We start from the raw sequence: 72,089 nt of genomic DNA on the forward strand, positions 1-72,089 counted from the left end.
AAATCTGTATGCAAATCAGGAAGCAGCAGTTAGAACTGGACATGGGAACAACAGACTGGTTCCAAATAGGAAAAGGTGTACATCAAGGCTGTATATTGTCACCCTGCTTATTTCACTTCTATGCAGAGTACATCATGAGAAACGCTGGACTGGAAGAAACACAAGCTGGAATCAAGATTGCCGGGAGAAATATCAATAACCTCAGATATGCAGATGACACCACCTTTATGGCAGAAAGTGAAGAGGAACTAAAAAGCCTCTTGATGAAAGTGAAAGAGGAGAGCGAAAAAGTTGGCTTAAAGCTCAACATTCAGAAAACGAAGATCATGGCATCTGGTCTCATCACTTCATGGCAAACAGATGGACAACCAGTGGAAACAGTGTCAGACTTTATTTTTTGGGGCTCCAAAATCACTGCAGATGGTGACTGCAGCCATGAAATTAAAAGACGCTTACTCCTTGGAAGAAAAGTTATGACCAACCTAGACAGCATATTCCAAAGCAGAGACATTACTTTGCTGACTAAGGTCCATCTGGTCAAGGCTATGGTTTTTCCAGTGGTCATGTATGGATGTGAGAGTTAGACTGTGAGGAAGGCTGAGCGCTGAAGAATTGATGCCTTTGAACTGTGGTGTTGGAGAAGACTCTTGAGAGTCCCTTGGACTGCAAGGAGATCCAACCAGTCCATTCTGAAGGAGATCAGCCCTGGGATTTCTTTGGAAGGAATGATGCTAAAGCTGAAACTCTAGTACTTTGGCCACCTCATGCGAAGAGCTGACTCATTGGAAAAGACTTTGATGCTGTGAGGGATTGGGGGCAGGAGGAAAAGGGGATGACAGATAATGAGATGGCTGGTTGGCATCACTGACCCAATGGACGCGAGTCTGAGTGAACTCCAGGAGTTGGTGATGGACAGGGAGGCCTGGCGTGCTGCGATTCATGGGGTCGCAAAGAGTCGGACACGACTGAGAGACTGAACTGAACTGAACTGAATGTATGGTCCATTTTCACCTGTTACTAAAGAGCTTCTAAATGTTGTGGCATCTTCTATTGGAAATTTTATTCCCTATGATTGGCGACCTTTAATAAAAGCTCTCCTTAAACCAGGAGAATATCTTCAATGGACAATGTGGTTTCATGATATAGCCAGAGATCATGCTAACAAGAATGCTCGAGCTGGAACTCCCCCAAACCAAATTACTTTTGAAATGTTAACTGGCGCCAGACAATTTGACCATAGAAGCTCAAATACAATGCCCTCCCTTATTGCATGAACAATGGAAAACAGTGGTCCTTGAAGCTTGGGATCGAATTACCCCTCAAAGAGAGCCTACAGGTAGCTACACTAAAACATTACAAGGACCTAATCAACGTTATGCTGGTTTTTTAGCTCGATTAGAAACTGCTATTTCCCGTACTGTAATCAGAGAAGCCCAAAAGTAGCTAGAGAAATTACTTGCTTATGAGAATGCAAATCAGGAATGTCAAAGAGCTATCGTTGCAATTCGTGAGACTGGGACTATCATTAATTATTTGAAGGCTTGTGGCAATCTAGAATCAGAAACTGAAAAGATGCAAATGCTAGCTAAGACAATGGCTCCTGCCTTCTAGGAAGGGAAATGAAGCATACTTTACATGTGGAGATAAAAACCATTTAGAAAGGGACTGCCCTAAGAAGGCTACTAAAAAACTTCAAAGAATCTGCCCTCGCTGCCATAGAGGAATGCATTGGGCCAAAGACTGTAAATCTAAATTTGATATTGAAGGAAAACCTATTCCGGGAAACTCCAAACAGGGGACCCCCCACCACCCCCGCCAGGTACCCTACAACAAAAACCAGGGGCAACTTCTATCTTTTCCCTCAAACCCTCAATATCTGGCAGTGTTGCCATCGATATACCAGCCCTAAATGATTTTTTCCTTTACCCTCAAGCAGTCCCTTCTAGAGTACCTACCGGACTTTTTGGACCCCTGCGCCCACAAACCTTCAGTCTCTTGCTTGGCCAATCTAGTCTGACTTCTAAAGGAATTACTGTTCACCCTGGAGTAATTGATTCAGATTACAAGGGAGAGATTCAAATTATGATGTCATCTCAGATTCTATGGCAATTCAAAAAGGGGGACAAAATTGCTCAATTACTTCTTTTGCCTTACATTTCTATTAACTCCTCTAATAATGTACGGACAAGCAGATTCGGCAGATCTAAAACAATCCTTAAGGACATCATTGGTATCTCAATATGCCTGACCACATATAAATATCAAAATTAATGGTACAAGATTTTCTGGTCTCCGTGACACTGGATCTGATATTACTATTATTTCCAAACACTTATGGCCCCAAACCTGGCCTATACAAAACATCTCTTGCCAAATTGCAGGAATTTCTCAAACCAAAGTACAAGAAATTTATCAAAATATTCAAATCTACCCATATGAAGGACCGAAAGGCCAGCCTGCAACATTAAGACCTTATGTGATAGATGCACCCCTTAATCTAATAGGAAGGAACTTACTTATGCAATGGCAAACTCAGATATACATTCCACATTTTTCCTAGGGGCCACTGCTCATTTAACAAACAAAGCAATGATTAAAATAACTTGGAAGAATGACGAGCCTATCTGCACAGAACAATGGCCCCTTAAGAAAGAAACATTACAGGCTACTAAAGAACTTATAGACACACAATTAGAATTAAAACATATTGAGGAATCTTACTCTTCTTGGAACTCTCCTATTTTTGTTATAAAAACAGAAATCTAACAAATGACATCTCTTAACAGACCTTAGAAAAGTTAATGCATCTATGAATCCCATGGGTGCACGACAACCAGGGATCCCATCCCCTACTACTGTTCCTCAAAATTGGCACATTATTATTACTGATTTACAAGATTGCTTTTTAAATATGCCTTTACACCCTTTAGACTGAGAGAGATTCACTTTCTCTCTCCCTTTTCCTAATCACATCGGGCCTCATAAAAGATTTCAATAGACTGTGTTACCTCAAGGTATACCTAACAGTCCCATTTGTCAAAATTTTGTAGCCAAGGCTTTACATCCAATGTAAATGTCACAGCAATTCCCTCATGCATATATCATTAGTAATATACTGTAACTACAAAAAAGAGAAGTGATATTTTTGACACTGAATGGCCATGATATTCATTCTTTAGACTCCAGAGAAAACTGATTAAAATAAAATCTTTTTAGAAATTGCAAAACCGGTTCTTCTTATATGTGCAGTTAGGAAAAGGTTAACTGGTTAAAATACTTTTTTGGAGCTCCAATTCTGCCTGGGAAACAAAAACAGGCCTAGGAAAAAACCTAAAGTTAACTCTTATCACGTCCTTGGGATACACAGCCCACTCTATCTGGGACTCCAGCCATAAACAAATTGGTGGAACTAAGGGGCAAAAAATATATATATATAAAAGATATTTTAAACATCAAGTGGAAAACTATATCTGTCTGTCTATCTAAAATTATCTATGTCTCAATGTATGTCTTTGTTTTTGGATAATATGAAATTAATGAGCTCTATTTAAATTCAAGTTAATCTGAACTGAAAAATATTCAATATTAAATACGTTTATTTAAATATAAATCTAATTTAAATATAATTATTTGCTAATCTAATTAAGACATGTCTTAAATCATCATTATATGATACTTTTATTGTGCCTAGATTTAAGGTAAACTAGGTTTGTCAACAAAAAAGAAACTGTTTATATAAATGAGATGAAAACTTTTAGATAAACTCTAATAAAAAATAATGTCTACCTAAAATAATCTCTTAGGATTGGGTTAACTTAAATTCATAAAATTGTACTAAACGAAATAATGTTTATTAAATAGCTAGGTCATTTCCAAATAAAGTAAGATTTTAAAACATTAATTACTGAACACTAACTTCCTCTTACAAAAAGTTTTTCTTACAGAAAAACTGGAGATTTTAGACTATTAATATATAGAAAATATATATTTATATAAAAATATATAATAAATACATTCACCAATCTATAAAATGCTAATATACAAGACACTTCATAGTTGCTAAAGGAAAGTAAGATGTGTATCAATCGAGACATGTAAGAAGGAAGAGGAAGTAAGTTCAGAGCAATGATTTTCATCCATTTGCCATAAAATTCTCTTTCATTTGTCAGAAACCTGTATTTTGCAAATACAAACATATAAAAAAGGTTTCTGACAAATGAAAGAGAATTTTATGGCAAATGGATGGAACTCATTGCTCTGAACTTTCTTCCTCTTCCTTCTTACATGTCTCGATTGATACAAATTCTTCTTTTACATGGGCCACACCTCTCTGAGATGAAACTACACAACATGTTATAACCCACCTGTTAGCTTACTTTGCAATAATGAGAACACCTAATTCTATAAAGACAGACAATGCCCTGCCTATATTCTAAGCGTTTCAAACAATTTTTACATTCATTCTCTATTAAACAGATTACAGACATTTCTTATAATCCACAAACACAAGACACAGTTAAACAAACACACTACACACTGAAACTACAAATGAAAAATTAAACACGGGGGAATACACAGGAACACTTTTATCTTCCTTATCCAGAGCACACTTTACTAGATTCCAATGCAATATATTCTTTAAGCCTATAACTATTGTTAATATAGCTTTGTTTTAAATTTTTTAAACTGACTGCAAGGAGGTATCTTGACACGAGCAGAAAAACATTTCCAGGAATTGAAGGACTCTTCTCTTCCTCTGCCCATTTGGTACCAAGACAGGTTGAATAAACAATGAAAATCTTGGAAATTAATCTTATAGAAAGAGGGGTATGCTTGTATTTCCCCAGATGGATCCAATGAACCCACATGGCTTCCTCTTTGGAAGATCCGACCCAAGGGGGCCCCGGGCCTTCAACATAGAAACGAGATAACAAAAACCCCAGGAGGAAGAAATTCCAATACAGGCCATGGTGGCTCTAAAGATCTCCAGAAAGCACTGCCCTCAGCGGCATCAACCTTATGATCTCCCGTCTTGGAGATAAATAAAAACCCTTACTAATCAAGCTGAAAATCCAGTTTCTCAATAGAGAAATGCCTCGGAGTCCTGAAAATATTTTTGTTGCCCTGCTTGCTTTGCTTGCTGCTGCTTCCCCCTGACTCAAGCTGAACTAATCAATCACACTGGGCTTACATACCCAACCCCCCCTTTACTTCAGGTTGTAGAATGGACAGAGAAAGGACCAATCATATTAACCAATGACTTCATACATATGCCTTCTCCCTGGAGCCTTAAAGGGCCCTCTCACCCTGAAGAAGAAGGGAAACTAATGTCTCTCTAGGTTATGAAGTCCTTCCTTTCTGTTTGGGCCCAGCAAACTTATGCATAAATGTTAGCAGACAAACTTGGGCTTTTGCCCTGCCTCCAAAAGAGGACTTTCATATGCTGCTTAGATTATTTACTGCCCTTTCTTTGTCCATGAACCATGTTTATACTACTGAAACTTTAGGGAAAGAGTTAGGGAAAGAACAAAGAACACTATGCAAAGGGTTTGCTAATAAGAACTTTAAATATACTCCGGTTCGTTGGGACAAGTGTCAGGCCAAATCAGGAAAATTAATGTCTGTGGCTAATCATACAATTGTCGATTGGGGACGCCATGGCATGTGGTTATCTAACTGCTCAGGTGATATTAACAGCACTGCGTGTGATTATGCTTCTCAAGTAGCATAGAAGGTTAGTAACACTATAATGCAACATTACCATGACAAAGGACTTCTTGGGTGGCTTGGTGGAATGGCACCCACCTCGTCCTCAAATAGTCCTCGATAACCAGATTGGGCCTGAACAATGGGACACCTGGAAACTTGCTGCGAGCACCGAAGAACTTAGGACTTGGATTGGACATTTCACAGAGGCTAATCAGTCATAGAAACTATTTCATTCATTATAATCAATCATATTTCATACAAGCTTGTGCTCCCCTTCCTTTTGTTCTAGCTATAGGAAGTTTACAATTCAATAAGACTTTACATTCTGTAGCTTGTATAAATTGCAAATTATATACTTAACTCTGTTTCCTTAAGAAATGACTCCCTTTCAATTCTTCGATCTCAACGTAGTCTGTGGTTACCAATAAATCTCCAGCGGCCCTGGGAAGAAGGCCCCATGGCTGGACTTGCTTCCCGGTTACTTACTAAACTGCTCCAGTGATCGAGAGGATTCACTGGATGGCTGATTCTTGGCATTTTGTGATTAATAGCTATTTGCACCACTGCTGCCATCACTGGCATTGCTTTACAAACCTCAACTCAAACACATCATTTTATCCAAAATTGGACTAAAGATGCTCATACTATGTGGGCCTTTCAGGCTCAGATAGATGAGGATATTCAAGATGAAATACAGGAACTAAAAACAGTCATCAAATGGGTTGGAGATTAATTAACAGATGTACAAAAATATGTGATGCTAAAATGTGACTGAAATTCTACCCAATTTTGTGTTACACCTGTTCAACAATAGTACCTAGAACGTGGAACAAATCAATTTTCATTTACAAAACATACATGACAATGCCTCTCTGAATGTACAATTATTACAAAAAGAAATCTTTGAAATCTTTTCTAAAAATCTGCCCTCTTCCACTAATTTGCAAACTTTAGCTGAACAACTAGCTGATCAATTATCTGGGTTAGACCCACGTGGATGGTTTCAAAGCATTACTCACAGCACTGGGTCTGGAACTGTAATTTTGGTGACTGTCTTCACAATTATATTTGTCGTTCTTCGTTGCCTTCATGCAAAATTATTAGAACTAAACAAACTCAAACGGTCAGAACCCTTTTTACAAATATTATAAATAAGTGGGAATTGTCAGGGAATGTTTAACAGGAGGATTCCAACTGCTTTGTCTTGATCCTCTTTCTTGAGATATGGATTGTCTCCTGACCTTGTGACCATTATTAATCCCTTGTTCCCTTGGTAATGGTTGCTGTACATTTGGTTTTCCGATTTTTATCGAAAGAAATTTCTTGTACAACAGCCTATGTACACTCACAGAAAGATCATTAAAGCACCTTTGCTCTATCAGAGCTTGGGTGCCGTATCTTTCTTTCTTTCACTTTCTTATCATCAACTCCGGACTGCCAGGTTCCGGTCCATTAAAGGACCCCAACAGATTCCAACACAATATACTCTTTAATCCTGAAACTATTGTTAATACAGCTTTATTTGCTTAAAAATTTTAAACTTGCTACAAGGGGATACTTTGACAAAGCAGAAAAACATTTTGAGGCATTGAAGGATACCTCCCTTCCTCTCCCCATTTGGTATCAAGACTGGTTGACTGAACAATGGAAATCTGGAAAATTAATATTACAGGGAAAGGGATATGCTTGTATTTCTTCAGATGGACCCAACGAAATCAGTTGGCTCCCTCTTCGGAAGATCCACCCCAGGGGAGCCACCGGCATTCAAGATAGAGAAGAAACGGTGAAATCCCCAGGAGGAGGATTGAAAAATTTGAAAAACTTGAAAAATTTCCAACAAATGCTGCACTCGAGGTCATCGACCTTACAATTTCCCCACTTGAGGACAAATAAAAACCCTTACTAATCAAGCTGAAAATCTGGTTTCTCAACAGGGAATGCCTCGGAATCCTAAAAATATTTCTGTCGCTATGCTTGCTTTTGCTTCCCCTGCTCAGGCTGATTTGATTAATCACACTTACTGGGCTTATATATCTAACCCCCCCCCCTTTATTGCAGGTTGTAGAATGGACAGATATAGGACCGGTTGTATCCACTAATGACTCAGTACATATGCTGCCTCCTTGGAGCTTGGAGGGGCCCTCTCATCCTGAGGAAGAAGGAAGATTAACATTCCTCTAGTCTATAAAATCCTTCCTTTATGCATGGGTCCAGCAGAATTATTGTTAGTTGACAAACGTGGGCTTTCATCCTGCGTCCAAAAAAGAACTTCCACACATTGTTTAGACTGTTTACTGCCCTGTCTTTTTATGAGAATCATGTCAATGCTACCAAAACTCTAGGACAAGGACAAAAGTTGCAGTGTAAGGGGTTTACTTATAAGGATTTTAAATATACTCCTGTTTGTTGAGATAGATGTCAAGGTAAATCATGGAAATTCATGTTTGTGGCCAATTACAGCATTGTTGATTGGGTACCCTATGGTATGCGGTTATCTAACTGCTCAGATGATATTAACAGTACTATGTGTCATTATGTTACTCAAGTAACATGGAAGATTACCAACAGTTCAATGGAACACTTCCATGACAAAGGACTCCTTGGCTGGCTTGATGGTGGAATGGCACCTCCTCGTCCTCAAACTGTCCTCAATAAACAAACTGGCCCTGAACAATTGGACATCTGGAAACTTGCTACAAATACTGAAAACTTGGAACCTGGACTGGATATTTCACAGGGACCAGTCATAGTCATAGTAACTATTCCTTCCATTATAATGATTCATATTTTATACAAGCTTGCATTCCCCTTCCTTTTGTTATCGCCACAGGAAACTTACAATTTAATAAGACTTTACATTCTGTATAGATTGCAAATTGTATACTTGTCTTAATTCCTCTGTTTCTCTAAAAAAACGAATCCCTTTTGAGTCTTCAATCTCAATGTAGTCTGTGGTTGCCAGCAGATCTCCAATGACCCTGGAAAGAGGATCCCATGGCAAGACTTACCTCCCAGTTACTCATTAAATTACTCTGACGATCTAAGCGATTAATTAGATGCTTGATTCTTGGCATTTTGGGGTCAACAGCCATTTGCACCACTGCTACTGTCACAGACACTGCTTTACAAACTTCAATTCAAATAAAAAACTTTATTCAAAATTGGACTAAAGATGCTCATACTATATGGGTCACTCAGGTTCAGAAAGATGAAAAAGTTCAAGATAAAATTCAGGAATTAAAAAACAGCCATCCAGTGGGTTGGAGATCAATTAATAGATTTACAAAAACAAGTATTATTAAATTGTGATTGGAACTCTACTCAATTTTGTATCACTCCTCTTCGGTTCAACCATAGCACTTACAACTGGGAAAATATCAAATTTCATTTGCAAGATATGCATAACAATGCTTCCTTAAATGTACAATTTTACAAAAGGAAATCCCTGAAACCTTCTCTAACAGTCTACCCTCTTCCAACAATTTGGAAACCTTAGCTGAACAGCTAGTTGATCAATAATCTGGGCTAGACCCTCAAAGATGGTTTCAAGGCATTACACATAGTATTGGATCTGGAACTATAACGCTGATAATTATCCTGGTGATTATAATTGTAACATACCGATGCCTTTCAACTAACATTGTTTAAACTAAACAAACTCACTTGCTCAGGGCCTTTTTCACAAAAGTATCTACAGTCATTCCAATTATGAAAAAGTAAAAAAGAGGGAACTGTCAGGGGACATTCAACTTTAAAGGATCCAACATGATATTTTCTTCTTTTGTGTGCTAATTCTCAACTCTATTCTTTATCAGTTCCTGGAAAACAGGAACGAGCAGAGCTGCACGCAGTTCTCAGGACTGAGGTCATGAGAAAGAGCATCTGCTTGGATTCCCTTCAGTGACTTTTTACTTACTATTCAGTTATGCCACTCTTCCTCAGGATATGGAATGCTTTCTGGCCCTTTCATGATTGTTATTTGCTTCACTTTGTTTTTCCTCAATGTTTTTACTGCCTAAAGCTGCCTTGTATAAAGATATATAAACATGTGTTTTTGCAAATAAAGCACCCTTGTTTCACTCGAGACTTGGGGCCCCTGCTTCCTTCTTCTCATCAACTCCATTCCTCAGGTCCCGGCCTACAAAGACCACGACAGCTCTGTCTTCAATTTCCACAAAGAAGAGTAACTCTTCTTTAATCATATATACAACAGTTATTTCTATCCAATGGAGAACATGACCCTATTCCTATGCATTGTTCCTAGCACACCATCAGTCCCTGGTAACTCTCCCTCTCCTCCTACGAAAAGCCCAGGCCTTTTAACATCTTGCCTACTCTGTTCAAGGTCAGTTGGTAGAACATGTTTTATAACAGGCTGGACTATGTACAGAAAGGCTTCCTGATCCTACTGACCATGATGAGTCATGTCCTAGTTTTACATTATTTTCTCCCCTCCCTGTTGCTAATTCACACACACTATTGAATTTTGTAATTCAGGCTGTGTGTTTTTCTAGGGAACATGGATGTGAATGAATTGTACCTAATGAAGTCGGTCCCTTCATCTCATTGATTCCTTCCCAGAGACCATCGTGAAACACATGTAGCAAATGCACTTGATCAATGTATTACCACAGCCAAGCTCTTAGAGCTCACCACACAACAGCCCAATAAACTGAGAGACTACTTGTCGGGCAAGGAATAGTGACTTTATTCAGAAAGCCAGGAGACCAAAAAGATGGCGGACTACTGTCCCAAAGAATCATCTTTGCTGAGGTAGAATTCGGGTTTCTTTTACAAGAAAAGATCTCTATAGCTTCTCTTCAAATATGGACTTAATGCAGTTGCTGAGTACCTGAATTAAGTCATCAGAGAATACATATAGTGAAAAAGGTAAAGGATTTGCCACAACTACTGAGTCTGGGAAGTATGGCTCCACTACATTCCTATCTTGTGACTTTTGGGTAAGATCCTTGCCACACACATTACATTGCTGTGTGTTTTCTCCAGGAAAAATACTCTGATACTACTGGCAAGATGTGAGGATAAGGTTATTATTATTATTTTTTAAACATTTGTGAAATTGGTGAGGAATCTTTCTAGAATGAATTCATGTTCTAAAGACCTAGTAAATACATATATATCTGGCTTCTATCCAGTATGAATTTTCTCATGAAGCCTACGATGTTGCCACACTCATGATATTTGTATGGTTTCTCAGTAGGATGAATTCTCTGAGCAACTGTAGGGTGTGAATTTTGAACTTTGAATTTTGAAGACTTCTACCATATACCACATGAGTTTCTCTCATGTATGGATTTTCTGATGTTTAGTGAGTGCTGAGACCTGAATAAAGGATTTTCCACAGTCGAAAGATTTGAAAGGTTACTCTATATGTATTCTCCAATGTTTTTTAAGGTGTGAATTTTGACTAAAGAACTTGCCACACTCATTACATTTGAAAGGTCTCTCTCCAGTATGAATTCTCCAGTGAAGTTGAAGATGTGGTTTTTGACCAAAGACTTTTCCACACTCATCCCATTTGTAAGGTATCTCTCCAGTATGAACTGTCTGATGAGTTAAAAGGGTTGACTTTACACGAAAGGCCTTGCCACACTCATCACATTTGTAAGGTTCCTCTCCAGTATGAACCGTCTAATGATGAGCAAGCTTTGAATTTCAGCCAAAGACTTTGTCATATATATCACATTTAAATTTCTTTCTTGTATGAATTTTCTTATCTCCTGAGGTATTAGCTGTCAGTAAAGGCCTTGCCACACTCATCACAAGGTGTCTCTCCAGTATGAACTGTCTGATGCCTTAAAAGGATTGACTTTACACGAAAGGCCTGTGACACTCATCACATTTGTTTCTCTCCAGTATGAACCGACTGATGAATTAAAAGGGCTGAATTTTGGCTGAAGACTTTGTCACATATATCACATTTAACTAATTCTTTCCTGTATGAATTTTCTTATGTTTCGTGAGGTGTGAGCTCTGAGTAAAGGCCTTGCCACACCCATCACATTTGTAAGGTTTCTCTCCAGTATGAACTGTCTGATGCCTTAAAAGGACTGACTTTAGACGAAAGGCCTTGCCACACTCATCACATTTGTAAGGTTTCTCTCCAGTATGAACTGTCTGATGCCTTAAAAGGGTTGACTTTTCACGAAAGGCCTTGCCACACTCATCACATTTGTAAGGTTTCTCTCCAGTATGAACCCTCTGATGACGAGCAAGCTTTGAATTTTGGCCAAAGACTTTGTCACATATATCACATTTAAATAATTTCTTTCCTGTATGTATTTTCTTATGTCTACTGAGGTTTGAGCTCCAAGTAAAGGCCTTGCCACACACATCACATTTATAACGTTTCTCTCCAGTATGAACCCTTTGATGACGAGCAAGGTTTGAATTTTGGCTGAAGACTTTGTCACATATATCACATTTAAATAATTTCTTTCCTGTATGAATTTTCTTATGTCTCCTGAGGTCTGAGCTGTGAGTAAAGGCCTTGCCACAATCATCACATTTGTAAGGTTTTTCCCTGTGTGCTTTGAGTTCTTGTGTTATTCCTGAAGGATTCATAAAATCATTCCCATATATATTAGAAACACTGGTTTGGACACAAGGAGGAATTCTTTGAACTGGTGAAAATGAGAAACTGTTGTTGACAGAATTCTCAACTTCATTATATTCAGAAATTATTCTACCAGTTTGAAGTATCTGCAGTTTATCCTGAAAGTTAAATCCAAACCTCTTTCCAAAGGGCTTGAGGCCTGCATCCTTTCTATCATGCGAATCTCTTCCATCAGGCACATTTCCATTAAGGCTTACAGGTGTCCCTTTGTAATTTCTTTTGTCATCTCTCCCCTGACACTCAAAGTCATCTCTCCCCTGACACATATTTTCCTGACTTTCCCAAAGATGAAAATGTTTGATTTCACAGCTTTCAGGGCTTCCCAGCATCAATGTGTGGAATGTTTCTAGTTTATCACTGTTCACTTTGGGTTGTAAATGCTTGATCACATGTGTAGGAGAGATATCTACAAGATAAAAAGAATCATAGGTACCCTGCTCACAATAATTCAAAAGTAAATGTTTCATGTTGAATATATATTACACCAAAAGTAATGCTTACATCAAGTTATGAAACACCACAATGATCACCTTAAGTGTTTAGAAACACTAAAGGAACAGAATTCTTAACTTAAGAAAGCATAACATAAATTCACCATTAAGGTAGCCTAGTTTTAAAAACCATATGCCAAACACACTCACATTGGATGATAATATACCAACTCTCAAAAACAGAGTGTTTTTCTACCAGGACCCTTCGGAACATATCAATCAACAGTTGTCTCAAATTGAAAAGAAAAATATTACACTATCATTGTATTCTGCAAACTTACAGTACATAAATAAATTCTAAACAATATATTATATATTCTAACAGTATAAGCTTGGTTTTGGATTAACTATTCATAATTGGTTGTTTACAATTGAAAACAAATGAGAAAATGAAGAATATGATTAAAACAATTTTTTGAAACACCATAGTTTTCTACATCTGCTACAGAACTACGTACCCAAAAACAAAAGGCATTTTACAATGTTAACAAGTAGTATGTGTCAGCTGTATTGCAGAATACACGCTAAAAGACCATCATCTGTAAATGACACATAAATTAAGATGTAAAATAGTCACCAGTTTTCTAACAGCCAATAAACAATGCAATCCCCACCTATGTTGCTGTTGCTCAGTCATGTTTGCCTTTTTGTGACATGGTGGACTGTAGCGCACCGGACTCCTCTGTCCATGGGATTTCCCAGGCAAGAACAGTGGAGTGGGTTGCCACTACCTTCTCCATGGAATCTTCCTGACGCAGGGATCAAACCTGCATCTTCTGCATTAGAAGGTGAATTCTTGACCACTGAGCCACCAATGTAGGCTAATCTCTGCTGCTGCTGCTGCTAAGTCACTTCAGTCATGTCCGACTCTGTGCGACCCCATAGACAGCAGCCCACTAGGCTCCTCTGTCCCTGGGATTCTCCAAGCAAGAATACTGGAGTCGGTTGCCATTTGCTTCTCCAATGCATGAAAGTGAAAAGGAAAAGTGAAGTCGCTCAGTCTCTTAGCGACTCCATGGACTACAGCCTACCAGGCTCCTCCATCCATGGGATTTTCCAGGCGGGATTTCCCAGGCAAAAATAGTGGAGTGGGTTGCCATTTCCTTCTCCAGCAGATCTTCCTGACCCAGGGACTGAACCTGGGTCTCCTGCATTGTAGGCAGATAGCTTTACCGTCTGAGCCACCAGGGAAGTGGTATGATGATGGCACAAAACAGAAACACAGATCAGTAAAACAGGATAGAAAACCCAGAAATAAACCAATTCACTTAGAGTCAATTATTCTATAACAAAGGAGGAAAGAATATAGAATGAAGAAGTCTCTTTAATAAGTGATGCTGGAATAAATGGATAGTTACATGAAAAAGAATGAAATTACAACATTCTCTAACACCACATACAAGAATAAACTCAAAATGTGTTAAACATCTAAATGCAAGACCAGATACTATAAAATTCATAGTGGAAAACAAATGCAAAACACTGACATAAATGTCAGCAGAATTTTTTTGAATCTATCTCTTAGAGTCATGGTAGTAAAGGCAAAATCAAACAAATGAGACCTAATTAAATTTAAAACCTTTTTGCAAAGCAAAGGAAAGCAAAAAAAGAACAAAAATTCAACTTTTGGACTACAAGACTATATATGCAAATGATGCTACCTAGAAGGGATTTATTTCCAAAATATACAAACAGTTCATACAGCTTAATATCAAAACAAATAAACAACCCAATCAAAAACTGGGCAGAAGATCGAAACAGATACTTCTCCAAAGGAGACAAAGAGATGGCCAACAGTCACCTGAACAGATGTTTGATGTCTCTACTTATAAGAGAAATGCAAATCAAAACCACAAAAATGTATCACCTCACACTGGTCAGAATGACCACCATCAAACAGTCTACAAACAATAAATCCTTGAAAGGGTGTGGAGAAAAGAGAACCCTCCTACACTGTTGGAAGGAACATAAATTGGTACTGCCACTTTGGAGAATAGCATGGAGGTTCCATAAAGAACTAAAAATAGAGCTATCACATGAACCAGCAATTCCAATCCTGGGCATATATCCAGAAAGGATGAAAACTAATTCAAAATGATACATGCACCCCAATGTTTTTAGTAGCACTATTTATACCAGCCAAAACATGGCAGCAACCTAAATGTTCACTGACAGACAAAGGGATACAGAATATGTGGTACATATATACATGGGAATATTGTGAAGTGAAAGTAGCTCAGCCGTGTCCAGCTGTTTAAGACCCCATGACCTGCAGCCTACCAGACTCCCCTGTCCATGAAATTCTCCAGGCAAGAACACTGGAGTGTGTTGCCACCTCCACAGCATAAAACACAATGGAGTAATGCCTTTTGCAGCAATATAGACAGACTTAGCAATTATTCTAAGTGAAATCAGACAGAGAAAGACAAGTACCATAGGATATTATATGCTGAACTGAAATAAATGATACAAATGAACTTATTCACAAAAGTAACTCACCAGCATAAAAAACAAACTTATGGTTACCAAAGGGGATAGTACAGGATGGTGATGGGGGCAGGAAAGGGAGAGATAAATTAGGAGTCTAAATATTTACTAACTACTGTATATACAAAATAGATAAACAACAAGAACATACCATACAGCTCAGGGAACTATATTGAGTATCTTGTAAACTGCTGTATACCTGAAACACAACATTGTAAATTAACTATAAATGGCAACCCACTCCAGAGTTCTTGCCTGGAGAATCCCAGGGACAGAGGAGCCTGGTGGGCTGCTGTCTGTGGGGTCGCACAGAGTCAGACACGACTGACACGACTTAGCAGCAGAGGCAGCAGCATACCTAAAAAGAATGGTTAAAACAAAAACAAAAACGCCTCTAGCAGAGATGTTTGAAAGATGTTTCACAAGGGTGTAAAAACTACTAAATGGGGGAAGCAGTCTATGAAACAAGACATGTTGACAAAACTGAATACCCACCAGCAAAAGAATTTACTTGGAACATTATCTTACAGTACAGACAAAAACGAACTCAAAATCGTTCAAAGACCTAAACCTCAGTTTCAAATGTATAAAACTCCTAGAAGTAAATGTGCAGGAAATGTTTCTGCAAATTGGACCCACAAATGATTTACCAGAAATAACACCAAAAGCAGAGGCCACAAAATAAAACCAGATATTAATAAATTGAACTATATCAAAATTATAACTACTCTGCATTAAAGTGCAGTGAGTTTGAAAAGACAATCAACAGTAAAAGAAAAAATATGTGGAAATCATACATCTGATAGTAAGTGAATACAAAGAAAATATAAAGAATTGTAAGAGGGACTGATCACCAGTTCCACCATAAGGACCATTCCCAATCAACCATCCAACGCATTGCAAATACAAAACAGAAACACAAAGAGTAACACAGAAATTTGAACTCAATTATAAAATAAAAAAATACCTACAATGCACAGAACAACAGTACAGCCAATAGCCCCATAGATATGAGAATGTGAACTCAGACAAAGTTGTCCTGGGATAAATTCCCATACCATTTACAGAGGCTAAAATATATGGTCCTTGATACACATCAACAACACTGTCATGGTGCCCTTGACAGAGTCTCCAAAGCCAGAAAATAACCTGGAAAGATGTATCAGGCTCTCGTGATACTTTCTCTCTCATCATCCTAGAACATACTGACCACTCTACTGGATAGCTTCAAGTGCTGACTTTGTACAGAGCAAGAAAATAACATTAGGAATAGTGTGTCCATCACAGTTTTCTGTTACCTACTAAATCCACTCCACAGAGACTCACCAGAGGCTGCCAATTAAACATAGGTGGATTATCACAGCAAGGAAACCAGATAAAATTTCAGACCCTCAGGAATATATTTCAAAGAAATTGAAGAGGTGAAATGATACAAAGTAAGGAGAGTGGAACATCAGGAACAGTTGACATTCCCAGACGGGGTAGAGCAGCACAAGAGTAAAACTAATACAACATGAAGGTCAGACATTACAGCATCTTGAGGTGGGGCCATGCACTCGACCTACAGATGGCAAGCTAAGAGCCCGTGAGATTCACACATGCTCCCCTCGTAGGATCTAGGATCAAAAAGACAATCTCTCTACCCAGTCTTACATTTTCCTAAGTAACAACCACACAGGATCCAATCCACCAACTTGTCTCACTCCTAAACAGAAAAAAAACAATCATTTTGAGATACTCATTTTTCCTTATATGTTGTATTTTTGGCTACTTTTACATCACTCCCCACTGTACAAAGCTTTTTCTCAGGGTCCAATGTGGAGATAATATTCAGATCAGAAACAGAAATTCTGGGACTCCCCTAGTGATCCAGTGGTTAAGACTCTGCATTCCAGTGCAGGGGGTGCAGGTTTGATCCTTAGTCAGAGAACTAAGATCCCACATGCAGAATGGTGCAGCTAAAAAAAAATAAGCAAGCGAAAACAAACAAATAGATATTCAGAGTTATCAGAAGAAAGAAATCTAAAGTGCTGTGGATTTTTTTAAACACTGAGCAAAAGTCAAAAGAAAGAAAATAGGAAATCGGGTTTTTTGGTATTTTCTTTTAACATTTGCCAGTGAGCTTTGTACATAATTAAGCTCTGGGACAACCTCAGATATGACATGAAACAGACACAGCATCTGAAGAGGGTCAGTTCACCGAGTCACCAGAACTCTCAGATGAAAGACATCAGGGCCTCCCAAGGGGCACACAGGGAAAATGCAGATACCCAAGGGCAGCTCTGGAAGGAAGTCATCCTCACCCACAGACAGCAGGTTCCTGTAGGTCTCCAGCATCACGTCCCTGTACAAGGCCCTCTGAGCAGGATCCAGGAATTCCCACTCCTCCTGAGTGAATTCGATGGCCACATCCTCAGAGGTCAGTCGTTCCTGAAATGAAACCACATGTCAGCAAAAGGGTCATGAAAAGTTCTCATTTTCATGCAAAAGAGAAAGGGTGGTAAGGGGCAAGGATTGACTTGGTTGAAGTATGTGTTCTAACAGACCCCTGCAGGGGTATCTGGAGAAATTACAGATCTCTAATTTTAATTTATTATGCTTTTTCCTAAGACCTTATGAGATCCTCCAATGAATATGTGTTTTTTATCATTGTTCAAAATCCATGAAATATATAAAAATAAAGCTCAACACTGTTTTGGCTATACAGAAGTGTTAGATATTATGTTCTACCCAGTGAGTACAACTCATTATCTCGATGAGGTACAGCATGAGTGGTGTCTTCAGAGATGACAAAGTCCACAGCACTTTTAATGGAAAGGCCAAAATTTTCAGGTATGATGTTGATAACAGCAGCAAAGACCAAAAGTGTCTGAAGGCTTCCTGTTGCTCTAAATTACTGTAGTATTACTCTGAACATTAAATAAGTACTTACAGGCAAGAACCTGTCATCAATATAATAGCTCATTAAAGAACCATCTGTTCCCACCCTACAGAAGAAAAACTGTGTCACAGACACTCTGAGAAACTTGACTCAGATCAACAAGGTAAGAAATGTTACACGAAGCACCTGAACTCAGAGGCTTGGACTCAGCAACTGAAGCTTAAGCATCTAACAGTGAAGTAATACAGAGAACATTGGAAGTCCTTTGACAGAGGGCTCCTAAAGAAAACTTGAAAGAAGTCCAAGGTGAGCCTCTTCCCTGCCCCTCTGTCTTCTCTGCAGGGGGAGCAGCTCTTGGGCCTCGGGCCGTCATCCCTTGAACATGGACACCTGTGCCAAATTCGTCTCTACACCCTCCCTGATCAGGAGAACTTCCCCCTGTTGAGTGATCACTGTCCACAGTGGTGGTGAAGGACCAGAGACACTGACCCATGAGAGCCACAGCAGCTTGGCAGCCCCGGGTCCCCAGACCATCTCACTTATTCCTAGCCACAGCTTCCAAACCAGTGCCATTTCAAGGGACTTTGACACAGCAGCCAAGTTCCCTGGAGCTGGCACTGCCATAGAAGGGGTGGCTGGCTCTGGGGCTGGAAGTGGGACTGTGTTCGGGAGCTTCATCACTGTTATGCCAGGAACCCTTCTCTGAAACAGTAGCTCTTCCACGCCATGGGCTTGGCCCTCTCAAAGGCCATGGGGCTCTTTTGCCTGATGGTGGTCTAGCTCATCTTCTTCATGATGTGAAGGAGCTGTTTCCACCTCCCATAGTTCTTTCTCCTGTGTCTGCCCTGTATGTTCCCTTTCCTGGAACTCCCCAGGCAGCCTGGATAAAGTGGGGGGCTCACGGTTTGACAGAAGGAAAACAAATAAATATTGTATTAATATGAAAAAAAAAGTGCAATGTGGAATGGCTTGAAAGGTTATTACAGACGTGAATACAGAAACACAACTGTTGGTAATTTACTACTTAAAACACTAACAGGCTTGTTTAGAAAATTTCAATGCCACAGATTATACTGATAACATAATTTCAACTGAAAAAAAAAGGTATTATATAGTTTTTTAATCATGATATCTTCTATCTAAACCATAAACTTGCACATGCATGCATACTTATCTATAAAAAATTAACTGACATGAGGGGATTCGTCTTTTGACAGATTTTTTGGACAATTTTATATCATCCTTTTATTCACATGTGTTTCAGCATCTTTCAGACGATAAAAATGTATCCTTTGTACTCAGCTGAGTTTGTCAACAGGATTCTATACTAGGCTACCAAAAGAAAACTGGTAAAAACATTAAAAAAAAAAAAAGAATACTTGAACTCAATTCATAATAAAATTACCATATACAAAGATCCAAATATAATTTTATCCATGTAGATTTACACAGCAAGGCATTAACAGAAGCCGAAGACTTTCTTTGCTTTTTTTTTCCATTGATACAACAGTGATTTGAAATTAGAAGAGTCATTAGAGTATGACCCCCCAAAATTATCACAATAGCAAAGTAAAAAAACTTCTTGGAGAATTAAAAATCATGGCAAAAAATAATATGGAAAAAATATAGTTATTAAGCAAGACTATCTGAAGAAACATCATGATAGGAAGGAAATATTCAATACATTTCTTCTGAAATTACAGTGGCATGAAAGGAGCGGACCAGGGTGCCTGTCTTTCACCACCATACAATGCATAGGAGCAGGAGCCATTAGAAGAACTAACAGGAAGAAAAAACCAGGGCAAGAGACACAGAGTTTGTCAGAGACTTGAAACAGGTAGTACTCACAAACCTAAGGACATGGAAAGGTGAAAAGTGAAAGGATGGAAAAAGACAGTCCATCCTAAAGAGAGCAGGGGAGACTGTTATATCAGATAAAATAAACTGAAGAAAAAAAAAGTGCAGTGACATAAATATTGTATAATGATAAATAACGGTCAATTTACCAAAAAGCTGTAACAACTAAAAAAATATATATACATCTAACATTAGAGATCTCAGAAAAATGAAGCAAACATTGAACAGGCATGTACAGATCACATGGCCCAACAAAAGCTGAAAACACATGTATCTCAAGGACACAGGAAACATTCTCTATAAGAGACCACATGTTAGGCCAAAATTAACCATTTTAAGAGATTGATACCATAAAAGTATCTTCCCTAACAACAACGAAATAAACACAAGAAAAAAAGAAAATTCCTCACATGTAGACATTAAACAACTCTTACACCACAAATGGGTCTAAGAAAAAAATCACATGGAAATTTTTAAATACATGGATGAAAATGAAAAGACAACATTACAAAATTTATAACACAGAACACTGTACTAAAGGGAAAGTCTGAACTGTTAAATGCTTACAGTAAAAAAAAGATCTTAAATCTGAAATCTATTTTTAGACCTCTAGGAAGCAGAAAACAGAAAACAAACTAAACTCAAGTTTAGCAGAAGGAAACATGTAAATAAGAAAGATTAAACCAGAGATACAATAGAAAGTAGAAAAATATAAAAATCAACAAACCAAGAGTTGATGTATTGAAAAAACTGTATAGGAAAACCCCCACCTTGACTAAGGAAAACAGAAAAAAAGATTCAAATAACTAAAAACAGATATGAAACAGGAGTGATTACAACTGAGGTCAAAAAGATAAGGAAGTACTATGACCGATAATGCCTATAAATGACAGAATATAGGAGTTACGGGCAAATTCTCGGAAACATACAAACTATTTTATTTATTAAGAAATACAAAAATTGAGAAGTGTCCAAAGTGATAGCCACTCAGTCGTGTCTGACTCTTTGTGACCTCAGGGACTGTAGCCCACAAGGCTCCTCTGTCCATGGAATTTCTCCCGACAAGAATACTGGACTAGAGAGCCATTCCTTTCTCCAAGGACTCTTCCGACCCAGGGATAGCACCTGGGTCTCCCACACTGCAGGCAGATTCTTTATGATTTGAGCCATCAGGGAAGCCATCATTTTAACTAGAGAGATTTTAAAAGTAGTCAGAAACCTCTAAGAAAAACACAGGACCAAATTCTACCAAACATTTACAGAAGAATTACCACTAATCCTGCTAATTCTATGGAGCAAGCACGGTTCTAATAGTTTGCTGATTTCCCAAAGACACAGGAAAGGAAAACTAAAAACCAATACCCCTGATGAATACTGATGCAGAATTAAAATACTTGCAAACCAACTTCAACACATATTAAAAAGAACTGGGGAAACAGACACAGAGAACAGATGGAGGTGGGAGGGAGGGAAGGAGAGAGTGAGATGTATGGAGACAGTAACATGGAAACTTACATTACCATTTATAGAGAGCCAGTGCGAATTTGCTGACTGACTCAGGGACTCAAACAGGGGCTCTCTAACAACCTACAGGGGTTGGATAGGGAGGAAGATGGGAGGGAGGGGACATATGTATACCTATGGCTGATTCATGCTGGTGTTTGGCAGAAAATAACAACTTCTGTAAAGCAATTATCCTTCAATTAAAATAATTTTAAAAAATAAATAAAAAGATCTGACACCATGACCAAGTGGATTTTATTCATATAAGGCAAGGAGAAGTCAACATACAAAAATTGATTAATATGACACACTACATTGACAGATTAAAGGAGGAAAAAAAACAGGATCAACTCGATGCAGAAAAAACCATTCGACAACAATTTGACAACCTTTCAAGATGGAACACTCAGCAAACTACAGACAATAAATTATACCAACATCAACATAATAAATTCCATTATGAAAAGAGCACAGCAATGGAGAAAGAATGAAAGCTTTTCCTCTGAGGTCAAGAAGAAGGCAAGGATGCACACTCTGCACTGCAGTTCAACACAGCACTGAAACTCTTAGAGCAATAAGATGAGAAAAAGAAATCAAAGGTCCCCAAATTGAAAAAGAAGTAAATGTATCTTCTTTCCCACATGACAAAGTTTCATCAATATAAATCATAAAGATTACAAAAGAAACATGCTATATCAAAACAGATTCTTTAATAACCACACAAAGGGTCAATCAACCAATTAACCATTGTCAAAATTTCCATGACAATCATTGTAGAAGCAGAATAAAACATGGTGAAAGTCACAGAACTATACAAACAGCAAACAGCAAAAATCTTGAAGAAGGAAGATGGAGGTCTTTCTATTTCAACACCTATTACAAGGTAATCAAGGTGATGCGGTACTGGTATAAAAACAGACAAAGAAACCAACTGAACAGAACTCAGTACTCAGAAATAATTCTTTGAGTATATGTAGGTATATTCACAAGGATGTCAAGATACACACAAGGGAAAGGACAGGCTCAACTGATCTGATTCCCAGATTTTACCAGCTATTGTGCATACTAACACCTGACTTCCACATGCAGTTTCCTTACCCTGGTTGACAGAGCAGACAGCGCATCCAGATGGGCCCTAAGCAATCCCTGCTGCCCAACAGCACTGAGACCCCATCTCCAACCCGTGGGTGAGAAGCCCTGCCCAGGACAGTGCCCAGGGGAGCCTCCTCACAAAGGCCAGGTCACCAGGTCATGGGGAGATGGGATCTAAGCGGAGACGACAGGGCCTGAGGGAAGGCCTCGGGTGACTGTGCATGTACAGGAGTCACACAGGACACTCCAGAGTCAGAAATGATTAGCGAGTCCAGAGAAGGGCATTTCAGGAAGGAGAGACTAAATATAACCTTACCTGACAAAGAACCATGCCTCACTCCTTTTCTTTCCTCTTCCTTAACTTCAGGGCTTCCTCAGGCAACACGAGTCTTCAGAGGTCTATCATGGAAGTTGAAAACATGCTGTTTAATGCTTAGAGTTAACATATCCCCATCCTGAGCCCCAACCACACACACACACACACACACACACACACACACACAGGGAAGCCCTCACCATGAGGAACAGACAGGCCCCTGTGGCCACTGTCTCAGGAGGGACTCAGGACAGTCAACTTCCGCAGAGAGACCAACACGGGACTTTCCCACACTTTCCCTCAGATCACATTCTCCTCCTGATGAGGCCTTATGTACACAGCAGCAGGAGGCACCTCTGCTGACCAGGCAGTCTCCTTCAGGTCACACAGCAGGTCCTGATCCATCCCCACTCAAAACAGAGCATCCCCTCCTCAGCCCAGATCTCAGCCCTCAGGACTGGGAGGACACAAGAGTCCTGATGTTTAGAGAGGGATCCAGACTGGAATCAACTGGGCCATCTTAAACATTCTCGAGCTGTGGACCAACACAAACTACCTGAGGGTACAAAACATGTGTGTTGGGAGCCCTGTTAGGCATTACTGACAAAATGGAGGCACGGCCCCAACCCCCTCTCCTTGTTCCGCAGACACGGACCCGGGATGAAGGAGTTAGGCCTTGTGATTCTGACTTGTTTTTTCCTTTCCTCGGTTGAGTTGACTGAAAAGAATGTTAAGGTGTTTATTGTCCTTGAGAGGAGCATGAGAAGGCACAAAGCCTTCTGCAGTTGTGCCCAGAGAATAATCCAAAAAGTTAACCACTGACATTTGTTCAAGGATCTTTACAAGAGTGGTCCAGGATGAGCACGTAGGCTGCAGCTTGAGGCCTTGGGAAGGACTGTCATCTGAGACCTATTTGTGAGGGAAATGTTTATGGCAATGAAAGTTTGCCAAATTTAGGGTTTAGGAATAATTAAGAATACCTAGAAGCTAAAAATTTGAGGAATGTGATAGTGCTAGCATGTTTTACTATAGCTTACACAGATTATGAATTTCAGAGATATTAATAGCTAGAAGCCTTTTTAGGAGATAGCTTAAGATGCTAGGGGCAAACAGGATTTAGAAAGATAAGAAATAAACAGGAATGTGGTTTGCAGCCCAGACATAAGCATGAGTTATAATGTAATCACAAGTTAAAGTAAACAGGATTCTGAGAGAATCACTGAAGCAGAAACTCTGTTTGAAGGGCAACAATGTTTTATGGAGACAATGAATCTGGGTGAGGGGAAACTGCCAAACCTCTGACCTAATGCTTTTGTCAAAGTATAAAAGAGAACCTGAACTGCAAGGAGATACAACCAGTCCATTCTGAAGCAGATCAACCCTGGGATTTCTTTGGAAGGAATGATGCTAAAGTTGAAACTGCAGTACTTTGGCCACCTCATGTGAAGAGTTGACTCATTGGAAAAGACTGATGCTGGGAGGGATTGGGGGCAGGAGAAGGGGACAACAGAGGATGAGATGGCTGGATGGCCTCACTGACTCGATGTATGCGAGTCTGAGTGAACTCCGGGAGTTGGTGAGGGACAGGGAGGCAGGGCATGCTGCAATTCATGGAGTCGCAAAGAGTCGGACACGACTGAGTAACTGAACTGAACTGAAGCTTGAAATAAACATGCAGTCCCGTACCTTGAGTAAGAGGCTGCATCATTCTCCACCAACACCGCTCATCTCTTAAGGCTGATTCCCTGGCTGCTGGAGCTGGACTCTGGCAAATGTGTATGCAAAACGCATCATCAGTGAAACGTGAAGCCTGGACTGAGCACCATTCAGAGGAGTAAAGCACCCCCCTCCCAACTCTCTTTCTCTTTCCCAGCCTTATTAAGGTGTAACTAACAAAAATGGTATAAATGTACTGTGTATAAAGTGATCATGTTATAGACTCATACACTGAGTAATTATTATAGACGAAGAAGTTACACTTCCACCTATGACTACACTGTATTATTTCTCTCTGGGCAAATTTCAAGGATATAGAAATACTACCAGCAGCATGCAGTACCTCAGATCCCCAGAACTTACTTATTTTACAACAGAAAATCTCTACTCTTTGACTACCAGTGCCCCATTTCCCCGTCCACCCAGCTCCTGCTAACAGCCTTATTACTCGATGGCTCTATGAGTTTGACAAGTCTAGTTTCCACACAGGGTCTGTCCTCCTTTGTCAGGCTTATTTAACTTGGCATAATGTTCTCTAGGTTCATTCATTCTGGCATGAATGCAGGATTCTTGATTTTTATATTCATATATGGAGAAAAAATAGTTCATGAATATACAGTATATAATAAATATTTCTATACCACACTTTTGTAACCTATTCTTTTATCAAGAGACATCTGGGTTGTGTCTATGCCTTGGCTACTGCAAATCCAGTCACACTCATAGGACTGTGGACATATCCCTGAAAAACTGATTGCTTTTCCTTTATCTGTCAGAAATGGGTTTGACAGACGGTAGGCCTGTTCTATATTAATTTGTTAAGGAACTTCCATTTTATTTTCCAACATAGCAGTACCATTTACATTACCACCAACAATGCAGTTAAGATTCCGTGTTTTCTGTACTGTGCCTGTGTGTGTGCTTATTTTGGGAGGGACAGGAGTGGATAACACAGAACCCAGTCTGGCAGCAAGACAGTTGCAGCTGCATCTTCTAGAGGACAAGCCTCCAGGCTGCAGATCACTGTGGCATCACTGCCCTCTGATTTTTTGGAGCCATCTTCCCCTATGTCACAGGACTTTATGACTCTTCTCAGGTTGGGCCCAGAGATCCCTACCGAGCAGGACCACCTTATAACAAGCATTCTGTGATCTTAACATTAGTACTCCTAATTTCCCAGTGGGACTCACACAAACTTACAAACTTTCATGGTGTCCAACAGAGTCTCCACAGAGCCCATAATGAGCCTCTAACCCTCTTACACAAACACAAAGCATTCCAAGCCCTGATTGCTCATGCATGAGGCAAAATACGAAAGAGGACACCCAAGGATCCACAGACACAAGACACCATAGTTTCATTTACAGTGAGTGATCCAGGTCAAAGACAGAAATCTCCAAAGACCATGAAAAAGAGGGATAAATCCAATGATGCACATGGCCCACTGACACCTCAAACTCTTCCAAGGAAACATCCAGATTCTCTTGGTATCTTCCCAAATGCACATGAACCTTTCTGCACCGGCAACCCCAACTACACAATGATACCAAAGTTGATGCAAAAAATGACCTGAGATTTTCCCTGTTACTCTACAGTGTCTGCCTGCTAAAAGAGCCAACAAAAGCCAGGGAGTGGAGTGGATGCTGGGGGCACCTACTAGAACCAGCCCCTCAAGCCCAAGGCTCCCATCCTCCTGCACCCACAGGTGCCTGGGGGCTCAGCCCAGGCCAGTTCTAACAGTGGAAAAGACTTCTCTTGGCTGAATTCCACGTCCTTCATTGCTGCTCACGTGCGGTCACGAGTTGTCAAATCAAACCTGTGCAGGCACATGTCAGCCTCAGCACTACTGTCCTGGGGAACACGAGCTCAGGCAGTAGAACCTCAAACCACTCCATGTGGGCTCTCCAACAAACCCGCTTCCAGTTGCTCCAGCCTGAACGGAGACATTCTCTTTCAACAGATCCACACACCCCTTGTCCCTACAACTACACTTGGGATGGGTACACACTCCATTCACTGGGCTCACCTTGATGCACCCAAGTACTGCCACAACCCTCCTGCAGACCCCACCAGGCTCTCTCCGCTTTCCCCATTTGTCTACCTCTCCTCCCTGCGTGACTGGACTAAGCAAGACTAAAGCGCACAGGGGTTTCTTGGCAAAGGGGATCACAAGAGGAGTGCCCACGAGCTACCGCCCAAAGGACACTGCACATGCAGTATGAAAATCAAGAGACTGGCCCTCCTGGGAAAGTCTGCCACCACCTGGGGACATTATGGAGTCCACGTACAAAGGCATTTGAGATGAGGAAGTCTCAAAGCAAGGGTCTCCAGGTCTCACTCTCTCCTGTTTTCTCCACCCACACCTACTTGGAAGATATTCTAGCTCTTGGGGGGCGCAGGGGGCAGCATCTCCTTCCTGCCCCATTAGATTTTCGATTTCTGCTCATCCTCAGTGCACTGAAATCACAACGCTGACATGGAGCACATGAACTCCTAGATGGCAAAGCTGCTGTCCACGATGGTGACTTGTCCTGGATGGACACAGCTTAGATCTGGGGGCTGCAGAGGATGAAACCCAGCAGACTAAACATGGGGACATCTTAGCTCACTGCTTGAGGACACCAGTTCTGTAGGGCTTTTCAGAACTTCCTATATTTCTTGGCTCATCTTTTGAGTAATTAAGTAGTCACATGGGGTAAAGATCAACTACAGCTGAAATGTCCAGAACATGGGAAACATCTTCATCACCTGCCCTGTTCTCTTGGTCTTCCCTGAGGATTATTTCAGCCCAACCCATAGTCCTGTCATCTACAGATATTTCCAGTAACAGGTACTGCAGCCACGCTGGGAAGAAGAGGAACACTATGAGCCCTAAAAGAGGGGAACCAGGAAGGACTTAAAATAACCCATGAACAAGGGCATTAGTTTCTGCGGATGGCAACTGATACACAGGCAATAAACTTGGATAACATGAGAGAGACTGTTAGGAGGGGATGGGGAGACCTCCCTGAGCCTAGACTTGAAGGGTGACAAAGGGCCTGAGGCATGGTGACCTCAAGGTGAGAAAAGGAACTACAATGTCAGACAGAAATGGTTTTGGTATTTGGAAACAGAGAAAAGGTAAATGAGACCAGGACAGGCTGAACCATGAGCAAAGGGTCAACTCCCAGGATGAGACTGGAGACACTGACAGGGCCCTGAGCTTGACAGAGGGCTGTGGAGAAACAGCGAGGAGTCAAGCTTTTGACCCAAGAACAAATGAAAGCCAGTGGAGGTCTGACCATCAGGATGTTAAAAAAAAAAAAAAAAACTCCCTTCAGATTTAGCCTCATTCATAGAAGTCATCTAATTCTGAGCTTGTGATCCTGCCTCCATCCTACAGTTTTCCTTTTCCTTTTTCATTCAGGGAGGACTGAGATTTATTTAAAATTCTCATTACCACCAGAAACTCCCTCCAAACCAGAACTGCCACACACAGACAGACAGCCAATTAGCTAATCATTTCAGGGGTCAGTGTTGCTCACGCTCAGATTCCGGTCTAGTCTTTCATCTGCATGTTACAAGTGGGCTCCCTCAGGCCCAGAGAGAAGCCATTTATGAGAAGGTCTGAGCTGAGTGAAGAGAACTGGGTATACCTGAATAATGAAATGGGAGGCTGAAAGGCAAGGGGGCCAAGTTTGTCCTTATTGCCCATCCCATTTAAGACCAGGAACATCTGTCATGCATCTGAGCAAAAAGAAACTTTTCTTTCACGATTGGGTCAAACTGACACCAAACAGGTAATTCTTTATTATGAGATTGCAGTAAAAATAAAGAACTGCAAATATATATCCACTGGTACAACAAACATTGTTAAGGGGTCAGCTTGGAAATAGGATCTGAGCAATCTTTTTCATTATGGAGAGAGAGGCTCTGTTGGAAGGTTCCAGGTCAGTCCAGCCCATTCTTCCTCATTTGCACAGAAAAGTCAAAAAGGGACCTGAAGGAAACATCTTCATATCATCTCACAGCTCACTTTTTTTCACTGATCATAGAAAATGGAGAAAACAGACCATTAGGCTAACCAGTTAAACCAGGTGTGGTTTTTTTCTTTTTTTGAAAGGAAAGAATGAAGCATTTTGTTGCTTTTATCGTGTTAAATGTTCTTTTATTTTCCCATTTCTCAAAGAAATGCCTTTAATTTCACAAGATCTAATGTCATACCTGTGTTATTCTCTGGTAAAGAGCTGAGACCAGAAGTATCCATTTGCGTGTGCACACATCAACACATACACACAATTCATGTCTTTGGTAAAACCACAGTTGAAAATGTGTCTATTTTATTACAAGATGTTGAGAGGGTAACAGGCAGGAAGGCCAGGGGTCTCCAAAGGGAGGAAATAGGCTGCAAGTATCAGACATTTTTATCTCTCTTAAGCAGGAGGAGGAAACACATCAGTGATATTTTTTTCTTTCTCTATACAAATCTAAAAGGAGGTTTCTCTTAAAATACTGGTTTGTCATAATGACACCTGGGGTCAGACTCTCAAGACAATCAGGACTGAAGGTGCCCGGGGGCCCCCACACAAGTTCCTGTCCTAATTACACCTGAGGAACCCCGGGTATTAATACCTGTGGGGGGCCAATCCGTCGATTTCCTTTCAGATACTGGGCAACTTACTCCGTGCTTACTGAAGCCCCTGGCCCACTTCCTTACCGATCCACTTCCATAGTGGGACTGTCTGGACGAGCCAAAGGGTATTATTTCAGTTATTCTTTATGTTGTAACTGAGATTCTGTGCTATTTTCACACGAGTTTCTGATTGTGCCAGAGTCTCCCTCACCCCTTTTGGGGAGGAATATACTGAACAAGGTCCATGCCTCTGTTTTCATAAATATTGAGCCCTCCCTTTCTCTCCCTTTCAAGTTCAGTTCAGTCGCTCAGTCGTGTCTGACTCTTTGCAACCCCATGAATCACAGCACGCCAGGCCTCCCTGTCCATCACCATCTCCCAGAGTTCACTCAGACTCATGTCCATCGAGTCCGTGATGCCATCCAGCCATCTCATCCTCAGTCGTCCCCTTCTCCTACTGCCCCCAATCCCTCCCAGCATCACAGTCTTTTCCAATGAGTCAACTCTTCGCATGAGGTGGCCAAAGTACTGGAGTTTCAGCTTCAGCATCATTCCCTCCAAAGAAATCCCAGGGTTAATCTCCTTCAGAATGGACTGGTTGGATCTCCTTGCAGTCCAAGGGACTCTCAAGAGTCTTCTCCAACACCACAGTTCAAAAGCATTAATTCTTCGGCGCTCAGCCTTCTTCACAGTCCAACTCTCACATCCATACATGACCACAGGAAAAACCATAGCCTTGACTAGACGGACCTTAGTCGGCAAAGTGATGTCCCTGCTTTTGAATATCCTATCTAGGTTGGTCAAAACTTTTCTTCCAAGGAATAAGCGTCTTTTAATTTCATGGCTGCAGTCACCACCTGCAGTGATTTTGGAGCCCCCCAAAATAAAGTCTGACACTGTTTCCACTGTTTCCCCTTCTATTTCCCATGAAGTGATGGCACTGGATGCCATGATCTTCCTTTTCTGAATGTTGAGCTTTAAGCCAACTTTTTCACTCTCCTCTTTCACTTTCATCAAGAGGCTTTTTAGTTCCTCTTCACTTTCTGCCATAAGGGTGGTGTCATCTGCATATCTGAAGTTATTGATATTTCTCCCGGCAATCTTGATTCCAGCTTGTGTTTCTTCCAGTCCAGCATTTCTCATGATGTACTCTGCATAGAAGTGAAATAAGCAGGGTGAGAATATACAGCCTTGACGTACACCTTTTCCTATTTGGAACCAGTCTGTTGTTCCATGTCCAGTTCTAACTGTTGCTTCCTGACCTGAATACAGATTTCTCAAGAGGCAGGTTAGGTGGTCTGGTATTCCCATCTCTTTCAGAATTTTCCATAGTTTCTTGTGATCCACACAGTCAAAGGCTTTGGCATAGTCAATAAAGCAGAAATAGATGTTTTTCTGGAACTCTCTTGCTTTTTCCATGATCCAGCGGATGTTGGCAATTTGATCTCTGGTTCCTCTGCCTTTTCTAAAACCAGTGTGAACATCAGGAAGTTCACGGTTCTCTCCCTTTAGGTGAACAAAATGTAAATCCTGGAGTATAGGCTGATGGAAAATCTGTGGGTCAAGCACAGAATGCTATTCCTATAGTTGTCAAGCTCAAAGACCCACTTATTTCCACATTAGAGGCAGTATCCACTGAAACCTGAGGTTAAGGGTTAAAACACATCATCGAAAATTTAAAGGAGCAGGGACTCCTGTTACTGTTCCCTGTAACAGTCCATGCAACACTTCTATTTTGGGTATAAAGAAATCAAATGGTAAATGGAGACTAGTTCAACATTTACAAATAATAAATGAGGCTGTAGTTCCTTTACATTTCATGGTGCCTAGTCCTTATACTCTATTGTCTGAAATTCCTCAACGAGACAAATATTTCTCAGTAATTGATTTGAAAGATGCTTTCTATTCTGTGCCTTTGGCAGAGGAAAGTCAATTTCTATGTGCCTTTGAAGACCCTATGCAGCTAGCTTCTCAGCTAACCTGGACAGTTTTGCCCCCGGGATTTCGTGACAGTCCTCACTTATTTGGACAAAGTTTGTCACGGGATCTCCAAAACTTTAATAGCTCCGAAGCGGTGGTTTTACAATATGTAGATGATATTTTGCTCTGTGCTGAGACAGAGGAAGCTTGTTCCGGAGCCTCAGAAGATTTCTTTAACTTTCTGGCAGGCTGCACTTATAAGGCATCACGAGAAAAGGCTCAGCTTTGTCAACAATCTGTTAGATATCTGGGCCTAATCATATCAGAAGGGACTAGGGCCATAGGCCCTGAGAAAATTAAACGCATACTAAATCATCCCCTACCTATGACTTTAAGACAATTGAGAAGATTTCTGGGAATCACAGGCTACTGTCATATTTGGATTCCGGGTTATGGGGAACTTGCCCGGCCTTTATATAAACTTATAGCTGAAACTCATCAGGCCCAAACAGACAAACTGCTCTGATCTCCAGATACTCAAAAGGCTTTTAAGGTTCTTCAGACTGCCCTCCTGAAAGCTCCCAGTTTTGAGCTTGCCCACAGGGTCAGGATTTAATTTGTTTGTCACTGAAAGAAAAGGTATGGCCTTGGGAATTTTCACACAAGCCCAAGGGCCTCACCAGCAACCTACTGCTTATCTAAGCAGAAAATCAGGCGTAATTTCACGTGGGTGGCCCCACTGCCTAAGAGTAATTGGGGCAGCGGCTTTTTAGCATCTGAAGCTTTAAAAATAGTTAATCGATGAAATCTTACTGTCCTGACTTCTCATGATGTGAGTGCAATGTTAAATTCTAAATTTAATATTTGGATGGAGACAGTAGGCTTCTTAAATATCAGTCATTGTTATTAGAAGGACCAGTAACTAAGCTTAAAGTATGTGGACATTTAAATCCTGCCATTTTCCTCCCTGAGAAGGAAAATGAAACACCTGATCACGATTGTTCCCAATTTCTAACTTTAAACTATGCAGCTTGGGAGGATCTAATGGATACCCTATTAGACAATCCTGACATGAAGTGTTTACAGATGGCAGTTCCTTTGTTCGGGATGGAAAGCATAAAGCAGGTTACGCCATGGTGACTGCTGAACAGGTTTCAGAAACAAAATCTCTCCCCCTGGGAACCAGTGCTCAGTTAGCGGAGCTTGTGGCTCTGACCCGAGCTCTAGAGTTAAGCAAAGGGCAGCAAGTAAATATCTACATGGATTCTAAGTATGCTTATTTGACTTTACATGCTCATGCTGCAATATGGAAAGAAAGACAGTTTAAAACAGCAACAGGAGAACCTATTAAGCATTTCAGAGGGATCGAGAGACTTTTAACTGCTATATATTTTCCTAAAGAAGTGGCTGTTTTGCATTGCAAAGGGCACAGTAGGGACGGGAGTAAAGCAGCTGAAAGTAATCAGCTGGCTGACTCTCAAGCCAGAAAAGCTGGCACTTTATGAAACCCCTTCACTGTAGACGCCTTTGATCTGGACAGATCCTGTGGAACAGGAAAGACCACAATATACTGAGGAAGACTTAGAAAGATATGAGAAAAGACGAGCAAAGATTACAGATAAAGGATGGTTACAGTCTGAGGATGGACGATTAATAATTCCTGAAAATGCTCAATGGAAAATTCTTAAGGGTTTACACCAGAGTTTTCATTTGGGTGCAGAGAGTACTTATCAGATGGCTTCTCGTTTGTTTGAAGGTAAAAATGTAATGAAAACTTTAAAGAACATTATCAAAAGGTATGAGGTTCATCAGACACTTAACCCAAAGCCTGAGAAGCTAGCAATATCTGGATTACAATGAAATGGAAAGTATCCTGGAGAGGGCTGGGAAATTGATTTTGCTCATATGCCAAAAGCTAATTGATATTCTTGCTTACAAGTCTGGTTAGATACTTTTACTGGATGGATTGAGGCTTTTCCCTGTCGTAGCAAGCAGGCTAAGGAGGTTATAAAGATTCCAATCCATGAAATTATCCCCAGGTTTGGGCTGCCACGGAGCCTTCAGAGTGACAATGGCCCTGCATTTAAAGTTGCTGTTAACTCAGGGGGTATCTAAACCTCTAGAAATAGAGTATCACTTACACTGTTCCTGGAGACCCCAATCTTCAGGAAAGGTTGAAAAATCTAATGACATTATCAAAAGACATCTGCGCAAATTAACTCAAGAGACGCAGGACAAGTCCTATCCATAGCTTTAATGAGGGCTTGAACTGCCCACAAAATGGAGGGACCGTCCCCCTTTGAATGTATTTATGGAAGGCGTTTCTTACACACAGACATCATTATAGACCCTGAAGTCTTGGAATTAACTAGTTATGTAACTCAGGTCTCAGCTTTTCAACAGGCAATAACAGAACTCCGGGAGACGACTCCTGACCCAGCTTCTGAGTCAAGCAAGCCTCTATTTGAGCCAGGAACCAAGGTCCTCATAAAACATTGGGATCTGGGGGCCCATCCCTCAAGCCCCTCTGGGAAGGCCCTTAGCAGGTTATTCTTTCTTCTCCCACAGCTGTCAAAGTGCCAGGAATTGATTCACGGGTACGTCAAACTTAGAGTTAAGAGGTGGCACCCTGACCACAACTAAGTGACTTCATTTTATGTCTTTACTTTCTATGCTTTGACTTTGTACTTTTCAAATGCGCTTGATAATCTATGTGAGCCTACTTCTGCTGACTCCAAAAATCCTGAGTGTGCCGTTTGATCCTCAAGACAATACCTGTCTGGGCTCATTCCTACGCTGCATTCCACAACTGGTCTAACTGCTGGATCTGCGGAGCGCTCCCCTCTTCATCATGAAAGGCTTTTGTGGTGGACAACTCCACTTCAAGAAAAAGACTTTCTCCAAGTCTCTGAATACCTTCGACAACAATCATATGTGATGCCTCTTCTTCATCTGATGACATCTACCAACCCTAAAATGGACTGGTGCAACACTTTGTACTTTAACTATGGACATAACATGACTTTTAATTTTGACTATACATTGTCTTGGTTTAATGACTATTTCGCTACACATAAGGCAAATAGGTCTGGATCTAATGGTTTTTTACCTGAGGTTTATCAAATATGAGATGAGGTTATATGGCCAACTCCTGAAAAAGGACGTCTAGTATCTACTGCCCCTATATGCTGGGAACAAACAGAGCCATTCCCAAAAGTCAGCCAACAACTTCATTACAATGATTGGAAACAATTGGAATTTTTGCCTCAGGATGTATGCAACGTAATCATTCCCGTGTTTTCCAACCCCAATTCAGGTCCTCCCTTTGTCTGGTCAGGCACTAACTGGGACTGGATATCTCAGTCAGCTGGCTTGCTCCAAACGGGACCTATTGGATATGTGGCTCTTACCTGTAGGCATGGCCTCCCCTTGGTTGGATAGGGAGATGCACCCTGGGTCAGCCTTTACTCACAGCTTTATATTTTCAAAGCTTCCAGAAAAGCCTGCTAATTTACCCCACCTTAAAACTCGGTGGGCAAGGTCTGTATTTCACTGGTATCATTATTTGGCTGCAGTCTTTGTTCCCTCTTTGGGAACTACAGATGTTATGCTACGAGTGGATGCTTTGACAAATTTTACTCAACAGGCATTACAAGATTCTCAAAAAGCTATTGCAGCTCTTAATGCTGAACAAGCACAAATTAGAAAGGTGGTTTTACAAAACAGATTGGCTTTAGATATTCTGACAGCTGTGCAAAGAGGAACCTGTGCCATTATTCATACCCAATGCTGTACATATATACCTGATATGAGCCCTAATGTTATTCATTTTACTAAACACATGAACAAAATGACTGGGGCTATGGATATTCCTGAAGTCTCAATTGCCTCATTTGGGGAGATGTTAACTAGTGCCCCATGGTGGAAAACTATCTTACTTACAATAATTCTGATTGTTTTGTTTTTGCTGTTTGCTCCCTGCATCTGTAACTGTGTAACTGGATTTGTTTCTAGTTGCATGAAAGCTTTTAAGTTACAAATGGTTGTGTTAGGGGAAGCACACTGAAACCGCCCACCCTGGCCAGGCACCATAGTAACCATTTGCATGAGTTGTTTTATGACAGGAGAGCCTGATAAGGAATAAGGAACTAATGAACCACCACAACCTGAAGAGTTCGGGAAAGGTCAAAAGGAGACATGGAGTGTCTGTCCACTTCCCAGAATCCCTCTCGCTAGCATCCATCTTGGCTGAGCCATGCGTGCGCCACCAGGAAAGACTCCGAATTAGAATGATTGGCCAAAGACCACCTGGAAAGTAATCTCATCACCATAAAACCCGATACTGCAACCCACGCGGCAGAGCAGTTCTCCTGGGTTCCCTTACCCTACTGTTCTCCACTCGAGTGCCCCTTCCCAATAAAATCTCTTGCTTTGTCAGCACATATTATGTCTCCTTGGACAATGCATTTCCGAGTGTTAGACAAGAGCACAGTTTCGGGCCCTGGAAGGGGTCCCCCTTCCTGCAATAGTTGCTCAAACTCCTACTACTGCTGCAGCTTCTTCCAACTACTATTTGGGGGACCTGGATCAGACATCTTCGGTATGAGGGTTAGGAAAATACGTTGGCTCACCAATTTAGGGACAACACCCCTTGTCAGCTCGGAAGCAGTTATGGAACGAGAATGATGCCCCTTTTCCAAGGCAACATAATTCTTCTAAAAGGAAAGGGGGGCTGAGAGGGTAACAGGCAGGAAGGCCAGGGGTCTCCAAATGGAGGAAATAGGCTGCAAGTGTCAGACATTTTTATCTCTTAAGCGGCAGGAGGAAACAAACTAGCAATACTTTTTTCTTTCTCTATACAAATTTAAAAGGAGGTTTCTCTTAACATACTTTGTTGCCATAATGACAGCTGGTTTCACCTGAAGTTAACTATTATCAAACCTTGAGTTAACCAATCCATTTTTCTTATGGAAATATTTGTCTTAAGCTATGTGAATGGACTATGCACTTACCCCAGACTCTGTCTTCAAGTCGGTTCCGCCTAATGGCTCAGAACCTACTTCACAAACCAGTATGTTATACTCAGATATTGTTCGCCTAATCTGTGGAAACAAAACTATTTGTATGGTAATCTGCCCTTCTACAAGATTCAAGTTAATCATTTTATGGCCTGGGATGAATCATCTGCTGCCAAGATTATCCCAAAATGCATCTTATAGATGAGGGGCCTGGTGCCATTCTCAGTTTTAAAACCTTCCTTTCCTTCATTAACAGACTACTAGTGACTGTAATGGCACCCCACTCCAGTACTCTTGCCTGGAAAATCCCATGGATGGTGGAGCCTGGTAGGCTGCAGTCCACTCGAAGAGTCAGACACGACTGAGCGACTTCACTTTCACTTTTCACTTTCAAGCATTGGAGAAGGAAATGGCAACCCATTCCAGTATTCTTGCCTGGAGAATCCCAGGGACAGAGGAGCCTGTTGGGCTGCCGTCTATGGGGTCGCACAGAGTCAGACACGACTGAGAAGACTTAGCAGCAGAAGCAGCCCCCCTATTCTGAACCCTCTTCCACCTCCCTCCTGACCAGATCTCTCTGGGTTGTTCCAGAGCACTGGATTTGGGTGCCCTGCCTCCTGCATTGAACTTGTACCAATCCTTCTATTTTACATATGGTAATTTACATGTTAATTTGGCCTGGGAATGCGGAATAAACCAGGGCAAAGACTAATACAGTTTTGCCAAGAAAAAGCACTGGTCATAGCAAACACCCTCTTCCAACAACACAAGAGAAGACTCTACACATGGACATCACCAGATGGTCAACACCGAAATCAGATTGATTATATTCTTTGCAGTCAAAGAAGAAGCTCTATACAGTCAACAAAAACAAGACCAGGAGCTGACTGTGGCTCAGATCATGAACTCCTTATTGCCAAATTCAGACAGGGATCAAGACCATCCTCATAGAAAAGAAATGCAAAAAAGCAAAATGACTGACTGGGGAGGCCTTACAAATAGCTGCAAAAAGAAGAGAGGCAAAAAAGCAAAGGAGAAAAGGAAAGATATAAGCCTCTGAATGCAGAGTTCCAAAGAACAGCAAGAAGAGATAAGAAAGCATTCTTCAGCAATCAATGCAAAGAAATAGAGGAAAAGAACAGAATGGGAAAGACTAGAGATCTCTTCAAGAAAATTGGAGATACCAAGGGAACACTTCATGCAAAGATGGGCTCGGTAAAGGGCAGAAATCGTATGGACCTAAAAGAAACAGAAGATATTAAGAAGAGGTGGCAAGAATACACAGAAGAACTGTACACAAAAGATCTTCACGACCTGGATAATCAGGATGGTGTGATCACTCATCTAGAGCCAGACATCCTGGAATGTGAAGTCAAGTGGGCCTTAGAAAGCATCACTACGAACAAAGCTAGTGGAGGTGATGGAATTCCAGTTGAGCTATTTCAAATCCTAAAAGATGATGCTGTGAAAGTTATGCACTCTATATGCCAGCAAATTTGGAAATCTCAGCAGTGGCCACAGGACTGGAAAAGGTCAGTTTTCATTCCAATCCCAAAGAAAGGCAATGCCAAAGAATGCTCAAACTACTGCACAATTGCACTCATCTCACACGCTAGTAAAGTAATGCTCAAAATTCTCCAAGCCAGGATTCAGCAATACTTGAACCGTGAACTTCCTGATGTTCAAGCTGGTTTTAGAAAAGGCAGAGGAACCAGAGATCAAATTGCCAACATCCGTTGGATCATGGAAAAAGCAAGAGAGTTCCAGAAAAACATTTATTTCTGCTTTATTGACTATGCCAAAGCCTTTGACTGTGTGGATCACAAGAAAATGTGGAAAATTCTGAGAGAGATGGAAATACCAGACCACCTGACCTGCCTCTTGAGAAATCTGTATGCAGGTCAGGAAGCAACAGTTAGAACTAGACATGGAACAACAGACTGGTTCCAAATAGGAAAAGGTGTACGTCAAGGCTGTATATTGTCACCCTGCTTATTTCACTTCTATGCAGAGTACATCATGAGAAATGCTGGGCTGGAAGAAGCACAGGCTGGAATCAAGATTGCCGGGAGAAATAGCAATAATCTCACATATGCAGATGACACCACCCTTATGGCAGAAAGTGAAGAGGAACTAAAAAGCCCCTTGATGAAAGTGAAAGAGGGGAGTGAAACAGTTGGCTTAAAGCTCAACATTCAGAAAACAAAGATCATGGCATCTGGTCCCATCACTTCATGGGAAACAGATGGGGAAAGAGTGGAAACAGTGTCAGACTTTATTTTGGGGGACTCCAAAATCACTGCAGATGGTGACTGCAGCCATGAAATTAAGACACCTACTCCTTGGAAGAAAAGTTATGACCAACCTACATAGCATATTCAAAAGCAGGGACGTTACTTTGCCGACTAAGGTCCGTCTAGTAAAGGCTATGGCTTTTCCTGTGGTCATGTATGGATGTGAGAGTTGGACTGTGAAGAAGGCTGAGCGCCGAAGAATTAATGCTTTTGAACTGTGGTGTTGGAGAAGACTCTTGAGAGTCCCTTGGACTGCAAGGAGATCCAACCAGTCCATTCTGAAGGAGATCAACACTGGGATTTCTTTGGAACGAATGATGCTAAAGCTGAAACTCCAGTACTTTGGCCACCTCATGTGAAGAGTTGACTCACTGGAAAAGACTCTGATGCTGGGAGGGATTGGGGGCAGGAGGAGAAGGGGATGACAGAGGATGAGATGGCTGGATGGCATTACTGACTCGATGGACGTGAGTCTGAGTGAACTCTAGGAGTTGGTAATGGACAGGGAGGCCTGGCGTGCTGTGATTCATGGGGTCGGAAAGAGTTGGACACGACTGAGCCATTGAAGTGAACTGAATTTACATGTTTTAGTGCTATTCTCTCAAATCATCCCACCCTCAACTTCTCCCACTGAGGTCCAAAGTCTGTTCTTTACATCTGTGTCTCCCTTTGTTGCCCTGCATGTAGGATCACCCGTACCATCTTTCTAAATTCCATATACATGCATTAATATACAGCAGTTGTTTTTCTCTTTCTGAGTTATTTCACTCTGTATAATAGGCTCTAGATTCATCTACCTCATTAGAACTGATAAACCAGGTGACACTTTTGCTAAGTATGGTACAAAATAGTGTACGATGATTTACTACTTACCAAAAAAATTTCAAATGCATGAGATGAAGGGAAGAAAGCACTCAGGCAAGGAATGAATCTGAAAAAAAATTAAAAAAAAAAAACAAACCTGAGAATTATCTTTAATCTAAAAATCTGGTGTCAAACTTTAAAAAAATGTGGAGAATAATCACATTTAGAAAAGGATGATAACAGTAGAATACTGGAAACTAAAAAAGCTTATTTCTGAGGTTAAAAATGAGTACAGAAACTGAATGAATTAAGACCTAGTCCAAGCTAGAAAAAGCACCATAAAGAAAGGAGAAAATGTGAATCCGTTCAGAAAAAAAAAAAAAGTGTTCCTTTGAAAATGCTACCCAATAATGATACAGTGATAAGAATCTGCCTGACAATGCAGGGGACATGGGTTCTATCCCTCCTTCAGGAAGATCCCACAAGTACAAGCAACTAAGCCTGTGCACAACTACTGAGCCTGTGCTTTAGAACCTGGGAGCCACAACTCCTGAGTGCACGGCACAGCACAGCCAAAAAAATTCATTAAAAAAAAAAAAAAAAAAAGCTACCACAGAGTGACATTCTAGAGTCAGTCATTTCTTGCCCCAGGTCTCTTGTTCCTTGACCTCTATCTTATGATAGGACAAGGGAAGGGGGTCTCTCACACCTCAGTGAATCAAGCCACTGCCCCAGGTTCAACAGGGTTTGCAAATGAAAATCATCCTCTGCCACAAATAATAAAAAAAGACACAAGCCTTATAGACAGGAGTTTTGAAATTTTCATCCTTCTCTGTATAACTAAAAAAATCATCTGTATCCAAACAACTGGCCACACCTGGATCGAGCTGACCCCTCTGTTCACCTATCTCCCTATTTCATCTGGGTCTGGTGTGTCTTTTTCTCCCCCTCTGCTCTCCTGCTGCTCCTGTCCTATTTCCTCCCTCACATATGTCCTGTCCCAGGCTGCTGCAATTCGTTCCCCCTCGAAATGCTCGCTCTCTCCAACCTTCCTGAGTCTTTCAAAAATCCATACCTATGCCTGCCTCTTTCTTCCCCCATTTCGGCTCCCTCTCTGCGCTCCAGATTACTCCCCTCCTCTCGCTGTGACTCTCCCTGCCTCCCCACTCTCTGGCAGGCCACGTGGCTATGCTTCCTTCCAGCCCTTTCTTCCTCTGCTCCTTACCTTTCTCTGTCAACACCATAAAACCGACCACCTCAGATTGAGACTTGAACCCTTGTGGCGGGACTCTAACCGAGTGAAAACACAACTCGGGACTCTAACCCAAGAGGTCTGGACTTAAACCCGGCCAAAACCCAGTTAGGGACTCTCCACCTCTGACGTCCTCATCGCCCTTCGCCTCCCCGCTCCCATCTCTGAGACAGGGCAGTTCTCCCTATGCTGTTTTGCAATCCCTGGAGATCTGGCTTTCTAATTTATTAATACTTCTCTATTTTACTCACTTGGCTATTTTCAAGGCTTAACCTCTTTGACTTGACTATCCCTTTGCAAATCCCTCAGCCATTCTGTGTTCCCATTGGTTCTCCCTGATGCTTTTCTCCTCGGTTTCAGTTATTTCTCTCAGTCCTTCTGACTCTGCCTCTCCTGATCCTCCTGCCTCCTGAATTTACTGAGTGGGCGACAGAACGAGACGCCCCCGGACCTTTTCCAACCGAGTTGAATTGGGCATGCAACAGCACTGGCTGTCACATGGCCCTATGGGGGGTGAGGGGACGGGCTGACAGGAAAAGGGGCTGCTGCGGAGCAAAAGGACCGGCCTCAGGAGACGCGAGGACAGACGGGCTGGGAGGGAGGGGGCTCAGGAGCGGGGCGGCCTCTCCGGAATCCCGGGACCGGGGAGAGGGCGCGGCCTATCTGGGCTCTGCCTCCAGCGGTCGAGAAGGCGACGCGGCGGGCGCGACTCCAGCTCGCGAGAGAGGGCTTTACTTGGCGAGGCCAGAGGCGGTGTCTACGCGGACCGAGGGCCGAAACCGCCTCTGCAACACTTAAAACCCAAACGAAAAGATAACTAACTGGGCCGCCACGGCGCGGCAGCGTCTATTCGGGGCCGAGCACCGGGTGCCAGGGTGTTCAGGTCGCTGGCAACTCCCACACCATGAGGACGACAGCGAGGGCGGAGGTGGGGACTGGAGGGGTGGCGAGCTCTGCAAACTTACTCTAGAAGGAGGCTTAAGAGCCGCTCGGGGACCTCGGCTCCGCGCTCTCCAACTTCCGGCTCCGTGGGAAAGGGCTTTTGGTATTAGAGCCGCAGCTTCCGACCAGGGGCGGGGCGAGCACTCGGGCGCGCAGAGTTCGTGGGAGGGGCGGGGCGCGGAGGGGGCGGGGCCTGTTACCTTGACAGCATTAAGTTACCGTCTGTAACACTGCTCAGGTAAAAGCTTCAAGTTATGTCAGAAGCGAAGATACTTCCTCTTAACTAAAAGGGTTCATTCTCAATAAAAAGCTGTTTTTCACAGCATGGTGTGCTCAGATCCTGCTAGTGAGGCTGAAGCAACTCAGGGATCTGGGAACTTAGGCAGTTTTAAGAAACAAGAATGGGACTAGTCTCTATATTACAAAACTCTGCCTGGGTAGAAATGGGCTATTCCCTACTCATACCCTACAAAACAGCAACCTTAGCATAGTGTTGAGTTCAACAAACTCAGGGTCAGTACCTGGGTGTCTGAGATGGAGGACTTAAGGGATGTGATCATTTGGATCACTAACCACAGCCTTTTAAGAGCAAGACACTTTAAATGATTATAAACTGCGTTATTGTTTCTTTTATCCAACGTGTTTTAATTACTTCCCCTTTCTAAACCCAACTCTTTAAACAGTGACATGAAGGGGGTTGTATAAGTAACTCTTACAATGACAAATATCATTGTGTAAGTTTAAGCTACAGAGAAAAGATTAACTGATATGTATACTGTGAAACGATTATCACAACAGGTTTGCCTAGCATCCATAATTTCGTATAGATAACCTAAAAATGATTCTCGACAGTGGGTTCACCAATGATTTATCAGATACAAACCAAAAGCTCACCCCAACAAAATAAAAAGAGGTAAACTGCACACATCCTAATTATCAAATATTGTGCAGTAAACCATCCTCAGCAGTGAAAAAACAATGTACACTATAATACCAAAAAATTGCCAAGCATATATTCAATAATAGTTTGTCATCAAGAATACATAAAGAAAATAGTTTAAATAGTTTAAATCATCAAGAATACATAAGAGCTCTAAAATGTACTGATCACCAATTCCACCATAGGGGTGGGGGAGCTTTCTTAACCAACCATCCCACATATGGCAAATAAAATACAAAGAGTAACATAAAATAGAGACTTAATGACAAAAATAAAAGACAATCATTTATAATGCATACAAATATAAAAAAAGAGGAAAGTAGCTATGCCTTAAAAAAAAACAAATGATGGTTCATCACTGAAGTTATCACTCCACTACATAAGCTCTGTCATTAAGTTGCTACAAAATTAAGTGTGGAGGCAGAATGATCAATAGCACCCAGGTGACAAGCATGCAGCATCAGCAACAGCTTAGTCAACAGCCTCACAACTCTGAGGGTGTGAACCTGGACAGTACCCTGTCAGGAGAAGTTCCTATACCTCTTGGTGAGGCTCAAAGGGCATGGTGATAGTACACGTGAACAACACTATCATGGCGCCCTTCATGCAGGCTTCTCTGACATCATTCAAAGCCAGAAAAAGATGTACAGGTCAAGGTCTTCAGATACTTTCTCATATCAGAGAACACGATGACCACTATACTAAGTAGCTTCAAGTGGTAATTCTGTATGCAGCAGGAAAATATTAAAACCAATAAGGAAAAGGATTCTCCTTTAAAAATTTTCTCTTACCCAGTAAACCCACACCACAGAGTCCATGAGGAGCTGCCCTGTAAACACAGGCGGATTACCACAGCAAAGAAACTGGACATGACTTCAGACCCTAGAGCCACATACTTCAAAATCAAATTTAAAAGGAAAAATTATACAAACTAAGGAGAAGGCAAAGTCAGGAAGAGTCTACACTCCCAGACTACACAGACCAGAACAAGAGTGGAAAACTATGAGATGTGGGGGTCTCATATCCTAAGACCTTGAGATGGGACTATTTGGTCCATCCAGAGATGCCAAGCTAAGAGCCTGAAAGATTCACACATATTCCCTTTGTTGGACTGCTGTCCTTACAGTTTTCCTAAGTAACAGGCACAGAAGATCCAATCCACCAGCTTATTCCACACACCCTGACATGTATGGCAGCAAAAGGAGAACAGCAGAAATGGCTGAGAGATCTCAAGAGGCAGACAGGGACTAAGACAGTTCATTACAGGTTCTGAGGTGCCAGATAAAATTAAAGAGCAGCCAGTACTTTCCCATTTTCCGATTCTATCTCCCAAATATGACAACTGTGATGAAAGCAGCACCGGATCCGGGGTTAGACGCTTGGGGCATCAGCTCTGATCTATATGGACTAAGAACTGAGTAGCCAATACATCCAAGCCCGCAAAGAGAGAAGAGGGGGCAAGGCAGCCCACCTCATGCTCCTCACACTCAAGAACAACCAGCTCACAGCAGCGAGATGGCGAGTGTTGTGGATACAAACCTTGCCTTTGTGTCTGCTGGAGCTGCAGCACCACTGGCAGGTGAAAGAACACATGATACATGTTGAAGGACAGGCTGAGGACTCGGGGAAAGGTTAAGCTTCCTCTGGGATTTTAATAAACAAATTTCTCTTTGGCCAACAAAGTGAGAGAGTCAATTCCTAGGTAGTTTGAGAAGTCCGGGGTACCCGAGGAGGAGAAAGGGGTCTGGGGCTCTCGAGGAGGACAGAAAGTGGTCTGGAATTATCAAGGAGGAGAAAAGGATAAACTTTTTTCTTTAACCCAGAGCTGATGATTACACAACAAAACGACTCCACTTAAACTCTGTACTAAGCAGAGGCATTACTTTGCCAACAAAGGTCCATCTAGTCAAGACTATGGCTTTTCCAGTGGTCACGTATGGATGTGAGAGTTGGACTGTGAAGAAAGCTGAGCACTAAAGAATTGATGCTTTTGAACTGTGGTGTTGGAGAAGACTCTTGAGAGTCCCTTGGACTGCAAGGAGATCCAACTAGTCCATTCTGAAGGAGATCAGTCCTGGGTGTTCTTTGGAAGGAATGATGCTAAAGCTGAAACTCCAGTACTTTGGCCATCTCATGCGAAGGGCTGACTCATCGGAAAAGACTCTGATGCTGGGAGGGATTGGGGGCAGGAGGAGAAGGGGACGACAGAGGATGAGATGGCTGGATGGCATCACTGACTCGATGAACATGAGTTTGAGTGAACTCCGGGAGTTGGTGATGGACAGGGAGGCCTGGCGTGCTGTGATTCATGGGGTTGCAAAGAGTTGGACACGACTGAGTGACTGCACTGAACTGAAGATAATAGAACAACAATGTATCCTGCTTGAGGACAGGTTTCTCCTTCTTGAGAACCTCCTGACTAATCCTGTCATCTTGAAATGTCAATTCTGGGCATGGGTCTGGTAAGACCTTTACAACCTTGAGACATTCTTTTGACTTACTGTAATAACCAGTTGAGAAAGTACATAGCTTCCTTGCTAAGACTAGCGAGGGGGGGCATTCTCCATCACCCTTCTGATGTCCATGTCAGAAGCTTTCTCTGTCCCATTTCATACTTTAATAAAACTCTGCTACACAAAAGCTCTTGAGTGGTCAAGTCTGGTCCCTGGTCCCAAAACTGTATCTTCTTCTTCGGAGATCATGAATCTGACATTGTTCACTGTAAGTTCTCATCTCTATGCACCATTACAAGAAGTTTCCAACCACTATTAATGTGCTTTCCTCTCTGCCCTGAGATCTCATCTCTGTTCACACTTTTGATACATTCCCATCCATTTGGGGGTTTTGTTTTGTTTTCAAAACAAGTATCTCAAACTAGGTGTGAAAAGAGCACACCTAACATTGTTCTCAATGGTGAAAGACTGAAAACTTTTCCTCTGAGACTGGGAAGAAGGCAAGGACATGCACTCTGCATCACTGTTCAACAAAGGACTGAAACCCCTAACCAGAGCAATTAGACAAGAAAAAGAAATCGAAGCTTCCCAAAGTGAAAAATTAGAAAGTTACCTTCTTCCCTAGAGGACAAGGTCTTTTGTGTATACACTGTAGATTCCACACAGACACAAAAAACCTCCTGCCACATCAAATAGCAATTTTAGCAAACTTGCAGGATACAAAAGTCAACGTGAAAATCAGCTGCATTTCTATACACAGTGAACAATGTTAAAAGAAAATCACATAACAACTTTATTTACTATTGTATTAAAAATGGATGAAATATTTAGGAATAATTCACCAAGGAGGTGAAACATATACACTGAAAACTACTTAACCATTTCTAAAAGAAATCCAAAATAAACAAATAAATCTAGTAGTCATGGACTGGAAATCTCAGTACTCTATATTTCCAAGTTACTCAAAGTGTCCCACAGATTTAATGAATTCATTATGAAACTTACAATGGAAATGTTTGCAGAAACAGAAAAAACTTGCAAGAAGTCATAAAGAGTCTCAAGGGGACCATAAACTGCAAAAATACTCTTCAGTAAGTACAAGGATGAAAGATGAAGGCCAACCTTTTTAAAATTTCAAGCTGTACACAATATCATCCAGATGGTGTAGTACTGGCATAAACACGGATTTATACACCAAGGGAACAGAAGGGAATGTTCAGAAATAACCATTTGCATGTATTTTCCTATATTTAAAATATAACCATATGCATATAAATACTTGCATATATTTAAAATCTAATGACAAGGATGCTAAGAAAACCCAGTGGAAAAAAGACAGTTGCCATAACAAATAGTGAATCTATGGGTTAAACAATGAAGAGGAAACCTCACCTGCATCAAAAGTAAAAACATCTCTGTGCCAAACCACAAAATGAACACAGTGAAAAGACAAAATCTGAACAATGAAGGCAATGAAAGTGAATTTCCAGCTCTCAGAGATTTAGATTCTTGTCACAGTTTCAAACAGATGATGGAATAGCACACTGTCACTGATACCTGACTCAGAATTTTCCATCCCATTTCCAATCAAGATTTTGAAGTCAGTGACTCACTCACTTAGCTTCAATTACCTTAGAACAAATTTCCCTTTTTAGGTCTACTTCCAGATTTTACCAGGTACTGTGCATGTTAATACCTGACTTCCACCCACAGCTTCTTAATCCTGATTGACAGAGAGCAGACTGCACAGCTAGAAGGACCTGAGGCAATCCCTGCTGCCCAACAGCACTGAGACCCCTTCTCAAACCTGTGGGTGTGAAGCCCTGCCCAGGATGGTGCCCTCCACACAAGGTCCAGGACACTGGGTCATGGGGAGATGGATCTAAGTGGAGACAACAGGCCCTGAGGGAAGTTCCCTGGTGATGTGCACCTACCAGGGTCAGGAAGGATACTTCAGAGTCAGAGATGATTAGTAAGTCCAAAGAAGGGATTTCAGGAAGCACAGACTGAGAATCAACTGAGAATATGATTTTACCTGAGAAAGAGCCATTCCTCTTTTCTTGCCTTTTTTCCTCCTCTTCCCAGCTTCTTCCTCAGACAATCTAAGTTTTTAGAAGTTGATCTGGCAGGTGGAAAACAGGCTGCTTAAGGCTTAAAATCAACGTGCCCCCTTCGTTTGCCACAACGAGAAAAACAGGAAGACCTCCCTATGTGGAACAGTGCTTTGGTGTCCACTGCCTCAGGTGGGATGCTGTTTCTGCCCTCCTATTTCTTCCCTCACGCCTGTCCTGCCCTCCTCGGCAACTTGTTTCTCCTCCTGCTGCTCTTCTCCCCACCCCAACCCTTCTAATTGTCCTAAACATCTATACATCTGTCTTTTTCTTTCTCCCAACTCTGCTCCCTCTCTGCCTTCTAGTCACACCCCTTCTCTCCCTGTTACACGCCCACTCTGGGGCACTCCAGGTGTCTAGGGTTACTTCCTTCTCTTCTCTTCTAGTCAACACCTATCCCTGTTTCTCTCCCAGGATCACCCCTGTCAGCCCTCCTACCGCAGACGCGGGGCCCCTGTCTCCTTGTCTCCAACTCCTGGAGATCCCACGCCTTTGTCCATTTCTCTTTCACCCACCCGCTACTTTAAGAGCTAAGTCTATTTCATTTTACCATCCCTTTACAACCGCCTCAGCCATCCTGGGCGACCCCGTGGGTTCTCTCATTGTTTTCCACTTGAGTTTGCCTTTCACTCTCAGTCACTGCTTCTTCTGATCCCCCTGGCCCACGTATCTACAGAAATGATGAGTAAATGAAACGCCCGCCTATCAAAAGAGCACCTTTTCCAACGAGACGGACTCGTGACGGAAAAACACTGGGTGCCACACGTCCAGCCCAGGGGTGAGGAAAAGGGACTGACCAGGAAGGGAGGCCTGCGGGGCAGAACGATCGGCCTGAGGAGACGCGAGGACAGAGAGGCTGGGAGCCAGAGAGGTCTCGGGCCGGGCGAGCTCTCCAGAATCCCAGGACCGGGGAGAGGACGCGGCTTCTCCGGGAGCGGGGCAGTCGACGCGACCTCCAGGGGCCGACAGGGTGAAGCGGTGGAGGTGGACGTGCCCGAATCCCCCTCGCGCCCGGGACTTTACAAGGCACAGGCGTAGGTACTAACGGTTAAGTTTTAAGCAGGAAAATATCCCGAAAGGCGGTGTCTCTGGGGCCGAAGGCCGAAAAGCAAACGGCAAGGACAAGCCTCAGAGCGATTTCGAACACTCGACCTGCAACCACTGCCTCTGGGTTTATTTGGGGCGGACGGCGGGGTGTTGGGATATTACTGCCGCGGAACCAGCGGGACCATGAAGATGGGCTGGCGAGGGCGGGTTGGACGGCTAAGCGCGCAGCACACGTTTACACTGGGAAAAAAACACTCAAGGGCCGCCGGGCTACCTTCTCTCGCGGCCTTCCGCTTCCGCAGGAAAGTGCGCGCGCGCGGATTCCGAGGCGGAGCTTCCGGGTCGGGGGCTGGGCGGATCGCTGCAGGCGAGGGGCGGGGCGAGGAGCGTCCAGGTCTGCAGAGCGAGAGCTAGGCGGGGCAAGGGGCCGGGAGGTGTTTAACAGTCCTGTGATGCCCCGTAAATGGCAGTCTGTTTTTTTAAATTTCTTGCCTTTAACGTCTAAATAGATAGCATATTCTCCTATAATTACAATATGGAAATGTCTATGAATAAAATAAACTGTTTGTCATACGTTGAGGAAAGAACGGTGGTAGTAGTGAAAGTCGCTCAGTCCTGTCCAACTCTGCGACCCCATGGTCTATACAGTCCATGGAATTCTCCAGGCCAGAACACTGGAGTGGGTAGTCTTTCCCTTCTGCGTGGGATCTTCCCAAGCCAGGGATCTAACCCAGGTCTCCCGCGTTGCAGGTGGATTCTTTACCAGCTGAGCCACAAGGGAAGCCCCTGTTAGTAAGACTCATCCAGTGTTTTAGCAACAACATCTAAGCAGCCAGGGTATGGGGACAGAGTTAAAAATCTGGAATCCGTGCCTAGCTTTGATTTCTTCTTTTAGTGCCTGTTGGCTGCTAGACAGTTCTCTTCTTAAATTCTTCCGATTTAATTTGAATTTTACAGATTCCCCCACAGCCTCCTGGGAATTTTGAGGACTTGGGTCACTTTGCGCTCCCTCTCGGGATGCGAGGAAAACGTGCACTGGGCACAGTGGAGAGGAGGAAGCTGGCGGGCTCCGCGGACCAGAGGCACCGCTGTGGCGGGGCTCCACGCCGCCATGCAGGCAGAGGTGGCCGGCCTTTCCAGGTCGCTGTGTCCCCCGTTACACTTTTAAGGCAAAAGCTTATAACTTTGGAGACCAGTATGTTGGAAACTAGGCTGTGTCCTCCTAACAAGTAGAAAAGTTTCAATAAAGATTTTATTTTCCTTTCTAAAATTTTTTGAAATTACGAAAGTATGACAACACATTTACATGAGGCTTTCCAAATAGTTACAGACAGTTCCACTATATATTACAATTTTTACGTAGACAAATTAAGATTTTCAATTGGAATTTCAATTTTAAACTCTCAAAAATTAATAGAATGGACAGGAAAGTAGGATATACTAGACCTGAAAAGAATTGTGAACCAATTCAACCTAATTAACACTTACACAATTTTCACACAAGAGCAGGATACAAATTTTATTCAAGTTCCCATAGACTATTAACCAGGAGACCCTGGAACATGATGTAAAACAAAGTGCAAAAGTTTCATGGCCTAAATAAAGAGTATTGAAATCATACAGGGCCTGCTCTCTTAATGATGTTAAACTATGTGAGAATCAATACCAAAGGTATTTGGAAATAACCCACATAGTTTCAAGTGCAATAAATAAATAAATGCTTTTGTCAGCAGGTTCTTGCCTTTCCTGTTCCTGGCACTTCAGAGGTTGGGAACCTGGGTCTCTGAAGAGTTCTTGTAGGGCGGTAAGTGGATGCAGAACATTTCCAACCATTAGAATAATTTAACTATTTTAAGAAAACAAGAAATTTTTCTGGATTTCTCTCTGTACTGCAAACTAAAATAAATACAAAACTATCCCTGGGGAAAATGTGCCGTTTTACAGTGACATCCTGTATCACAACTTTTCCTCTTTCCACATGGCTCAGTTCCTGAGACACAAGATCAAAACCTACAGTCTGAGACTGGAGGACTAAGGTATGGGATGGGAACTTCTGTCAGTACCTTGATTTTTTGTTTTTGTTTGTTTGTTTGTTTTTTGTTTTTTTTTTGTTTGAAATTGACAAAGTTTACTAACCATTGCTTTTAAAAGAGCAATTTTTGTTGATCAGTTGCTAAGTCGAATCTGACTCTTTCCAACTCCATGAACTGCAGCACACCAGGCTTCCCTGTCCTTCACTATCTCCCAGAGTTTTCTCAAACTTGTCTTCATTGAATGGGTAATGCCATCCAACCATGTCATCCTCTGTCACCCTCTTCTCCTGCCTGCAATCTTTCCCAGCATCAGGGTCTTTTCCATTGCGTCTGCTCTTTGCATCATTTAGCCAAAAAGAGCAATACATCTTTAAAAATTGATGAAAACCGCATTGTTCCTTTAGTACACATTCTAAGCTTCTACTGCTCTCCACACAACAGGCCAATAATTGAGAGACAAGTTGCTGGGGCAGGAATAACAACTTTATTCAGAAAGTCAGCAAACTGAAAATACAGTGGACTTGTACCCTCCAAACCATCTCATCCGACTTAGAACTCAGTCCCCTTTTATACTAAAAGTGGAGGGAGTAAAGTCAAGTCAAATTCCTTTGAACCTAAGGAATCAAACAGTTAAGTAACAGAGCATAAAAGTCCATCAATAAGAGTTCCCTGAGCAAACTAAAATAACATCAAGGAATTTGAAGAGCAATGGAAGGCCTTAAAAGGTCATTGTATAGGGTCACTCCTCAACCTCTCCCCCCCAACACAGTATCAGTAATCGTATTACTATTGAAATCATTCATGTGCTGGGGTAGAAAAAATTTACGGGTACATAATATATTTAAGAGATAATTTCAACTGTTGAAAAGTACAAAGCTTATTTACGAGATGATGTTTTGTAATAAAACCATGGAGTTGCATATCCATGCACACATGCATGCACATGTAAATACACGATTGACTGAAATGAAGAGTTGCCTCTTGACACATTTTTAAATCATTTTCCCATGATCACTTTTTAATCATATGTATTTCAGCATCTCTGGGCCCATGAAAATGAATCAACTGTACTTAAGTTTGTCAATATTACATTAAAAAAAAAAACATGTTTATTTATTTAGGTTGTGCTGGTCTTTGTAACTTTGTGTGGCTTTTTCTAGTTGCACTGAGCAGGAGATACTCTGTAGTTGTGGTGAGTGGGCTTCTCACTGCAGTGGCATCTCTTTTTACAACAGGTTGCAGGTGGACTGCAGGCACAAGGCTTCTGTAGTTGCAACACATGGGGTCTGCAGTTTCCGCTCACAGGCTCTCGAGCATGGGCTCAGTAGTTGTGGTGGATGGGCTTAGTTACTCCCGGGGATGCGGAATCTTCTCGGACCAGGGAGATCAAACCCATATCCCCTGCATTGGCAGGCACATTCTTATCCACTGTACCAATGGGGAAGTCTCAACTCTAATACTATATTAGTTTTAAAAAAAGAAAAAGTAGTATACGTATAAAAATCATATATAGAATACTTTGAGTGCAATCTCTATAAAATACCTATATTCAAAAATAATATGAGGGCATCTCTCCTGGCACAATGGTAAAGAATCCACCCACAAATGTGGAAGGCATGGGTTCTGCTTCAGGATAATGCCACATGCCTCGGGGCAACTAAGACCAAGTGACACCACTACTGAGCCTGTGCTGTAACGCCCAAGAGCCCAAACTACTATGCTCACGTGCTGAAACTACTGAAGCCCAAGCCTCATACAGCCATGCTCTGCAACAAGATACCACAACGAGAATCGCATGCACCAGGACTAGAGAACAGCCCCCACTGCTGGCAACTAGAGAGAAGACCAAGCAGCAACAAAGACCCAGAACACCTAAATAAATAATTTTTGTAAAAAAATGATTTTATCTGCAGTTAATTTTAGGTATGTAGTTACTAAAAAAATCCAAAGTTTACTTGTTAATTCCACAATAAAACAATCAACCAAGGTTAGTAAAGTTGGGGACTTCCCTGGCAGTCCCGTGGTTAAGACCTCAGGCTTCCATTTCAGGAGTTTCAGGTTCAATCTATACTCAGGGAATTAAGATTCTGCAAGCTGCACCATGTGACAAAGAAGACAAAAAAAATACCAGTGAACTTGGATTTCATAGTGAAAAATAAATGATGGAATGAAAAGCCCCCTAGCCCTGAGGTCTCTTTCTGCACTTTCCATTCCATTCCCAAACAGCAAGATTTTCAAGGAGGTCCTCATTTAGTTTTAAATGTACTATAAATAGTCAGGACTGATTTCCCCTTACTGGCCTCTTTTCCAGATTTTACCACATATTCTAAGTGTTAATACCTGATGTCCACATGCAGCTTCTTTACCCTGGTTGACAGAGAGCAGACAGTGCATCCAGATGGGCCCTAAGCAATCCCTGCTGCCCAAAAGCACTGAGACCCCATCTCCAACCCGTGGGTGAAAAGCCCTGCCCAGGACGGTGCCCAGGGGAGCCTTCTCACAAGGACCAGGTCACCGGGTCATGGGGAGACGGGATCTAAGTGGAGACAACAGGCCTTGAGGGAAGGCCCCGGGTAAGTCTGCACATACAGGAGTCAGACAGGATTCTTCAGAGTCAGACACAATTAGCAAGTCCAAGTAAGGGCATTTCAGGAAGGACAGACTGAGAATCAACTGAGAATATGACCTTACCTAAGAAAGAGCCATTCCTGACTCTTTTTCTCCCCTCTTCCAGGCTTCTTCTCAGGCATTCTGCAGAGGTTGATACTGAAAGTTGAAAACATGTGTTTAATGCCTACAGTCAACATTCCCCCTTCCTGAGCTCCAACCACCATACAGGGAAACCCTCACCATGGGGAATAGACAGTCCTCTGTGGCCACTGTCTCAGGAGGGACTCAGGAAAGGCAATTCCCACACAGAGACCAACCTGGGAGCTTTCCCACACTTTCCTTCAGATCACAGTCCCCTCCTGGTGAGGCCTCGTGCACACAGCAGCAAGGGGCACCTCAGCTGACCCAACAATCCCCTTCAGATCACAGAGCAGGCCCCGGTCCATCCCAACTCAGAACAGAGTGGCCTCCTCATCCCTGGGGCTGATCTCAGTCTCAGAAGTGGAGGCTAAGAGCCTTGGTGCTCAATGCAGGATCCCAATCAGATTTGCTGCACTGTGAACATACCTGGGACTAGGACCCACACAAGTATCTGAGGACGTCTGATAGGGCAGGGGGTACCATACATGGTTTTGCAAAATGCTTCATGGATCTCATGGGAAACACTGGGTTGAACACCACTAAAGGTGGCAAACCCAGCCCACCTCCTACTTTCTTCTTTTCCAGCCTTACTGAGATAGAACTAATGAAATGGATATGTGTATTCTTATCATGCATGATGTGACCGTTTGAGAGATATATACACTGTGAAATATTTATCACAATCCAGTCATCAACACATCCATCAACTCCCAGTTCCCATGTTTTGTATGGTGACAACACTTAAGATTTACGCTACTGGCACATTTAAAGTATTTAGTAACATAGAAGAATTTACTACAGTTAGAATGGTGCACATAGCTCCCCAGAACTTACTCATTTTACAACTCAAAGTTCATACCTTAACATCTTCCCATCTTCCCCAACTCCCAGATCCAGAAAACCACCACCCTATTGGCTGTTACTGACTTTCGCTCTAGTAGATTCTACATGTAAGTGAGATCATACAATAGCTGTCTTTCTCTGCCTTAGTTCACTTAGCATAATGTTCTCTACATTCATCCAGGTTATCCTAAGTGGCAAAAATCTTCATTTTTTAATGGCTCAATAATATGTCATCTACTACTCCTTCAGTGACTATTCTAAAGCCTTTGACTGTGTGGATCTCAACCCACTATGGGAATTTATTAGAGATGGGAGTACCAGACCACCTTACCTGTCTCCTGAGGAACCTGTATGCAGATGAAGGAACAGAACTAGAAATGGAACAGCTGGCTGGTTTAAAATTAGGAAAGCAGTAAGTTGTCACTCGGCTTATTTAACTTATATGCAGAGTGCATCATGAGAAATGCTGGGCTGGATGAATCAAAAGCTAGAGTCAAGAGTTCTGAGAGAAATCTCAACAACCTCAGATATGCAGATGATGCCATCCTAATGGCAGAAAGTGAAGAGGAACTAAAGAGCCTCATGATGAGGGTAAAAAGAGGAGAGTGAAAAACCTGGCTTAAAACTCAACATTCAAAAAACTAAGTTCATGGCATCTGATCCCATCAATTCATGGCAAATAGATGGGTACAAAGTGGAAACTGTGGCAGATTTTATTTTCTGAGGTTCCCAAGTCACTGTAGATGGTGACTGCAGCCTATGACAAACCTAGACAGCAGATTTTAAAGCAGAGACATTACTTTGGCGCCAAAAGTATGTGTAGTCAAAGCTATGGTTTTTTCCAGTAGTCATGTACAGCTGTGGGAATTGTACCATAAAGAAGGCTGAGCACCAAAGAATTGATGCTTTTGAATTGTGCTAGAGAAGACACTTGAAGAGTCCCTTAGACTGCAAGATCAAACCAGTCAATCCTAAAGGAAATCAACCTTGAATATTCATTGTAAAAACTGATGCTGAAGGTGAAACTCCAATACTTTGGCCACCTGATGCAAAGAGCTAACTGACTGGAAAAGACCCTGATGCTAGAAAAGACTGAAGGAAAAAGGAAAGGAGACAGAGACCATCACTTAGCTAGCATCACTCACTCAATGGATATGAATCTGAGCGAACTCCAGGAGATAATGGAGGACAGAGGAGCCTAGCATGCTGCAGTCCATGGGGTCACAAAGAGTTAGACACAACTTACCAACTGAACAACAAAAAGCAGCAGCTTGCAGAATTTTATTTCTCCAAACAACTATTGAATTCCAGCCCCTGGGGAATAAAAGATCAGTCTAACCACTGGACTGCTAGAGCATTATCTAGGTGATTTATTTATAAGTTATAAAGATATAGTCAAGGAGAGGAGTAATGCATTACTCACACCTTATTTGGCAAAAGAGTTCTCATGGCCTTGTTTAGCTGCACGGTGGCTGTGAAATTAAGAATACACATTGTTATGTATTAGGAATGAAGAAAGTCATTACACTGTAGTGATCTTCAGTGTGAATTTATATGTGGATATAAAAATGAATGAAAGAACTGAAAACAGCAAGATAAAACTACTTCATGTCTTTGAGACAAACTTAAGTTCAAATATTGAAATAATAATTTAAAATAATTTCACAACTGTAAACCTTTTATATATCCCTCAGGCTCAGGTAGGGTGGTATGAATGACATCCTAAAATGGATTTTTTTTTCATTTACCTACTTTGATGCTAGAATCAGAATCTTTATATTAAAACTTAGAGACTCATTTTAGCTTGTTAAGATTCAGAAAAAATCTAAAGGAAAACAAATCTGTGAGTTAAAAAAGAAAAAACACACAAAGGCCTCATTTAATTTTAAATTCTCATTTGGGACAAGGAAGAGACTAGCCATGGGTTACATGGGGTATTTTACACTGAGGATAGACAGTGGGTTGCTATATCTCTTTGAACAATTTTCCTTGACTGCCTTGTTATTTGGGGCTTCCAAGATGGCTCACAGAAGTTCAAGCTGGTTTTAGAAAAGGCAAAGGAACCAGAAATCAAATGGCCAACATCTGCTGGGTCATGGAAAAAGGAAGAGAGTTCAAGAAAAACATCTATTTATTGACTATGCCAAAGCCTTTGACTGTGTGGATCACAAGAAACTGTGGAAAATTCTGAAAGAGATGGGAATACCAGACCACCTAACCTGCCTCTTGAGAAACCTATATGCAGGTCAGGAAGCAACACTTAGAACTGGACATAAAACAACAGACTGGTTCCAAATAGGAAAAGGAGTATGTCAAAGGTGTATATTGTCACCCTGCTTTTTAAACTTCTATGCAGAGTACATCATGAGAAACCCTGGGCTGGAAGAAGCACAAGCTAGAATCAAGATTGCTGGGAGAAATATCAGTAACCTCAGATATGCAGATGACACCACCTTATGGCAGAAAGCGAAGAGGAACTAAAAAGCCTCTTGGTGAACGTGAAAGAGGAGAGTGAAAACGTTGGTACGTCACTGTGGTTTTGATTTGCATTTCTCTGATAATCAGTGATGTTGAGCATCTTTCCATGTGTTTGTTAGCAATCTGTATGTCTTCCTTGGAGAAATGTCTGTTTAGTTCTTTGGCCCACTTTTTAATTGGGTTGTTTATTTTTCTGGAATTGAAATGCATGAACTGTTTGTATATTTTGGAGATTAACTGTCAGTTGTTTCGTTTGCTATTTTCTCCCATTCTGAAGGCTGCCTTTTCAGCTTGCTTATAGTTTCCTTTGTTATGCAAAATCTTTTAAGTGTAATTAGGTCCCATCTGTTTCTTCTTGTTTTCATTTCCATTACCCTGGGAGGTGGCTCATAGTGGATCTTGCTGTGAGAGTGTTCTGCCTATGTTTTCCTCTATGAGTTTTATGGTTTCTGGTCTTACACTTAGCTCTTTAATCCATTTTGAGTTTATCTTTGTGTATGGTTTTAGAAAGTGTTTCATTGTTTTACAGGTGGTTGACCAGGTTTCCCAGCACCACTTGTTAAAGAGATTGTCTTTTTTCCATTGTATATTTTTGCCTCCTTTGTCAAAGATAAGCTGTTCATAGGTGCATGGATTTATCTTTGGGCTTTCTATATTGTTCCAATGATCTATATTTCTGTCTCTGTGCCAGTGCCATAATGTCTTGATGACTGTAGCTTTGCAGTACAGTCTGAAATCAGGAAGGTTGATCCCTCCAGTTCCATCCCTCTTTCTCAAGGTTGCTTTGGCTATTTGAGGTTTTTTGTGTTTCTCTGACATTATTTGTTCTAGCTCTGTGAAAAATACTGTTGGTAGCTTGACCAGGATTGCATTGAATCTGTAGATTGCTTTGCGTAGAATATTCATTTTCACTATATTGATTCTTCCAATCCATGAACATGGTATATTGCTCCATCTATTTGTGTCATCTTTCTTTCATTAGAGTTCTATAGTTTTCTATACAAAAGTCTTTTTGTTTCTTTAGGTGAATTTATTCATAAGTACTTTATTCTTTTCATTGCAAAGGTGGGTGGGATTGTTTCCTTCATTTTTCCTTCTGTTTTTCATTGTTAGTATATAGGAATGCAAGGGATTTCTGAGTATTAATTTTATATCCTACAACTTTACTATATTAACTGATTAGTTCTAGTAAGCAACGGAGAAAAGGAAAGATATAAGCATTTGAATGCAGAGTTCCAAAGAATAGCAAGAAGAGATAAGAAAGCCTTCCTCAGTGATCAATGCAAAGAAATAGAGGAAAACAACAGAATGGGAAAGACTAGAGATCTCTTCAAGAAAATTAGAGATACCAAGGGAACATTTCATGCAAAGATGGGCTGGCTCCACAGAGGACAGAAATGGTATGGACCTAAAAGAAGCAGAAGATATTAAGATGAGGTGCCAAGAATACATCGAAGAACTGTACAAAAAAGATCTTCACGACCCGGATAATCACGATGGTGTGATCACTCACCTAGAACCAGACATCCTGGAATGTGAAGTCAAGTAGGCCTTAGAAAGCATCACTGGGAACAAAGCTAGTGGAGGTGATGGAATTCCAGTTGAGCTATTTCAAATCCTGAAAGATGATGCTGTGTAAGTGCTGCGCTCAATATGCCAGCAAGTTTGGAAATCTCAGCAGTGGCCACAGGACTGGAATAGGTCAGTTTTCATTCCAATCCCAAAGAAAGGCAATGCGAAAGAACGCTCAAACTACCGCACAATTGCACTCATCTCACACGATAGTAAAGTAATGCTCAAAATTCCCCAAGCCAGGCTTCAGCAATATGTGAACCATGAACGTCCAGATGTTCAAGCTGGTTTTAGAAAAGGGAGAGGAACCAGAGATCAAATTGCCAGCATCCACTGGATCATGGAAAAAGCAAGAGAGTTCCAGAGAAACATCTATATCTGCTTTATTGACTATTACAAATCCTTTGACTGTGTGGATCACAATAAACTGTGGAAAATTCTGAGAGAGATGGGAATACCAGACCACCTAACCTGCCTCTTGAGAAATCTGTATGCAGGCCAGGAAGCAACAGTTAGAACTGGACATGGAACAACAGACTGGTTCCAAATAGGAAAAGGAGTATGTCAAGGCTATATATTGTCACCCTGCTTATTTAACTTCTATGCAGAGTACATTATGAGAAACGCTGGACTGGAAGAAACACAAGCTGGAATCAAGATTGCCGGGAGAAATATCAATAACCTCAGATATGCAGATGATACCACCCTTATGGCAGAAAGTGAGGAGGAACTAAAGAGCCTCTTGATGAAAGTAAAAGAGAAGAGTAAAAAAGCTGACCTAAAGCTCAACATTCAGAAAACGAAGATCATGGCATCCGGTCCCAATACTTCCTGGGAAATAGATGGGGAAACAGTGGAAACAGTGTCAGACTTTTTTGGGGGGGGCCTCCAAAATCACTGCAGATGGTGACTGCAGCCATGAAATTAAAAGACGCTTACTGCTTGGAAGAAAAGTTATGACCAACCTAGATAGCATATTCAAAAGCAGAGACATTACTTTGCCGACTAAGGTCCGTCTAGTCAAGGCTATGGTTTTTCCAGTAGTCATGTATGGATGTGAGAGTTGGACTATGAAGAAAGCCAAAGAATTGATGCTTCTTATCGTTCAGAATTGCCCTGACTGCACATGTGGGTGACTATAGTTTCTTTGGTCCCTTCCAGTGTCTTTGTGTTCTGTTGCCCAAGGAGACATTTGTCCAGGAGCAAGCCCTGCAGTAAAGGGCCTCAGGTCCCAGTCTATCTCACGTGCTGCGTGCTCAGACACTTCAGTCGTGCCCTACTTTTTGTGACGCTATGGACCTTAGCCCACCAGGGTCCTCTGTCCATGGGATTCTCCAGTCAAGAATACTGGAGTGGATTGGCATGCCCCCCCTTCAGGGCATCTTCCCAACCCAGGAGTCAAACCTTCCTCTCTTATGTATCCTGTAGGGGCAGGTGGGAAGCCTGTCACACACACGTTTTTATAATTGAATTATTTGTCAACAGACATTTAGTTTATTTCTACAACAAATGATTGTTGTGAATAAAGAAATATTGGTTATATGAATGCAGGTAACTCGTTCAAATCACTGATTTTTCACAGGACATTCCTGGTGGTCACAGGAATTCTAGGTTAAGAACCTGCCTTGCAACAAAGAGAACTCGTGTTCAATCCTTCATAAAAGCACGGCACACCCCTGCTTTTGCTTCTGGAGCCTCAGATATAGCAGCCTCAGAAATAACATGGGGACGTAAATACCACATGAGATGGAGCAACTAAGCCAGGCACTACAAAGACAGAGGCTGCATACTCCAGAGCCCCCATGCCACGATGAAACGTCCTTTGTGATGCAATGAAGATCCCATGATCCACAACTAAGACCCACTGGAGTCAAATAAATGAACAAATATTCTTTAAAAATATACTGATCTGCTTCCTTTGGATATAATAATCAGAAGTGAGACTGTGAGGTCCTATGCATGTTCTATTTGTAGTATTTGAGGAAACTCCGTACTGTTTTCCATGTACCATTTACATTCCCACCAACCATTCACTAGAGTTCCTGCTTACCTGTATTGTGCAGGTATGTGGCACATGCGCGTGATTTGGAAAGACATGGAGTGAAGCCCGCTGCACTGGCAGCAAGAAATAGCAGCTGCATCATCTCCAGAATAAGCCTCTATACTCCAGATTGCTATGGAGCTGATGGTCCCCGGAGTCTATGAATAATCCTTCCCTGTGCCCGTGAGCTAAGACACTTCAGTCATGTCTGACTCTTTGCGACCCTGTGGACTGTAGTCCACCAGACTCCTCTGATCATGGAGTAGGTTGCCATGCCCTCCCCCCAACTCAGGGATCAAACCCGAGTCTCTTATGTCTCCTGCACTGGCAGGTGATTCTTTATCACTAGCACCACCTGGGGAGCCCGATCCTTCCTTACATCCTGAGATTTTTTATGGCCCCTCCCTCACGAAATCCCTCTGCCATCAAAGTTTAGCATCATTTTCCATCTAGGTTGAAAGACCCTTATGAAACTTCATCTGGTTCAACACACAATCCACACATGCAGTAATAATCCATCCATCGTGCTATGCAATCCCCAGAAAGATTCCAAGGTTTAACAACTCATGCATTTACGATGGAATAATACACAAGAAGGCACCCAAGCAGCAAACCGGTTTCAAGACAGCTTCTTATCAGTCACAGTGACCTCAGCCAGCCCAAAAACTGTCATCTCCAAACTCTAATAATAAAAAGTACATGTGTACGCTGATGTACATGCTCCAGTGAGACTTCAACATCTAACAAGGATACACTCCAAGGTCTCTTTTGTTGTCCTTCCAAATGCACCAGAAACCTTCTTCATTACAACTCAAAATAACAGAAAATACTAAACGGAAGCAACAAAATCATCTCCGGGATTTTCAGTTCAGTTGAGTTGTCACTCAGTCGTGTCCGACTCTTTGCAACCCCATGAGTAGCAGCACACAAGGCCTCCCTGTCAATCACCACTTCCAGGATTTACCCAACCCATGTCCATCAAGTCAGTGATGCCATCCAGCCATCTCATCCTCTGTCATCCACTTCTCCTCCTGCCCCCAATCCTTCCCAGCATTAGGGTCTTTTCTAATGAGTCAACTCTTGCACGAGATGGCCAAAGTATTGGAGATTTAGCTTCAACATCAATCCTTCCAATGAACACTCAGGTCTGATCTCCTTTAGGATGGACTTGTTGGATCTCCTTGCAGTCCAAGGGACTCTCAAGAGTCTTCTCCAACACCACAGTTCAAAAGCATCAACTCTTCGGCGCTCAGCTTTTTTCACAGTCCAACTCTCAATCCATACACGACCACTGGAAAATTCATAGCCTTGACTAGACAGACCATTGTTGGAAAGGTAACGTCTCTGACTTTAAATATGCTATCTAGGTTGGTCATAACTTTCCTTCCAAGGAATAAGCGTCTTTTAATTTCATGGCTGCAATCACCATCTGCAGTGATTTTGGAGCCCCTCCACCAAAAGTCTGACACTGTTTCCACTGTTTCCCCATCCATTTCCCATGAAGTGATGGGACCAAAGGCCATGATCTTCGTTTTCTGAATGTTGAGCTTTAAGTCAACTTTTTCACTCTCCTCTTTCACTTTCATCAAGAGGCTCTTTAGTTCCTCTTCACTTTCTGCCATAAGGGTGGTGTCATCTGCATATCTGAGGTTATTGATATTTCTCCCTGCAATCTTGATTCCAGCTTCTGCTTCTTCCAGCCCAGCATTTCTCATGATGTACTCTGCATATAAGTTAAAAAAGCAGGGTGACAATATGCAGCCTTGACGTACTCCTTTTCCTACTTGGAACCAGTCTGTTGTTCCATGTCCAGTTCTAACTGTTACTTCCTGACCTGCATAAAGGTCTCTCAAGAGACAGGTCAGATGGTCTGGTATTGGGATCGAATCCAGGTCTCCCACATTGCAGGCGGATTCTTTACCAACTGAGCTATGAGGGAAGCCCCTCTGGGATTTTACCAACAGTAATTTTACAGGTTGCATAATGATTCTTGCCCTTCCAAAAGACATCACAAAATCCACTCCATGGAGTCAATGCTGTGGGGAACCTTCTGGATTCCACCTCCAGGGCCAATGCACCCATCCCTCCCTGTGGGCTCAGCTCAGGCCTTGATTCTAACACACTGCAGGGTAACAGTCCTCTTCCCAACTCCACTTTCTTCCTTCCTTCTCAAATGTGATCATGACTTTCCCAATCAACCGAAGCACACAAACCTCAGTCATAGCATCTGTGTCCCAGGGAAACTGAGCTAAGACACTGTGGCCTGCCCCCTTTCCAGGCAACCCACAATTAGCCATGAGCCCACATCCAGGTCCTCCAGTCAAAACTGAGACCACCCTTGTCAACAGTTCCACACAACGTGATCCCACAACTGTTGCGGGGAAGAGCCAATGCTGATTCCAAGTTGGAACTGTTTCTTTGCCTTGCTTCTCACTGCTGTGGTTATTGTAATCATCCATAATGGCTGGCCTCAGAGGACCCTACCTCTTGGCCTGACTATTAAACTAAAGTGCCTTTGTTGAACTCACAGGGAGATGCTCTGATCTCACAACCTGTGAATGCCTGCAGGAAAGAAGAGGTGAACACAGAAGCCTGGCTGTCCCTGAGATGTACTGCAAGACTGATGGCCCTTTACTGATGGCCCTTTTTACCTTACTTCCTCACTGCCTCTCCCTCTCGATCCTCCCTTCTGACTTTATTTCCCCACTGCTTCTTTAGTTTCATAAAAGAATCTGGCATCCAGACACCAACAAGATGGCTATTTTGAGATATTAGTTAGCCATCTTCTTGGTCAGCTGGTTTTCAAAATGAAATCCCATTGTTTGCCTCAAGAAGTCGTCTTCCCAAAGTACTGGCCTCTCTCACAGGTGGCAGAGCGAGCCTGCACTGGGTCACAGCACTATGCTTGCAACACATGGATATACCATTCATAAGGCTCATCCAGAGGCCAAAATTTGCCTCCTCTCACAACTCTCCTAGACCCCCAATAGCTTCCTCTCCACTTTCCCACGTTTTCGCCAGTTTTCTGTGCTCTGTTGAGCAACAGGGCTAAACAGCAGAGACCACTGGGCCTGGGCAACACACAGAAATATACAAGCCACATATGCAAGGGCACTGGGCACTCAGTATGCTATTGCTGCTGCTGCTGCTAAGTCGCTTCAGTCGTGTCCAACTCTGTGCGACCCCATAGACGGCAGCCCACCAGGCTCCCCCTTCCCTGGGATTCTCCAGGCAAGAACACTGGAGTGGGTTGCCATTTCCTTCTCCAATGCATGAAAGTGAAAAGTGAAAGTCAAGTCACTCAGTGGTGCCCGACTTCACGACCCCATGGACTGCAGCCTACCAGGCTTCTCTATCCATGGGATTTTCCAGGCAAGAGTACTGGAGTGGGTTGCCATTGCCTTCTCCGATGGAGACCAAGAAACGGTCCCTCCTGGGAAAACATGCCAGGAACTGGGATATCACAAACTTTTAAAGGTCTTTGAGATTTGGCTTGATTGAGCTCAGTGAAGAAGTCACAGGAAAGGCCCCAATCTCACTGCCATCTGTGGTCCCTGAGTGAGCTAAATGGAAGATACCCCAGCTCTTTAAGGAAGCGGGGCCTCCTTCACAGCCTCTTAGATTCCAAAGCTTCTGGCCATTCTAACCACAGTAAAATCAGTATCCCCCACTCTGAGTAGATAAACTGCTGAAAGCAATGTGTTTCCCCACTACAGCCCTCATTATGAAGTCTCCCATTAACAGGATTACCAATCCTCACAGGCTTGGATTCTTAAGATCTTATTATCCAATCACCCCAAATGTTGCACACCAAGATCTGAGCCTATTAATAACCCTGTCTCTACATCCCACACAGCTGTGTACAGCACTCATGCCACTGGCTTCACAATTCTAGGACAAACTCCCTTCTCCAATTAATTTTAATTAATGAAGACAACCCACTCCTATTCAACTCTATCAAAGGTCTGTAAGCTAGAAGCATTTTCAAAAAAAAATTTTTTTAATTTTAAAATGAATTCATTTCTTTATTGCATATTGCTATTTTTAAAAAATGTACAGTCTCATAACACATACAACATTTTTTTCTTGGTACTATAACAACAGTCTTGCACCTAAAGACTAAGTGGTTCCAACTACTAAACTAAAGAGATACAAGACATATAATTAAGCTTACAAATTATAATGCTTTGTCTTTTTGGCATTAATTTAAAAAAACAAACAAAAAACTTTTAAAATACACACCCAAGAGAGAAAAAGTGGCTACTTACACCAGCACCAATCTAAAAAGTAGGTGTTTTTTTTTTTTTTTTTTCTTTTTTCCAACAATGGCACATGGAATGACCTGCACACAGCTTTCGGGGAAAGAAACAAAAAACGGAAATGGCAAAGGAGGCCTACCAGGATGGCCATATCAAAACGAGGATGATTACAAAGGGCGAGAGGAACATGCTACACAAACTTGCTCCTTTATGTGACTCCCTCCACTTGCCCATTCCTTAAACTGGAAAACAAAGCCATTTTCAAAAGTCAGTCCCAAACTCAAGCCAGATCAAATTTCTCCTGCTCTAAATAGAAAAGAATATATATAGAGGCATTTTAGTTAAGGAATAGACAAACCCCACTAGCGTACCCCACTTCTCCTCACCTCCAGGCTTTTCTGAGCGAAGTCTCAGTCTGCATCTTCGACACAGTATACTTGCAGACTTTGATACCTAGGAGCTGGGGGAGCGCGACGTCTGCTATATATCTGTGACTGTTTTATTTGCTAGTCATTTACTTCTGTGTAATATGTAGAAAGTCGCTAAGTTTGCAATGAGGGGGATTAATCTCTGACAATATTCCACCAACAGTTCACTTTAGTTGCTCAGTCGTGTCCGACTCTTTGCAACCCCATGCAGCACATCAGGCCTCCCTGTTCATCACTAACTCCCGGAGTTCACTCAGACTCACGTCCGTCGAGTCCGTGATGCCATCCAACCATCACATCCTCTGTCGTCCCCTTCTCCTCCTGCCCCTAATCCCTCCCAGCGTCAGAGTCTTTTCCAGTGAGTCAACTCTTCGCATGAGGTGGCCAAAGTACTGGAGCTTCAGCTTTAGCATCATTCCTTCCAAAGACAAATTAGGACTGATCTCCTTTAGAATGGACTGGTGGATCTCCTTGCAATCCAGGAGATTCTCAAGAGTCTTCTGCAACACCACAGTTCAAAAGCATCAATTCTTCAGCGCTCAGCTTTCTTCACAGTCCAAATCTCACATCCATACATGACCACAGGAAAAACCATAGCCTTGACTACACGAACCTTTGCTGGCAAAGTAATGTCTCTGGTTTTTAATATACCTTCTAGGTTTGGTCATAACTTTCATTCCAAGGGGTAATCATCTTTTAATTTCATGGGTGCAATCACCATCTGCAGTGATTTTGGAGCCCAAAAAGATAAAGTCTGACACTGTTTCCATTGTTTCCCCATCTATTTCCCATGAAGTGATGGGACCAGAAGCCTTGATCTTTGTTTTCTGAATGTTAAGCTTTAAACCAACATTTTCACTCTCCTCTTTCACTTTCACCAAGGGGCTTTTTAGTTCCTCTTCACTTTCTGCCATATAAGTGGTGTCATCTGCATATCTGAGGTTATTGATATTTCTCCTGGCAATCTTGATTCTAGCTTGTGTTTCTTCCAGCCCAGTGTTTCTCATGATGTACTCTGCATAGAAGTTAAATAAGCAGGGTGACAATATACAGCCTTGACGTACTCCTTTTCCTATTTGGACCAGTCTGTTGCTCCATGTCCAGTTCTAACTGTTACTTCCTGACCTGAATATAGGTTTCTCAAGAGGCAGATTAGGTGGTCTGGTATTCCCATCTCTTTCAGAATTTTCCACAGTTTCTTGTGATCCACACAGTCAAAGGCTTTGGCATAGTCAATAAAGCAGAAACAGATGTTTTTCTGGAACTCTCTTGCTTTTTCCATGATCCAGCGGATGTTGGCAATTTGATCTCTGGTTCCTCTGCCTTTTCTAAAACCAGCTTGAACATCTGGAAGTTCATGGTTCACATATTGCTGAAGCCTGGCTTGGAGAATTTTGAGCAGTATTTTACTAGCGTGTGAGATGAGTGCAGTTGTGTAGTACTTTGAGCATTCTTTGGTATTGCCTTTCTTTGGGATTGGAATGAAAACTGAACTCTTCCAGTCCTGTGGCCACTACTGAGTTTTCCAAATTTGCTGGCATATAGAGTGCAGCACTTTCACAGCATCATCTTTCAGGATTTGAAACAGCTCAACTGTCCATCACATCCACTAGCTTTGTTCGTAGTGATGCTGTCCAAGGCCACTTGACTTCACATTCCAGGATGTCTGGCTCTAGGTGAGTGATCACATCATCGTGATTATCTGGCTCGCGAAGATCTTTTTTGTACAGTTCTTCTGTGTATTCTTGGCACCTCTTCTTAATATTTTCTTCTTCTGTTAGGTCCATACCATTTCTGTCCTTTATCCAACCCATCCTTGCATGAAATGTTCCCTTGGTATCTCTGATTTTCTTGAAGAGATCTCTAGTCGTTCCCGTTCTGTTGTTTTCCCCTATTTCTTTGCATTGATCACTGAGGAAGGCTTTCTTGTCTCTTCTTGCTATTCTTTGGAACTCTGCATTCAGATGCTTGTATCTTTCCTTTTCTTCTTTCCTTTTCGCTTCTTTTCTTTTCACAGCTATTTCTAAGGCCTCTCCAAACAGCCTTTTTTCTTTTTTGCATTTCTTTTCCATGGGGATGGTCTTGATCCCTGTCTCCTGTGCAACGTCACGAACCTCTGTCCGTAGTTCATCAGGCACTCTATCTGTCAGATCTAGGCGCTTAAATCTATTTCTCACTTCTACTGTATAATCATAAGGCATTAGATTTAGGTCATACCTGAATGGTCTAGTGGTTTTCCCTACTTTCTTCAATTTAAGTCTGAATTTGGTAATAAGGAGTTCATGATCTGAGCCACAGTCAGCTCCTGGTCTTGTTTTTGCTGACTGTATAGAGCTTCTCCATCTTTGGCTGCAAAGAATATCATCAATCTGATTTCAGTGTTGACCATTGGTGATGCCCATATGTAGAGTCTTCTCTTGTGTTGTTGGAAGAGGGTATTTGCTATGACCAGTGCATTTTCTTGGCAAAACTCTATTAGCCTTTGCCCTGCTTCATTCCATATTCCAAGGCCAAATTTGCCTGTTACTCCAGGTGTTTCTTGACTTTCTACATTTGCATTCCAGTCCCCTATGATGAGAAGGGCATATTTTGGGGGTGTTAGTTCTAAAAGGTCTTGTAGGTCTTCATAGAACCGTACAACTTCAGCTTCTTCAGTGTTACTGGTTGGGGTATAGGCTTGGATCACCGTGACACTGGATAGTTTGCCTTGGAAATGAACAGAGATCATTCTGTCTTTTTTGAGATTGCATCCAAGTACTGCATTTTGGACTCTTTTGTTGACCATGATGGCTACTCCATTTCTTCTAAGGGATTCCACAGCCTGGTCTAACTCAATGAAACTAAGCCATGCCCTGTGGAGCCACCCAAGATGGGCGGGTCATGGTGGAGAGGTCTGACAGAATGTGGTCCACTGGAAAAGGGAATGGCAAACCACTTCAGTATTCTTGCCTTGAGAACCCCATGAACAGTATGAAAAGGCAAAATGATAGGATACTGAAAGAGGAACTCCCCAGGTCGGTAGGTGCCCAATATGGTACTGGAGATCAGTGGAGAAATAAGTCCAGAAAGAATGAAGGGATGGAGCCAAAGAAAAAACAACACTCTGGACGGGACTGGTGATAGAAGCAAGATCCGATGCTGTAAAGAGCAATATTGCATAGGAACCTGGAATGTTATGTCCATGAATCAAGGCAAATTGGAAGTGGTCAAACAGAGATGGCAAGAGTGAACGTCGACATTCTAGGGAACAGCAAACTAAAATGGACTGGAATGGGTGAATTTAACTCAGATGACCATTATATCTACTACTGCGGGCAGGAATTCCACCAACAACATTCCCACAAATAACCAGGCCTCATTACTTGAAGCTAACTGCTCCTTTTCCATCTGCCCCACATAATCACCTTAGGTTTAGTGTTATCACTGACAGTCAACCTTGATGCACAAAAGCTAAAATTATCCCTCAATTGTCTTCAGATTCTCTGATTTCTTAAGATATTTCCCCACTATTATATGCCACTTTCCACTGCACCTGTCAGCAATCCATAATTGAGCATTATCCACACTGAGTCTCATTGACTGGAAAACTACCAACCAAAACTCTCACTTCTTTAATTCAAATAAAAAACTAGTATCAGATCAAAGAGGCTTCCCAGGTGGCTCAGTGGTAACAATCCTCCTGCCAATGGAAATGCAAGAGATGGGGGTTTTATCCCTGAGTCAGAAGATCCCCAGGATTAGGACATGGCAACCCACTCCAGTATTCTTGCCTGGGAAATCCCATGGACACAGCAGCCTGCTGGGTTACACTTCATGTGGTCTCAGTCAGAAATGTCTGAGCAGAGAGACCACTTTATATTTTTCTTTGATTCTAGAGCTCATACCAGTAACCAGCATCACTGAAAATTATCTCCTAAAATGAAGAGTCTCTGTAGTCAATTTATTACCCTGGTCATATAAACCAGAAAAGGACAGTAATACACCTCCCTAACACTCGAGAAAGAACTCCAGCTCCACCACCAGTTGCATAGATCAAATTCTAAGCTAGTTCCTGAACAAGAGTTTTGGTATATTAACAAAATTATCAAGCATCATGTCTCAATTATAATGACTTTCCCCCTATAAATTACTATACATTTCATGTACGATATATGTTACCTCAGGATTTTACACTGAAAGGAAATTAGACCACGGGCCTCTCAAGGTAACAATTGAATTTACTTGGGGAGGAAAGGCTGGGGGATTAGGAAGGTCCTAAGTTACCCAAGACAGAGATATGGAGTAGAGGGGACCCTATGCGCGGACCTTAACAAGACTAAAAAGCAAAAAACAGTACCTCACTATTCCCGGGGCAACCGCACCTACCATGTTTCGGCTTCAGGAATTGCTGTAAACTCACGTCTGAGTGGAGATAGCAGAGACTTCCAAGCGGTAGGTTTCAAAGGATAGGGAGAATGAGGGTCAGAGCCTAGGACACAGGCCTGCCTCTGGATGTGAGAGGGGCGGGGTCACGCAGAGCATACACCTACCTGCTTGTTCCTCCCTTTGGATCCAGAGGTGTCTTGTCAGGGTTAAGTAGTACTTGAGGGTCTTTCACGTCTTGTGTCATACCATTGATTGCTCATTAGTTTAAGTAACTGTACCACTTTTAATAAAACCTTAAAATTCTGTGGGATAGTCACAGTGGAAAGAAAGGTTTTGGCATAACATCTGGAGTCCTGCACGTCCAACGACGTGAGGATGAGATGGTTGGATGGCATCACCGACACAATGAGTTTGAGTAAACTCTGGGAGTTGGTGATGGACAGGGAGGCCTGGCGTGCTGCAGTCCATGGGGTCACAGAGTCGGACATGACTGAGCAACTGAAACAAACTGTACTTGGAGTCCTACTGATGAGGCTGAAGTGATTCAGAAGTGAAAACCTGGGAAGTGAAACCTGGTCTGCTGTCCAGGTTGGGGTTGGGTGGGGATTGATGTGGGGGGCTGGTGGGGTGGGGCTGGATGTGGTGTGCTAGCTGAACACATGAATATTCCTGTAATTAGAATTAATTTAAGCAGTTTAAGTAAATAAGAACTGGCTTTGTGTACGGATGACAAGCTACAATGTGAAACACACAACTCTTAGAAAGGGCTACTTCATACTAACGCTTTTAAGGAGAAAAATGGCTTGACATTTCACTTCTTCAAGGATCAAACTTATTACCCACTGCAGTGGTCCAGCGAAAGTGCACCCTGAGGGGAATGCAGGATGGAGAAAAGCAGACCTTATACAGTGTTTTGGACATTCTGGCCTTGATATTTCAGGAAGGGTCTCTTGGGTCCATACACTTCTTCAGTGAGTCCAGAGAAGTTCGGGGGAGTCTCTCCTGGTTTTCAGATCTCCTAGTTATTGGTTGATGACCCCCATTTTGTTTGGCAGTGTATTAACATACATAGCGCCCAGTTAAAAGACACTGAGTAGAATTTCCCTGGTGGTGCAGTGGTAAATAATCTACCTGCCAATGCATAGGACCCGGGTTTGATCCTGGTCTGAGAGGATGCCATGTGCCTCAAGCAACTAAGCCCGTGCTACACAAGTACTGAGCCTGTGCTCTGCAACAAGAGTAGCTACAGCATGAGAAACCTGCACACAAGTAACTAGAAAGTCACTTCTGCTTGCTGCAACTAGAGAAAGCCTACGTGCAGCAAAAAAAAAAAAAGGCTCAGCACAGCCAAAAAAAAAAAAAAAAAAAGACATTGAATCCTCTGGACTGACCAAAAGACGCATTAAAATGCCAGTCTCCAACCATACCCCAGCCAAGTTTATGTGGAGAATTCATAGTCTGATTGCTGCAAAAAGAGAGAGGACCCAGCACAATGAAGACTTAGCATAGTCAAAAATAAATTTTAAAGATTTTTAGACAGAAAAAACTTTTAATGAGAAATGCATTCTTCTTGATAAAAGTTTGTGTTCCATGCTTATGATGAGAAAGCTTCAAATACTTATATGACGAAAACTTGTTTACATCATTATAATACTTAAGCCAATACGTCAATGTAATATTCAAATAATATTTCTAAAAATCAAATATCTTGTCACATAGTAACATAGGTAATTGTGAGAGTCACGTACAGAGTAGAAAGCCATGTACTACCAGGGAATATAGAGAAGTAAAGACACAGCCTAAGCTTAAGGCGTCAACAAAAGAAGTAAATATCCAAGAAGAAATGCTGTAGGGGAGGTAAGATTACTTCTTGTTGGCTGGATCAGGAAAGACCTTAGAGGGCAGAGGTAGTGAGTTATACCTTAAAAAACAAGTATAATTTTGGACTGAGAAATAGACACATGTGAGAGTACTCTTCAGGATGGAAATGATAAGCAAAAGAAGAGAACAGGAAATTACAGAGCTTGAAAAGAACTTACCCTCAGAACTCTGGAAAGATACAGCTCCTACCCAGCTCTAAAAGGCTAGCAGCCAGGCTTACATTTATCACAAAGGAAACTTGAGAAAATCAACCATACAAAATGATACCGACATTTATGTTCCCCCATTACCATTTCCGGAAAAGGCAATGGCAACCCACTACAGTACTCTTGCCTGGAAAATCCCATGGATGGAGGAGCCTGGTAGGCTGTAGTCCATGGGGTTGCTAAGAGTCAGACACAACTGAGCAACTTCACTTTCACTTCAATTTCAATGGAATGGAATGTCAAATTACTAGATGATCACTTGACGGTAATTAGGCAATTTACTTTTTGTTGAAAATTGTAATATATTTTCTCTCATTTCTTTGTTGTCTGTTTCTGAAAGATCTGTCAGTTGTGGACAACAAAGCACATTGTAAAATATGAAATCTTAAGAAGACACTAGAATTTATTTTCACCAAATTTATCAACTTGGCACTATTTATAAATATTTCTATGTGTACTAATTGATTGAACTCAAGTCCTAAAGGAACTTTCTTTATATTTACAGGGCACCTACTATGTTCCCTGCCATTGTCTACGTTCATTTTAATGTTACAAAAGTCTCAAAATAACCCACTGACTTAAGGCAGGAAAGAAATGTAAATTAAACATTAAATCTGGGTCATAACGTGGATAGAAAAAGTAATGCTAAGGAAAAGCTATTGAAAAAAAGAAAAGAAATAGGATGGCAGGATTTAAGATATTACCACTGAAACATATATATTATCATATATAAAAGAGCCAGTGGGAGTTTGATATAACAGCGAGTGCTCTGGGACAATCTGGAGGGATACGGTGGTAAGAGAGGTGGGTTCAGGAGGGAGGGGACGTATGTATGCCTACGGCCTACTCATGTTGATGTACAGCAAAAACCATCACAATATTGAAAACAACAAAAACAAAAAAATTAAGTGATGGTGTTAGGCCTGAACACAGAATCAAATCTTTCCCACACCTAAAACATTTGTGTAGTTTTCCTCCAGTTTGAATTTTCTGACAGTCAAAAAGTTGATATATTTTACTGTACTTATGTGTAAGTTTTCACTGCAGTATGGATTTTCAGATAATCTGCAACATCATTCCTTGTGACCAAAGGGTTTGTCACATAAATAACATTTATGTGGTTTCTCTGCTGTATGATCTGCCTAATGGG

General features: G+C 41.9%; 2 protein-coding genes and 2 pseudogenes across 7 annotated transcripts in view; 1 reads left to right on the top strand and 3 right to left on the bottom strand.

Annotated features, from left to right (window-relative positions):
- Positions 1-10,393: 10,393 nt before the first annotated feature.
- LOC138419233 (zinc finger protein 665-like) lies at positions 10,394-48,398 on the bottom strand. 6 transcript variants are annotated; one of them, XM_069551807.1, is made up of 7 exons: positions 48,357-48,398; positions 46,960-47,046; positions 39,407-39,464; positions 24,660-24,738; positions 22,974-23,056; positions 17,628-17,754; positions 10,394-12,752 (listed from the first exon to the last, which is right to left on the bottom strand). In XM_069551807.1, the coding sequence occupies exons 5-7, from the start codon at positions 22,986-22,988 to the stop codon at positions 11,656-11,658; spliced, it is 1,239 nt and encodes a 412-aa protein (XP_069407908.1). In that variant the 5' UTR covers positions 22,989-23,056; positions 24,660-24,738; positions 39,407-39,464; positions 46,960-47,046; positions 48,357-48,398; the 3' UTR covers positions 10,394-11,655. The 6 variants fall into 6 exon arrangements, with proteins under 6 accessions (XP_069407908.1, XP_069407907.1, XP_069407910.1 ...); XM_069551806.1 differs by having other exon boundaries at positions 47,833-48,382; XM_069551809.1 differs by lacking the exon at positions 39,407-39,464 and having other exon boundaries at positions 47,833-48,371.
- Positions 18,588-18,985, top strand: LOC138418529 (ATP synthase F(0) complex subunit C2, mitochondrial pseudogene; annotated as a pseudogene).
- Positions 48,399-48,840: 442 nt separating the features above from the next.
- Positions 48,841-49,195, bottom strand: LOC138929749 (bolA-like protein 3 pseudogene; annotated as a pseudogene).
- A 21,179-nt stretch (positions 49,196-70,374) lies between these two features.
- The window catches only part of LOC138419232 (zinc finger protein 665-like), a 13,206-nt gene continuing 11,491 nt past the window's right edge, over positions 70,375-72,089 (bottom strand). The window contains exon 4 of the mRNA XM_069551804.1: positions 70,375-72,089. This exon is cut by the window's right edge and continues 2,748 nt beyond it. The gene's annotated coding sequence lies outside the window, so the exon portion shown is untranslated.

Source organism: Ovis canadensis, chromosome 14 (genome assembly GCF_042477335.2).
Source record: "Ovis canadensis isolate MfBH-ARS-UI-01 breed Bighorn chromosome 14, ARS-UI_OviCan_v2, whole genome shotgun sequence".
NCBI classification, from domain to species: domain Eukaryota; kingdom Metazoa; phylum Chordata; class Mammalia; order Artiodactyla; family Bovidae; genus Ovis; species Ovis canadensis.

Coding starts and splice junctions, on each gene's coding strand:
- LOC138419233 (XM_069551807.1), bottom strand. Junction 12,753..17,627: donor CAGGAACCTGCTGTCTGTGG/GTGAGGATGACT, acceptor TTTATCTTGTAG/ATATCTCTCCTACACATGTG.